Here is a 60,101-nt window from a genome sequence, read left to right on the forward strand (position 1 = left end):
TCATTAAAGCAAGGCCATTGGCTATTTTAAAAAGTAGTACTTGGCATTAAAGGTTTCCTTTCTTTAGTACTACCTCAAAGGTTCTTGGCATTAAAGGATCTCAACTATTTCTTTCATTACAAGGAGGGCCATTGTCCATTTTAGAAAGTAATTCTTGGCATTAAAGATTGCCTTTCTTTAGTACTCCCTCACCTACTCTTACTTTCATTAAAGTAGGGCCATAGTGGATTGGCCAGAGTGTTGGTTGGTGGGAGCCCATGTGCTCTCCACCTACTACCCCCCTGCCATCCCTGTCGTCTCCCTCCATTATGCCTTTGGGAGCTTGTCTAAGCTTCATCTCACCTCTTGGGAGCTCCCTCTTCTTTACCTTGGCTCCTCCAGCCCCTGAGCTCTTCCAGTCCCTCGTCTGAGAGAGAGAGAGAGAGAGAGAGAGAGAGAGAGAGAGAGAAAGAGAGAGAGAGAGAGAGACAGAGTGAGAGAGAGAGAGCTTAATACACACACACACACACACGCATGCACACACGTGCATGTGCACATGCACATGCACACATGCATGCGCACGCACACACACACACACACAGATATATGTATGTATGTATGTATGTATGTATACATATGTGTGTGTGTGTGTGAGAGAGAGAGAGAGAGGGGGTAGGAGAGAGAGAGAGAGAGAGAGAGAGAGAGAGAGAGAGAGATGAAATTTAACAAACAATAGTAATCATAGCTGTAGTATCCTGTAATCCACCATTACAATTAGTATTTTAATTTTTGGCTTCATTATGGCAATGTTTTTTGCCATTTTAGATACTTAAGTAAATTATTTAGTTGCACAGCCATTGTAGATAGTTTAATAAATTTCTTTTACTTTGCACTCATGCCCTTAAACCTACCCTAGTTTCCCCTGCTACCACCTCTTACTCACTTGCTACAACAACATATGTTGGTGCAATAGTAGAAATTGCAGCAAAAGATGGGTTGGGTGAGGATTCAAATAGCCTTGGACTTTTTTATTCAATAGATGACGTTCCCACTGATACTTCCAACCTAGCCAATGTAAATTGGTCTATGGAAGATACCTTTGTTCTCATCAAAGCTTAAAAGCCCCTTAACCAGCTCATGGACAAGGGTAACTTGATGGTTTCCATCAAGAAGAAAGATGAGAAGTGGGAGTACATATCAAATCTCTATGAGAAGGATGGAGTTTTCACATAAATCTATGTAACTATCTACCTTGTTTTCATGGCTTCATTGCCTATTTTGGGCTATTGTAATGTGTTGAGTTGCCCATTTTTGGTGCTCCAAACTTGTAATATTGCAAAACTATAAGAAATATATGTAAAAATTTCATTATGCAACTTGTCATTTTGGGCTCTTTTGTACTTTACTTTTACATTGTTGAAGTTGCTATAAATGTCAAGGCTAGAATTCTAAGTAACTATAGGAAAGTAGCATTTCTACTACATAGCCGTCAAAAATTCACATTTCTACTAAGTTGCCATCATTTCTTTTTAAATTGCTTAAGTAGCTATCAAAATTTGGCATTATTTCTAAGTTGATCTCATTTCCTTTTAGATAAATTGCATTAGTAGTCAAAATTTTGCATTTGTACTAAGTTGCTATCATTTCCATTTAAATTGCTTAAGTGGTCTTGATGTCTTTTATTTCCATGCTTATGTTGCTATCATTTCCATGCTGATGTGGAAAATGATAGATGTACTATACGCAACCTGAGTTGTTGAATATCATCTCTTGGTAGGGATGAAATGGGACTTCCTTGGTAAGTTCAATTATTTCTTCATAAAATAATCATAGTTGATGCACCTCTTACATGTACATTAGATAAGGTATAGGTATTTTTTCAATTTGGTGCTCGCCATTCTCATGAAAATATATAATTAAGGACTCACTTGTTAAGTTTGCATCTAGAAGCAATGATTACTTGTATGGAAGCTTTCCTTCTTAACCCACCATTGTTGAAAGCAATGGATATGCTACTTATGTTAACCAACCCTTGTTAAAAGCGAGGAACCTTCATTTCTCTATTCATCATCCACCTACCATATTCATTCCATGGGATGTGAGAAAGATTTCAAATTTCAATGAGACAATTCCATGTGTATTCATGCAGCTTTGATCATGGAACTGCATGTAGCTATTATGTTGTTCTTTAAATCTATCTGCATGGGAGGTTACAGAGAATTGTAGTATCTAGTTTGGAGTTTGCTAATTGGATTCCAAGCAATGACACATGACTAACATGTATAATTAGTTCATTCTTGCAATGTCATAGAGGTACAAACACATATGAACTCAGTGCCCTCTAGTAGTTTCTGGTCTTCATGTTACAAGGGTGGGATCCATGGAATTACATTGTAGCCTACAAGCCCAAGAATTCACATGACCTTCCTTTCATAAATTATTTCATGGTAGGATTTACTGTCTTACTATATACAATCTTAGGCTCACACCCACTCATGTAAAACACTCCATGAAAGCATCCCATTTACTAATTTCCCTAAGCATGGTTATATGTCTTACACTAACTCACCCAAGCCATGCCATGGTAATCTATTCATTATTATGGAGCATTGAATCACTACTATAATGCTATCACAATCACAATTCAACCATATTGACCAGATTACATGAAAGAATCTTTGCATGAGTGAAAATACATACTATCAACCCTCACAAGGGCTTGCCTAGCCAACTATCATAGAAAAGTGCTCCTTCAAAGATTGCCTTTATGACATTCCATGTGTAACATGCACATGATATGATCACCTCCCATTACTAAGAAATCTAGAGGACAATTTGAATGGGAATACATGAATACATAAATAACTCCTAGTCATAGACATGGAAATGCATAAATTGCATCAAAAGTAGGCAACATGTAAGCTAACATGTATGAGATGGAGATCAAAGGATCAATGAAAGGGATTTGTAACCATAAATCATTTCACACATGTATTATCTACCATTAGGGTGGAGGCACAATCCACCATTACACTATCCATGAGATCCCATAGTGGCCTCTCCCTCTAAATGTAATATTCTATAGTTGTTAAACCCTACTCAAATCAAAAGTTAGGCCTTGGTAGGGATGAAATGAACCGTGGTGTAAGAGGGGGGGGGGAGAGAGAGAGAGAGAGAGAGAGAGAGACGGGGGGGGGGGGGGGGAGAGGAGGGGGTGAGAGAGAGAGAGAGAGAGAGAGAGAGAGAGAGAGAGAGAGAGAGAGAGAGGGAGGGAGGGAGGGAGGGAGGGAGGGAGGGAGGGAGAGAGAGAGAGAGAGAGAGAGAGAGAGAGAGAGAGAGAGAGAGAGAGAGAGAGATGAAATCTAACATACAATAGTAATCATAGTTGTAGTATCCTGTTATCCAAGTGGCTTTGATACCAAGTGTAAGGTGCCGGTCCCGAGAGAGAGAGAGAGAGAGAGAGAGAGAGAGAGAGAGAGAGATGAAATCTAACATACAATAGTAATCATAGTTGTAGTATCCGTAATCCACCATTACACCATCTATGAGATCCTTATATACATCGCATAATGCCCTCTCCCTCTAAATGTATCCCTTAACGGCTTGTCAAATATCCCTTGAGCTAAAAAGTAAGAACTTCAAAGAGTTTAATTCATTTGGGATATATTTTAGTAAATAAATCCTTCATTTTTAAACAAAATGCTCTTCAACTCCTTTAAAATAGATTCTTGAACAAGGATTGGCTCCTCTAGTTTTGCCATAGATTTGCGACTGTCAATGGAAATTGTAACCCCATGTTTTGAGAAATTTGAAAGGGTTCTATGGTTTTGGCCAGAGGTGCCAAGTGTGGGACATTGTCTCCCTTACATGTATGAGGGTTTCTGATCATGTTGGTTCAATAACCAAGCAGCCAAGTACTTTTTACAAAGTGCAAATCCAACAACATTCGATGGAAACCCTAAACCCCACATTTAGCATCCAAAGCATGTATTGAATAATAGCTATCATAACTTAAGGAAATATATGCAAGATTCGAACTGATTCATCTGACAAACGTTAAGGAAATATATGCAAGATCAAGACTAATATATGTAGCACAACATATCTTAATCAAAAGAATGAGTAAAGATAATATGTACTAAAACCCAAAGTTGAAGATCATCATATTGAGATAGATAGAAAACAATAGTGTATACATTTTGAAGAGGTAAAGAGAATGCATCCAAAATTACAATTCCATGTTGTCACTTTCCTGTGAGTCATGCAAAGCACCATCCACATCCATGTCATGTGTGGCTATGGCTTCATGTGGGAGACCCCCCTCCCACACCTCATTGCACACAATGGAATATAGCAGAGTTGCAAAGCACATAATTGTTGTTGGAGCTCCCTGGCCACCCAACAAAGACATCAAGACATAACATATTGGAGTCATCCATTGCTTGCAAAGACATGGATATGTTCTTATCCTTATCATTAAGATTGGCACTACACTCATCCCAGGCACCTCCATCTCAATGTTGGGTACATCCATGGTGCCACATATGTTGGGGAGACCATGTTGACAATAGAAGCCCTACTTCACTTGGGCAACTTTAGTTGGAGTTCTTGGCAACTGCAAGAAGAGGTCTTGATGGCTCAAGAGGGCTTTCACAAACTTGTTGACAATATTTGAAAGAGTGGACTACCTATTCCAAAGTTTTCACTAATATCAACAACCTTACTACCATTAGCAAGATGCAAGACAGCAAAAGCCACTTGCTTCTCGATGGGTAGAAGACATCTACTAATGGTAGCAAGAGATGAGGGAATGGGGCCTTGTTGGACTTCAGTGCCCAACAAAACACAATGTTTCAAGATAAGAGTAAGATCTCACTAAACCTAGCATCATCCTCACATGTAGCTATGACGTAGTGATTCCACCAATGAGTGGGGTTTGACATAGTAGTCAGAGATAGTCTGATTGCACCACTTGAGTAGCAAGGTCCATGAGGGTGGTCTTCAGTTGTGAGTGGATGAATGCAAGAAGGAAGGGTATGTGGAAGTTAGAGGTAGAAAGAGCAACTTGTAGGTGATGCAAATGAGAATATAATATGATCACAAGGCTAAGGAAGGTGATAAAAAAAGCATTCACAATTGGAATTGAAGGCATGGTTCCTTGGACTTGGGATGAATTAGAGAAAAGGGTGAAAAGGAGTGAAAAATGGGAGTGGAGAGAGAGGTTGAGAGTGGAGTGGAAGGAGGGAGTGGAGAGAGAGGAAAAGAGTGGAGTGGAAGGAGGGAGTGGAGAGAGAGAAAGAGGGAGAGAGTGAATGGAAGGATTGGAAGGAGGGAGTGGAAGGAGGGATGGAAATAAGTAGTGGAAGGAAGAAGTGGAGTAGAGTGGGAAGGAGTGGAAAGAGGGAGAGGGTGGAAGGAGAAGGAGGTGAAGGTGATGAACAGGGTGGGAAAGGAGGTGAAAAGGTCCCCACGTTTTGAAAAATCGAGGGAGATTTTAATTGGGGGGGAGGTTAAAAAGGCCCCCTTTTTGCAAAAAAGGGGAAGACTTTATAGGTTGGGCATGTACAACCAATTGCAGTTTCATGTGTCATTGGTGATGATTTCTCATGAGGTTAATGGAGTCAAACCGCGTGTGAATAGAATAGGTCAAAAAATGGACACCTGTGATTCACCTCTAGCAAGCTACACTCTAGCCTGTGTGTTCCTTCAAAGAAAAGTATATAATATAAAGACCTCATAATTCTGAGTACATGATAACAACAAATAAATCCTACTTCCGAATAGTAACTATATATAATAGCTCTAGAAACACAGTGTATAAGTCTCATAGAAGAAGATTGATAAAGAAGAATACATGTATGCTAGTGACAATATTGGAGATGGAGAGGGAGATGTAATTGAATATAATAATAAAAAAGAAGATGGCTATTGGTATGATAAAAAATCTAAGAAGGTGAAGATAAAGAGGCCCATCCTGACTAAAAACCAAGAAAAGAGACGAAAACGATGATAGGTATGGCGACGATTATCAACAAGGAGGAGAGGGTAGGAAATTTGAAGTAGCTTATCTAATGTTAGTATGATGACCATCGGCTTGTCATTGGATTAAAACTCAAAGGGGATTTTTACTTTCTTAGAAGACAAACTATAGAGATATCACCATGTGACATAACTCATGGCTCATTGATCATTAATACTACTTTGGTAAGTCCTATGTAATATTAGAGAAAATGTATTTAGAGTGTTAAAGTCAACAATAGACTAACAATTTAAAAATGTATAGATATCACAATAATTGGACGATGGGCTATTACTTTCAATGAATGAGACTCCAATCATCCTAAATTTTAGAATTTATCCTAGAAGGTTATTTTAGAATTAGAGCCTCTTTTACAAGTTAAAAAGCTCTTCGACCTTCTTGTTGTGAAGGATACTTTTGATATCACATTTTCTTTTAAAGGTTTTACTTTCCAAGCCCCTTCTTTAAAGGATTAAAATCTCCCAAGCAATGTCCCACAAGCTTCAAATATGAGGCTTGTTCCTCTTCCTCTTCTCACTATCTATGGACCACATCCAATTCACTCATGAGACATTAGTATTATCTTATTATTATCATCATCATTATATCATCTCCCCAAACCACAAAGTTCAATACTTTCTTAAATCGTAATTCTTCCACATTTGTCGGTAGTGGTAAAGAGATGGAGCTCTACCTGATGCCTAGAATGGTGAGGAGTGAAAAATTATGGGGAAAAGGGGTAATAAAAAGGTAGTGGGTAGTGGTGCACTTGATCAATAGGAAGTGCGCCGATGGAAGGTAAAACTCCTAAGGTTTCTATGCTGGTTTTTGCCTTATTAGAGAGTAATGGTGACGAAGAGATTCCTTAGCATGTCACCAAAAGCAAAAATTTGAAGAGATTCCACATTTGTGAGAGCCCTTGCACATGCTTTAGAAGTAGCAAAGTCTAGACAATGATGTGGCAATTCATGCTAAACTTACAAAGACGTGGAATGAAACCTTGGAGGAGGTAAAGAAAATAAATTTAATTTCTTTGAAGATGATTGTAAGGTCTTGCAACAATAGGGACTTGAGTGGGGTGGTCAGATTGGGTAAGGCTGTTGTTGTGTTGGTTAGGACTTTGTCATGAAATCTTGCAAATGTTGTGATAAAGAGAAATAGTTGGGATGTGTTAGGTATTGATGCCCGACAGTGGTTGCTATTGTAGAAAATAAAGTGCCAGGTATTGATGCCTAACAGTGGTGCTATTGCAGGAAATAAAGTGTGGTGGAGATAGATGTGTTTTGGCAGACCTTTTAGGGGCTAGGGTATGATTTGTTTATCAACTACCCTCAACGGGAAGGGGGAAACTGTAGTATTGGTACTTGCTTTGGCCAAGGGAAAGGAAGTGTTTAGGAATGGGGTGGGGCAGATGTTAGCAGTGGAGGTCAAGGTGTCGAGGCTCACTTTCTGAGTGTTGTGTTTGTATGCCCCTACTGGGTCAAGTGAATTGAAGTAAGTGTTGTGAGTTTCTCCAAGAGAGTTTGTCTATGCCAATTTGGTTACTTTGGGGTGAATGGAATATGATCAAAACGGAGGTGGATACATCTCATGGTAAATGCTCTTTGTCTCTTACCGGGCATGAAACCTAGGAAGAGCCGTGTTGATTGTCAGATATGATTGATTGTGTTGAGCTAGATTTGAATGTTATTGAGAGTTTTCATGGAATAACAAGGGAAAGGGTGTTGAGTATAAAGTTGTTCATTTAGATTGAGTGTATGTATCTGATGAAGGATGGTGGCTGAGACCATGATTAGGGGGTCAATATATTTATTTGTCGAGTTTATTGGATCATTTGTCGATCTTATGGTGGTTTTTTATTTTGACTTTGGATGATAGATCGCTTGATGTGCCATTCAAATTTGGTCTGACTCTTCTCAAGTGGAGGAACTCTTGTAAGCAGATTGTTGAAGTGCGGAGGAATGCTTGTGACAACTTGGCTGATCCTTGTGCTCATTGGGATGCAATGATAAGAGCAATGGTTGTGTGTGCTAGGAAGTGGCAGCATTAGTTTTATCAATGGAGGAAGAGGCAAGGTGCCCTACTATTGGCCATGTGGGAAACAATTGGTACTACTATGAAGCACTCTCCATCATACCCTTACTAGAATGTCACAAAGTAGATCCAATCGGAGAAAACATAGAGCAACTAGATCAATTTCAAGTCAATTTTGATAAATATGATTTATAAGGCTGTATTCCATCTGCAAAGAAGAATTATCAAAAGGCTAAATTTAAGAACTGCAGCACATCAACATATCTTTTAAATGTCATGCAAAGCACTCAAGCAGCCTCGATGCTCCAAAATTAAGACACAATGCAGAGAAGAGGTTATCCTGTTTTGAATTTCTTGACTGCTTCAGACACAATATGAACAGTTTAACATGTCGGCAATAGGACGGAGACGAAGCCAAAAAAGAGACAGACTGTTTGTTTCCTTTTTGCTTTTCTGAGCAAGGGGGAAAGAAGGAAGGGGAAGCCAGGGGGAGTTTTATCATATACTTGTGCACTCTGCCAATTGATCTTGTTTGCCTTAGCATAACTTCCACGGCTGCAAAATGGCCTCTCAAAGCAGCTATAAACAGCGGATTCTCACCAGATCAGTTTCTACTCAACACATCAGCACCACTCATCAAAAGTAGGTGACATATATTTGCATAATTAAACCAGGTTGCTGAAAACAGTGCTGTGGCTCCAGCTGAGTTGATGAAGCACCCATGGAAAGCAAGCTTCTAACCATAAGTATGTCCGCACAATTGGAAGCAAGATGAAGGGGGGTCCTCCTCAGATCAGAGCAGTTGACTACAGCACGAAGAGCCAAGAATATGCTTTCTACCCATTCTTCTTTTCTGTCCATACCATTGAAACCGCTCTTGATTTCAAGTCCCGTATTAAAGCCTACATAGTCTTCACTTCTAGTACACATACCCAACCTATTCTCGGAATCCCTCGACCTTAAGACGTCGTCTGCAGAAGCATCTTTTGCTCTGCCAAATGTAATGGACTTCAATAAAGAGTCTTCACCTTTGACTCAAGAAAGAAACTGCAGAGGATACTGATCTTCTATCACAGAAATCCCAGACTTCAACATCTTTTCCAATTCGGTCCGTGAAAGCATTATTGGACATCCTCAACCCATGCCATCTTTTTATATGCTAGAATCACATGAAGTGCGCATGGACTACTGGCTATGCGATCGCCAACACCAAAAGTAGGTGCCCATCATAAGCATAAAGATATCTTCCCGTTAGTATGCATGCATTCACAACAAAATTTTATCAACTTCACCAAAAGTCCGCCACGCCTTAGAAGAGCTGATATTATAGACAAACGTTTAAAGAGACAAATTTACACAACTTTTGTGTATTTGTAAAAGAAATCCTAAGAAACACTTTTACAGCAGGTAATGGTTAGACAGATGGACCACTAAAAACAGGGCCAATTTTAGGTGGTGCTTCTTTGTTCCTTCACAAGCTTACAAACTATAAACCCCCCCGCACTTCTCTCTATCTCTTCCCCCTTCCCCCCCTCCTCTCTCTCTCTCTCAAGGAGGCACCTGGGCATCAAGGCTACTACACCATACTCTTTGTTACTCCTAGAGACAGGATGTATACCCATAGAGCTACATGCTCTGAAGAGAGTACTCAGATACATCACAAAGGTCAAGTGCATGGATAATGAAAGGCTACCAAAGAGAGCATGGAATGAAAGTCAGAAGCTTCAAAAGACAAACAAGGGCAAGATTTTGACATCCGGATGGGCACAGGACCTAAAAAAATGGTTCAAGAAGTGGGAAGTAGAAGAGTATTTAAACTACTCTTCAGAGGAGATTGATGAAGAGGCTTTTCATTATGACCTGCTGAATGCACTACACAGGAAATGGCAAACAGCAGAAAACAAAGATAAATTTGAGTACTATCGCACATATATCAACCCCGAATATTGGTCAATTTATACAGAAAGGGAGACAACAACGCACAAGTACATATGTACACCTATAGCAGTGCATAAACGGAGGGCTTTAGCCTCACTTCGCACCCGATCACACCAGCTGCAAATAGAAACAGGGGGATGGAAAAAGATGCCAAGGGAGAGTAGAATATGCCAACTATGTGATCAAGGTATGGTTGAAACAGAAGAACACATGGTAATGATATGCCCTCACTATGCACACATTAGGGAAGAGTTCAATCACCTCCTTGAGGGACATAACAAACTGGCTGATTTGCTGCATAAAGGGTCACCTTCAGCTTTAGGAACATTTGTGTATAAGCTCTTCAAGCATAGGAATCCACCTGAATCCTAGAAGGTGGTTTCTCTTTCCACCCTCCCATCTTCGGGAGGAGCTTTCATGTACTTGTGATATTGTATTGCTCAGGTCCCATAGGCCGGTTTTGGTCTTCAGAGGACGATAATATATTCTTCATCTTCTTCTTCTTCTTCTCTCTCTCTCTCTCTCTCTCTCTCTCTCTCTCAGCCCAACCCAAGAAGCCCCTTAATTAAGGAAATTTTCTATTAGGGAATCCTACCACATGCTTAAATCCTTGCTAGGGGACCTGAATGGGCATCTTACAGTAGGTATCTTCTGCACCTCTATCTGTTTGACTGGTTTGCCTTCTGTCTCTTCAACAGACCTCACCAAGTCCTGATTTTTTGTCTTTCCTTTAATAGTCCACTTTGGTTCGGGAGGGGGTATGGGTTGTTGTTGGGCTCGCTCCTGTACTGGCTTAGGACCACTTCTCTTTAGTGGGCAGCTTTTGACTATGTGACTTGAAAGTCCACACAGAGAGTAGGAATTGGGGGAGGTTCTTGTAGAAAAGGGGCTGCTCCATGAAAACACTTCCATTCCTATTAACTATAACCAGGGTTTCAAGAAGTTCCTCCGCAACATCTAGTATAACACAGACCTGAGGGTGACCTATGCGATTGATAAATTGCTCCTTTTCAACATCTATAACTTGGCCTAAGCTTCTACACAAGTTAGGAGCTTAATTGACTAGAGAGAAAGGTAGATTGGGGAGTTCTACCCATACAGGAAGAAAAGTGGATCTTGGTTTGTTAGGATTAAAATATTGAGACCAAAACTCAAGATATAAAGGTTGATGCCTAATAGTCCATAAAGCATGGTGGAGGGCCTTCCAAGCCATGTCTTCTGTTTCAAAAAGAAAGAAAGAAAATCTAACATTGGTAACTGCAGGATCTTTTCTAATCCAATTATTTCTGAGCCAGCCTTCTAGGAAAGCAGTAAGGGGCCTAGGGCCAGGCAAGTAACCAATCAGGGCATGAGATTCTAGCCAATCCATTACCTATTCAAGCCTATATTCATCTAAGAAAACTGCCACCTTACCTTTAAAAGGTGAGCCCTTCTAAGTTTCATGCTGTTGATCCTAATGTTGAGGTTGTTGTGAATGCACTAATGGATGGGGTCTTCAGCATCTCTTCTGCTATCTTTCTGGCTGGTACCTCCCTTTGAGCCTGGGGATTTGGGAGTTAGTCCTGGGGCATCTACGGGTTGAGAGCTAGGACGTCCTCCCTCTACGTTTCCTACTGTGATTGTATCACGGGGAGCGGAGTTCTGACTGGACGATGGAAGACTCTTTTCTTCTTAGCTCTGAACGTGCCCATTAAGCGAGCTGTCGGTATCAAGATTGCTTGCCCTTCATTCTGAATCTCCTCGTTCAGGTTCTCCATGGACTGAAGTTGTTGTGTCCTGGCCGTCCTGGTCTCTGTAAGCTCCTCCGGGTCCTTCATGACTATCTTTGCTGTTGGTAAGGCAAGCAATACTACGCATGAAAGGGGGGGTGAAGAGCCCTCCTCTAAATTCTTGCACTACCCTCGCATAAGAGTGCCATGGAGTCTTCTGGGGGTCTCTACTACCAGAGGCTGTATTGAGAGTGTTTGTAGCGAGAGTTTTTCTACATCCATTATCAGAAGGTGGCAAAGCAGAAAGGTCTTTCAATAAAGAAAAATGCACTGCGTTTCGTTTCACGGTGTCATTGTTGCGGTTGTCGTAAAATCCATGCACATAAAAGGTCCCATCAGGATAGAAGGCTAGATTTGGAGGTGCTCTACCCCCCATATCCATCCCCATCTCCAGTCCTAAAATGAACAATTGATTATTGCCTAATATGAGCTCATGGTTACAAGCCGTAATACTTTCACTACAATCAACTCATTTCAAAAGATTATGGCTTGACACATAACCCAGTGGACTCATAAGATCACACACTACCTGATTACAATCATCTCTCTTCATCTAAGAGATTCAACACACACACACATAGATGTGCATGCGCATGAACACATGAATGCATGGACACACACACACACACACACACACACACATACACACACACACACACACACGCACGCACACACACGCACACACACACACACACATGCATGCACATGCAAACACACTTTTAATTCTTGGTGAAATGTTTCTCTCTCTCTCTCTCTCTCTCTCTCTCTCTCACACACACACACACACACACACACACACACACACACACAATGTAGTACCACTCCACCACCCAACCTCCTTGATTCCCTCATCTAATTTTTGCATTGGTTGTAACTAACTTGCATGTCAATTGACCTACCTAACTTGAAACTAATTTCTGCATTGATTGCAACTAACTTGCACGTCAATTGACCTACCTAACTTGCAACTATAGCACAACTTTCCAACTAACTCAAGTTTTCCAACATCTATTGTAGTAACCTCTTTAATCATACATGTTCTTCTTCCTTTGGCTTATATGAATTTAGAAAGTAGAGATATTACTAGAACATATAGGCTACTACAGAAGATTTATCATAACTTTTCCACCTTGGTGATGATCTCCATGTTGCATAATTCTGAACTGTTGGTAAGGCCACTCAACAACTAGGATAGCAATGCCATTTCATCTTGCATGTTGTTTAGCTAATTGGTTACGACCCTCATTCGTGCCGCAAAGTCAAATACTAATTTTTTTCCTTGTTGACTGAGTTGGTTGTCCTTCCTTGAATTCAAGCTGAAACGTTTTCACGTGTTTTGCCAACTAGTTAGTGTCAAATAGCTGTGTGTGCATCCCTTTGATCTTGTTTGCTTTCTCATATTGTCTATTTTTCCAAGTTGTCTATATGTATGGCTTTTATGCATTGGAAACTATGTTTAGTTCCTCATACTCGTTCTTCATTCTTCTCCTCCCCCTACTTTTTATTTCCTTTTCAACCTCTTCTCTACCTCTTCTTCCAAGTCTGGTCACGAGTGGCATTACATATGCTAGTTTCTATTCTAATAGCTTGTTGCTACCTTCAACCTCTTTCACTAAGTGCACCATAGCCTCCTTAGTAATGATAATTTGGATGGTTTGTCCTATGGTAGTGTTGTAGATGGTTTGGAGCAAGGCGGAAGGATATGAGGAATTGGGGATTGTTGACTGAGGTTTTGTAGTGGGAGGTTTGATGGGGATGAGTGCTTCTATAGCTAGAGTGTTCATGATGGGGTGAGAGTTTCTATAGTGGTCACCATAACAAGAAAGGAGAGAATATGGTAATGTAGCCTTGTATTAATAAAATTGCACTTTGCTAATAGTAAGAGGGTGGTTATTTTAATCATGCCCTTTTTGGGTTAGCGATCATTATCAAGTCTCTTTGTATTTTATTGTGTGGACTAAGATTTTGCTTGCAATCTACATTTATGTTCTCTCTCACCCCCCTCCCAAAAAAGTTTTATGGCTTCATACACAACTTATTCTCTTTGTAGTTGTAGTTACTTGTGGCTTATTCTGTAGGTTACACTATATCTTGCATTTCCACTTGAATTTGCCCCTTATGTCCCTTCCAATTTCTTCATGAGCTCTGAATACTTAATGCATGGCACAACCAAGGCACGACCAAGTAGCAAAATGTAGACATTTAGCCTTCAAATTTTAGCCCACGTCTCACTCTCTTCATGATCCCTAAAACTCCATGCATGGTGCAACCAAGAGACAAATCAAATAACAAGTTTTAGTAAGGCTATAGCCTTTGAACTACTAGCCACTAGCTTTTATAACTAGCTACAAGTCTTGTGGACTACCAAGCTACTCTTTCCCATCCTTTCCAATTGCAACTAGCTCTAGGTATTATTGAATCCATTATATAGAAGAATACATGCCTAGTTTCTTCAGCAAGCCGGGCTAGCATGCCATGTTTTTCTCCTCTACCTACCCATGGAGACAATTTACAATTATAGTAGGTATAAATGTAACATGCTCAATCATATATCACCCCTTTCAAATAGCAAAGCTAACTTCTTATAATTTGTTATTTCAAAATATGCTTCATGCATAAGCAAGTGCATTCTTGTTTTCATCAACCAACTAGTTAATTACTAGAAATATTATCTCTACTTTACATGAGCACTACTCTTCCTAATCTATCTATTGTCTTAGTTTTGTGCTCTCTAAGCTAGCAAGATAGTTCTTAATTCCAAACAAAGTCACTAAAATTGATGTTAGATTGCATTTTTAATACCTTACTATGTAACCTCTTGAAATTGGGAGAGTTTAGGTTCATCAAGTTGGCTTTATTTCCTCTTAAATCTTAGTAGAAGTAAAAATTAATACAAATAATTGGGGGGAAATCAAGCAAAATTAGAGAAAATAATGGGGAAGGAAGAGGCAAAAATAGGGAAGAAAATAGGAGAAAATTGGTTAAAGATGCGAAGGGGGGGGGGGGGCAGAGAGAGAGAGAGAGAGAGAGAGAGAGAGAGAGAGAGAGAAATTTAGAGATTTAAGAAAGAAATTAAAAAAAAAAAAGGAGGAATCAGGAAAAAGTAGGGAGTGTTTGTGAGATAGAAGGAAAAGGAATTATAAAAAATAGGAAAATGGAAGATTAAGAAATTAAGTGGATGCAAAAGAAAAAGGAGAATAGTAAGTGTGTGTGTGTGTGTGTGTGTGTGTGTACCCACCTTTACACCAGTAGCATACAATACACTAGGTGAGACAGTAGGTCATCACCTAGTGTGATGACCTACTGTCTACCCGAAAAGGACTAGTAATGTTTTAGAAGTGTCAAATACGTGGTGGAAAAAGAGTAAGAGAAGTGCTTGAGTAAGACATGCGATTTTGGAGCATTGGGAGGTGTTGGTTTTGCAAGTAACTAGGGGAAAGAAGAGTTTATATGATAGCCATAATGGGGATGGAGTGGGCTCATCTAGGAATTGTTTGGGGTCGAAGACTTCTTAGAAAGAAGAAAAATTCAAAAGAAAGAGAAAATTGCTCGGCGAGCAATGAAGTGAGTCACAAGGCAATGCCATGATGACTTAAATGTAATAAGTGCAACCATCCAAAGATGCTTGGGATGAGGGAGAAGGATTTGGAAGAGAGTTGTTGAGAGCTTCTATTGGAGCAAAACATCCCATGAATAGGACACAAGTTAGAGAAAGGAGTCAAGAAGCCAAAAAAGGCCTTTAAGACTTAAGTGTACTATGTGCAACCATCTAGAGTTGCAGGGGAAAGGACAAGTGTGTGGAAGACAAGACAATAACCCCTTTTGCATAGTGAAAAGACAAAAGAGTCAGGGTAAAGGATAGAAAGAGAACATTATAGAATTAAGGAAGAGTTTGAATATGTAGGTAAAGCACCTACAAAATTGCATAAAAAGTAGATAAGAACTTTTATAAGAAATGACAATAATGTTTTTGCAAAAAAAACGGAGCTTGGTGAAGTCTTGATAAGCATGTGTTTTATTGAAGAGGAGAGTCTCTATACCCACCATCCAATAAGAAAACATGGTAAGAACTAGCTTAACTTTAATTGGGAAGACAGGTGTCATAAACACCCCTCCCTTGTTATTAGGGTCACAATAAAATAGTGGCTTAAACATAGACTTAAACAGCTTGATATGGACTTTAAAGGTGTAAAAAAAGGGCCTAGAGAGAATTTGAAAAAAATGAAAAAAGGATTTAAAAAGTTAGTTTTAAAAAATTAATAAAAATAATTGTGGGGAAATCAAGTGAAATTATGGGGAAAAAAGAGGAAAAAATAGGGAAGAAAGTAGGAGAAAATCAGTTAAAGATGCATGGGAGAGAGAGAGAGAGAGAGAGAGAGAGAGAGAGAGAAATTAGAGCTTTAAGAAAGAAATTGAAAAACAAATTAGGAATCAGGAAAAATTAGGGAGTGTTTGTGAGATACAAGGAAAAGGAATTAGAAAAAATAGAAAAAGGAAAAATTAAGAAATTAAGTGGATGCAAAAGAAAAAGGAGAATAGTAAGTGTGTGTGTGTGTGTGTGTGTGTGTGTGTGTGTGTGTGTGTGTGTGTGTGTGTTGTGTGTGTGTGTGTGTCTGTGTGTGTGTAGATGGTGCTTAGTTGTGGATACTAGAGACACTAACTTATGAATTAGTCAAAACTATTTAGGCCAATAGGTAGATAATTATCACAAAATGTTTTGTAATTTAGGGTTCACATTTTGTCACCTTGTTTCAAGCATACTAGGGAGGCTAAAACATTATTGAGTGTTGAGATATCGAGCTCCACTCGAGATATGCCAGGGTGACCGTTGTGTACTTATGTCACCGACTTGTTAGCTGGAGATGCGGTTGGTACACCGCCCACGAATAATAGCTAGATGACAGCTATCCTTATCTACTATAGTTTGTGGCTCAGTTAGTATGCCACCTTAGTTAGTTGAGTTTGGTTTGAGACCCACATATAGGGTTCTTCTATTTCTTTGTACTAGAGTTCTTTTGGCTTACACAACTAAGAAGAGGAAAACTGTTTTTCAGCCTCCACCTTCGTGTGTATTCCCCCATTGTGCATGTGAGAAAGCCTCAAGTGAGACTCCTTCCCTCTCTCCCACAATCTTCACATGGTATCAGAGCCTTGTTCGTGGTAAGGAGCTCAAGAAAGCAAGCCAAGTTCGTGGTGTCCTGGTAAGAGGACCAGTGTTGCTTTCCTATTTCGAGTTTGGGAGCAAATCTCTGCAGGTAGCACCGCCAGAAGTGCAGGAGTGCACTGTTTCAGATTGAGACGCCCTTCGCGGTGTGGCGAGAGCGCAGTATATGCTGAGTGACTTTATTTTTCTGATTTGAGGCCGTTTCGGGGCCCGTTTTGAAGGCGGAAGTTCTTCGCAGGCACTCAGAAAAAGGCCCTATTTTTTGCTGTGCGACCACTGCGCGGCTAGTCGGTGGAAAGGTGCCGCAGAAATTGCATCGTATGCCTGTGTGCAGAGATATTGGGAGTTGCAGATTCATGCCTATTGCCTGTTGATGCAAAATCGTCACTAGGAAGTGACTGTGTGGTGAAATACCACTCTCGTCGGTTTTGCAGATCTGCCCGTGTGAGGCAAAAGCTGTGTTTTTTTGCAGTGACAGAATATTTTGCAGTGTTCTGTAATGGCATCTGATTCTCTTTCACAGATTGTCACTGAAAAGCTTGACAAGAACAACTTCCAGGCATGGAAGTTTAGAATGACGAATTTCTTGATGGGAAAAGGCTATTGGGAATTCATTACAGGAAATGAAGAAGAACCTGTTCTTCCTAATGTTCCCAGTCAACAGGAAATGCAGGCATTCAAAGGATGGCATGAGAGAGCTAGGAAAGTTATGTACTGGCTGTCTATCAGTATTTCGGACTCCATGATTGTGCATATTCAGGATGCAAATACGCCAAAGGAGGCATGGGATACTTTGGCAAAAATGTATAGCACAAATACGCAAGCCAGGAAAATGCAACTCAAACAGGAGTTGCACAATGTGCAGAGAGAAAATTTGAGCATAAATGACTACCACATGAAAGTGAAGAAAATTGCAGATGCACTTGCTTCCATTGGGTCGCCAGTGGATGATGATGATTTGGTTTCTGTGACCTTGAATGGTCTAGGAAAGGATTATGCACAGTTCCAAACATCCATTGCCGTCCGTGAAAACTTTCCTGATTTTGAGGAGTTGATTGCTCTTCTAATTTCTGAAGAGCAGAGAAATGGGGGTGCATCTTTTTCAGCAGGAACTTCAAAAGAAACTGTCTTCTACTCAAATGCTGGCAGAGGTAGAGGCAGAGGTAGAGGAGGCCGATCTGTAGGCCATGGTAGAAATCAGAATATGCAGCAAACGCAAGAAAACCAGTCCTATGCAGGTGGACGTGGTAACTCTAGAGGCAGGGGGAGCCAAAGAGGCCGTGGTGGATGGCAGAGAAGCCAAAATGCAAACAGCAATGTTGAATGCTACTATTGTGGCAAAATGGGTCATATGGCTAAAGACTGCTACAAAAAGCAGAATGACACTATGAGTGGAAAATTGCAGCAAGGCAATTATGCATCCTCTAGTAGACAGGGCGATGACAGAAATGAGCATTTGTTTATGGTCCAGCATATGACAAATTCTGTAACAAGTGCAGAAGAAAGCAATGATGTGTGGTATGTTGACTCGGGTGCGTCAAACCACATGACAGGTCACGCTGAATGGATGCAGGATGCAAGAAAAATGGAAAAACCAGGATTTGTGGAGACTGGTGATGATACTGCACATCCTATTGTGCAGATTGGCAAAATTCCTTTGTCTATGCCGGATGGGAAAAAGAAATACTTGTCTGATGTATTTCATGTCCCGAACATCACCAAGAACCTGGTTTCTGTTGGTCAAATGGTTGAGTAGGGCTTGCAGGTTAGATTTAATCCTCATGGATGCTTTGTTGAGGATATGAAAAATAACGGTCGCTTGATAGCAAAAGGAAAGAAGAAGGGCAGGATGTTTACGTTGGATGCAGACATGCCTGAATTGAGTGCAGCAATGTTTGCACATGGGACTGGTGTAGTTGCAGATATTGATATCTGGCACAAACGCATTGGTCATGTTAATATACAGCGACTAAAATCAATGCAACCCCAAAATATTGTTGCAGGATTGCCTAAATTCAAGGTTGCAGAAATGCACAAGGTTTGTGAAGCCTGTCAATTTGGGAAACAGGCAAGGAAACCTTTTCCTAGGCATGTTCAAGAGAGTAAAAAGCCATTGGAATTAATCCACTCTGATGTGTGGACTACAAAAGCTGCATCTATTGGAGACTGTCACTATTTTGTCACATTTATTGATGACTTCAGCAGAAAACTGTGGGTGTATTTTATGAAAAAGAAAAGTGAAGTGTTTGGGCACTTCAAAGCTTTCAAAGCTATGGTTGAAAAAGAAACAGGCCTGCAAATAAAAGAAACAAGCCTGCAAATAAAATGCCTAAGGTCAGATGGAGGGGGAGAGTACCTCTCAAATGAGTTTGCAAGGTTCTTGCAGGAGCATGGTATAAAGCAGCAATATTCATGCAGTCATACCCCACAGCAAAATGGAATTGCAGAAAGAAAAAACAGGCATATTGGAGAGGTATCTCGGGCTATGCTAAATGAAAAAGATCTACCAGCTGAAGCAGTTGCTACAGTAGTCTATATAATGAACATGACTCCCACTGCAGCAATACATGGCATGACGCCAGAGGAGATGTATACTGGTAGGAAACCAGATATTTCTCATTTGAAGATTTTTGGTTGCATTGCCTATGTCCATGTGCCAGATGAGTTGAGGTCCAAGTTGGATCCAAAAGCTGAGAAGTGCGTCTTTATTGGTTATTCTCTGCAGCAGAAAGGGTATAGATGCTATAACCCTTCTACACGTAAGTTCACAGTGAGCAGAGATGTTGTTTTTGATGAGATGAGCAGCTGGTATAAACCAGTAAATGTGATGATTGATGTAGATGCACAAAATGGTATTGCTGCACAGAATTCACAGCAGCAATCACAAAATATCAGTGGACCTGCAGTGTCCTCTAGCAGTGGTTCACATACTTCACCATGGACAGGTAGATTGAGATCAGGAGAATCTCCTCAAAGCAATGCAGAGAGTGGTACGCAGGTATCACGAAAAGGAAAAGAGAAGGTAGATCAGCTCATGTTTGATGTGAATGCAGGTCACTCTTATGTGGATGGTGAATCCCCAGTGGCTCAGAACAGAGCATTGATGATGAGTTGGGTATTCCTTCTGTTGTTACACCTGGAGTAAGGAAGACCAGGGATGTTTTGAGAGCACCTGGAAGTGAGCCTATGTTGCACAGGTCTACCAGGGTTAGGTATCCTGTGGATAGGCTGAAATATGATGGATTTACAGCCATTCACTATGCCTATATGGTCAAAGTGATACAGGAACCAGAACCCACTTCTTTTGAGCAAGCCATGGGAAATGAAAAATGGGAGAAAGCCATGGATGAAGAAATGGATGCCTTGGATGCTAATGCTACGTGGGAATTGGTGCCTTTGCCTAAAGGCAAGAATGCAATTGGTTGTAAGTGGGTTTATAAGATCAAGCACAATGCAGATGGTTCTGTGAATAGATACAAGGCAAGATTAGTTGTCAAGGGGTATGCACAGACATGTGGCATTGATTATGAAGAAACTTTCAGCCCGGTTGCAAGGATGGCAACCGTAAGAGCAGCCATTGCTATGGCTGCATCAAAGGGATGGTCTTTACATCAGATGGATGTAAAGAATGCCTTCTTGCATGGTGATTTGCAAGAAGAGGTCTTTATGGAGCAGCCAGCAGGTTATGTTCATGCTACTCATCCTGAGTTTGTTTGCAGGTTGAAGAAAGCCTTGTATGGCTTGAAGCAAGCACCTAGAGCATGGTCTGACAAGATAGGACAGTATCTTGTCACTATTGGCTTTCAAATTTCCAAGGCAGATTTCTCACTCTATGTGAGAAAAACAGAGAAAGGGATTATGCTGCTGGTCATTTATGTTGATGATTTGATCATCACAGGTGATAGTGATGAAGATATCCTTCATGTGAAAATGCTATTGAGGCAGAAGTTTGAGATGAAGGATTTGGGAGAGCTGCGTTATTTCTTGGGCATTGAGGTGATTAGATCACCAAGTGGGATTTGATACAGCTCTTGCAGAGGCAGTATGGATTGGACATGCTGTCCAAATATGGGATGACAGGTTGCAAGCCTATTTCAGTTCCTTTGGAGCAGAATGTGAAGCTGAGCACAGATGCAGGTGAGCTTCTGGAAGACCCTACTATGTACAGACGCATAGTAGGAAGTTTGATTTACATGACTATTACCAGGCCAGATTTGAGCTATGCTGTTGGGTTGGTAAGTCAGTTTATGCAGGCTCCAAGGAAACCGCATGAGCGGCTAGATGCATACTCAGGTATGTGAAGTCCACATTGCAGTATGGACTATTTTATGACGCTGGGGTTCAGATACAGTTGCATGGATACACTGATGCTGATTGGGCTGGTAGCATTTCTGATAGATGATCTACCAGTGGATATGTGTTCTCTTTTGGGAGTGCTGCAGTCACTTGGAGCAGCAAGAAACAGCCTACAGTTGCCTTGTCGAGCACAGAGGCTGAGTACAGGGGTGCAGCAATGGCTGCATGTGAGGTAGCTTGGTTGCATAAGCTACTCTATGATATGCATCAGTCTACAGATGGGCCGGTTGTCATTTATTGTGACAACATGAGCAGTATACACTTGGCAAAGAACCCAGTCTTTCATGCCAGAACAAAGCACATTGAGGTGCATTATCACTATGTGCGGGAGAAGGTTTTACTAGGTCTTATTGATCTAGTTTATGTCAGCACAGAGGATTAGGTAGCTGACATATTCACGAAAGCATTGGGCGCAGAGAAGCTGTGCAAGTTCAGAGACCTGCTTGGTGTGCAGGATTTGGGATTGAGCTCGAGGGGGAGTGTTGAGATATCGAGCTCCACTCGAGATATGCCAGGGTGACCGTTGTGTACTTATGTCACCGACTTGTTAGCTGGAGATGCGGTTGGTACACCGCCCACGAATAATAGCTGGATGACAGCTATCCTTATCTACTATAGTTTGTGGCTCAGTTAGTATGCCACCTTAGTTAGTTGAGTTTGGTTTGAGACCCGCATATAGGGTTCTTCTATTTCTTTGTACTAGAGTTCTTTTGGCTTACACAACTAAGAAGAGGAAAACTGTTTTTCAGCCTCCACCTTCGTGTGTATTCCCCCATTGTGCATGTGAGAAAGCCTCAAGTGAGACTCCTTCCCTCTCTCCCACAATCTTCACATTGAGGGGGTTTGATAAAACCCTATTTTTTGAGAAAAAAGAAAAATTTCCCTAAAATTCAAAAACAATCTTGAAATGGAGTACTCAACCTTAATAGAAATTTTCTATGTGGAAATGCATAAGATTTCTTACAAATGACACATGAAGTGTATGCTAATTAATCCTAAATTATTGTAATATTTTTAGCATGGATCATACTTACACAAATATATATCAAAATGGTAATAATTATTAAAATTAATCAAAAGATCTAGAAAAATGAATAGCTAAATTTTTTATGTCTTACAACTAAAAAGAGCCTTTAAAATTAGTTTCTCATACTTATAGGATAAATGTAAACTAAGTAGTTCAAACACATATTTAAGGATTCATCATCTATTTTTTCCATTTAGACTTTTATAAAGATTTTGTACACAAACCCTATGTTTTGTGCCTACATTGCATGCAAAGATGACATTACTAATGAAAAATTAAGAGCCATTTCATGATTTTTACTTACATTTTCTACCTTGTGAGATGCATTGTGTAAAATCTTTGAGCGAAAACAAGTTAATTGCTTTTCTTCATATTTAAATAGTACAAATGACTACATAATATTGGCTATATTGCTAGCTCCAAAACTAAAAATACCATTATGTTTTTCATGAATATGAAATACACAACATTTCTCCTAATAATCATGCTTGCAATATAGGCTTCATTTTTTGTTCACACTTTAAGACCCTCCACTTTGGAAGGGCCCTAAGTAACAAAAAAAGGAGCGCCTTAATTATGCTTCCACCTTGGGTGATGCCTTGTGTTGAATTAGAGAGGTATTTTTATGATATTCTAGTCTTTGTCAGTTGTGGTTTAGTACTTTTTTCTTCATGACTGTATAAATTTAGCCACATCAATGTATACAAGGTGGATTTGTCATTGCCTAACCTTGCCTCATGAGTATGTGTAAGTTGTTTGCTTAGACTATGATCATGTCTAAGCTTGTATTGAGACCTTTTCATTAAAATGGGTTTGTAGTTTATAAAAATGGGTTCTCTAAAAAAGATTTTTCTTTTATGCTCCTCCTTATCACCTAACTATCTATGTGTTTCTCTAAAGGTATTCTACTATCACCACAACACACGTATTCTTTTTTTTTTGTTGCAAATCTTAATCTCTTTAGCACAGGTCAATGTAGCATCCTTCAAAGTTCACACATAAGAGGATTAAAGAGGCTACCACAAATTCCTCAGGTGGAAAAGGAAATTGATTCCATTTCCTTTATGATGCGATCAAGGCTTATCCCACTAACTCGGGTGATATAAGCTTCAAGCAACTAGTTATTATTAATGTGATGTCATGAAGTGGGTTGTTATGGGAAAACCAAGCATAAAAGGTGTATTGCAATGATCGAAGGCAAACACCCTGATGTAGTTTTATTATGGAGTGTAAATGTGGTGAGGAAGATAGTTTGTGGTTCAGTTGTCCACAGTTAGGTTCCTCTACATTGGTGAGTGGTCAGGGAGGGACAACCATTTTAGCTCAAGGTTCTCATGGGCTGCAAGAGGTTTTTTGTGATAGGGAGGGTTATTTTCTTGCTACTACTATCAATGTTTCTAGATTCACCTTTCATGTAGTGATTGTGTATGCTTGCAACTACTTTGGGCTTGGAGATCTTGCTAGAGAGACCTTTGAAGTTTTTTGTTGTGAGAAATCAAGACCTTCTTTATCTACTATGCTAGAGTTGGTTGTAGTAAGTAATACTTTTCTCTCACAGACTTATGTCAGAAAATCAAAGAGAATAAAATATAAAAATAAGAATTAATATTCATTTTTGCATCCTCACAACATTAAGTATGCATGATAATTTAGCTACATTGTCACAACAAAATGTGTTTCATGGGGAAAAATACATTTCGACATGTTTCTCATATTTTGTAACATTTCTGTCCCAAAGAGTATAACTAGGAGTTTCAACAAATTTTCATTTTTTTTGAGATGTTTCATTTTTCTACATTTTGAAACGTTTCTAGTGACTATGAACATACATAAATGATCAATCATTAGCTGTCAACAGCCAGCCAACAATCAAGAACATGAATCCGAATTTAATTTTCTCATATTAAAATCAACCCAATATATATGATTGTCAACAATAATGTAGTATGTACATACAATAGATGAATAGCAGCTAGCCATTAAATTTAACCGTCACATTTATCATTCAAGTTTTCAACAGACCATTATCGATAAAGAAATAGCAGCCAACCAATAATTAGGATTTAGATTTATCATTCAGCACACAATTGTCAACCATGATTAAAGATCAAGACAAGTACATAAATGATAGCAATGAGTCAAGGGTCAAGAGTCAAGTGCCATATTACATAGATGATAGCAATGAGTCAAGAGTCAAGACTCATAATTCAAGTTCAAATATTCAAACATCAATCTAAAATGCACTATGAGTCAAAAAGTAGTAAATGGAAAGTACTAACTAGCTAGAAGATACTAGCCACTAGCTAGCTGCTCTTCAAGGTTCATAGCTGGCTGAGCCCCCTTTGTGTCATCATCATCAACATCAGAATCTGAAGAAGATGATGCATCTGATGAAGAAGTAGAAGAGGCATGTGTAGGTGCAACTGCAAGTGAAAGTAGATGCAATCTCTATGGATCCCCCCTCTCCTCCTGCAACTCCTCAATGCCCACCATGGTTTTGTGATTGTGTGGCATACAAATTATCGTTCCTCAGCGACGAGAAAGGCATACACATCACCATCCTCATGTCTAGGATGAAGCAAATCGTCATCCTGAAGTCCCCCACACATTTTATATGGGTTACCTTCTGTCTTCTTCATTTGTTGAAGGATCCGCAGGTTGGCATAGACATACACAAGCCAATCAGAAAAGACTCAAATGTAAATTACCCCATAGATTTTAGGAGTCATACTTCGACAAAAATTTCAAATTTTTAAATTTCAATCTTGCAGTAATTTTTTGATACTTACCTTTCAAGTTGAGCAATGGATAGTCTATTCCTTATCTTGGTGTGTATAAGGGAGAATACATTCCAATTCCTCTCACATGCACTAGATGAGCAGTCTTAAAAGAGGACTCTAATGACAAGCTACCTCAAGGACGGAGTGCTCTTCTCATACTTGTTCCACCATGAAACAAGCCTCAACTAGGCCCCATGAATGCATGCATAAGCTGTAAAATCTCCCCAAAGGAGTTTTTGAATGCGAAGAGTTTATCCTCCATAGAGTTCTGTTGACTTGGATTAGGGTATGCTCTCTCTAAAAACTTGGTCCATCCCTGTGACAACTTCTCATCATGGCTCTCCCTCCTCCATAGAGGGTGCAAAATATGGGCCACTGTATGGAGTGACCTATGAAACTTATTCCATGTAGTCTCCCAAAAGTCGATGATCTCTCGTAGCTTGTCATACCAAATGTTAAATTCTAAGTAAAAGAAAGTCCCAACTATTACAAATTTGAATTAGAAAGGAAAAAATGCATTTGAGCATTCAAAAGCTGAAACTTGTTACTTGGATGTCCTATCTCTTTGTAGCCAAGTGCAAAATTTCATTGCCTCTCCAACCTTCTCCATGAACTCATACACCAATCCTGTAGTAAAGTCACTCTTTGTTGGTGAGGTGGTGAGGCGAAGGGTAATAAAAAAGGGTTTTACAATGCCAATGATTTGCTGAGTTGCATGCCAAAAGTCTCCTATGATCTTTACCTAGTCAATGCCATATCACCCTCACCTAGGACCTTGGCAGTTACTTCTCTTGACCATTTCAATTACGCACATTAACTATTACAAAACTTGGTCATCTAAGAGAAAATGCCCACCGATCTTTCCGAGGTCATGCTATCTCGGCTAGAGCATAACATTCCTTCCCTCTTCAAGCATCAACGTCCTCATGATGAAATCTGGGAACACTCTCCGTAACTGGTATACGGATTCCCAGGTAGCTTCCGATAGAGGCTGACCATGCCATGCAACCAACACCGTGGGTATCTTCCGATTTCGTATTTGCATTGTTCCTTGTCCAGGATTCTTGTTGGCTTGCGCCTCGCAATATCCTCTATCTCCTGAAACAAAACCACACCTTCGATTAGTGAGTCACCTGTATGCAAAAATTTCTTTAAGCGCGAAACATGAAAAACCGGGTGCACCTTACACCCCTGTGGCAATTCTCATTTATAGGCTACACTGCCTATTCTCTTTAGAATTAACCACGGCCCACAGTATCGAGGTGATAACTTAGCACACTCTCCTGAAGTCAACGACTTCGAGTGCGAAGGAACTCTGAGAAAAACTTTTTCTCCTTCCTTAAATACTCTTATAGACCGATTTTCATCCGCATATACCTTGGCTCTCTATCCATAGCCTGGCGGATATTAGCTCTCGCAAGTGCTAGCATCTCCCGCATCTAAACTACAAAGTTCGCGGCACTAGGCACTTTCTGCGGTACTCCAACTATAGTTGGATTTGCTGGTCTATAACCATAGTTCAGTTCAAATGGACTGAACCTGGTAGAGGAATGTTTCCTATCATTGTAGGCAAACTCCAACAATGGCAACCACTTGTCCCATGTATGTTGCCTCAATGACACATATGCTCTCAGCATATCCTCTAAAATCTGGTTGACTCTCTCCGTCTGACCATCCGTCTCAGGATGATCCCCACTACTCATTCCCAACTCAGTCCTTAGTGTCTCAAATACCGCTGTCCAAAAATGATCGGTAAATCTGACATCTCGGTCTGACACTATGGATCTAGGCAATCCATGCAGACGAAATATATGTCTAATGAACAAATCCGCCACTTGCGGGGCACTAACAGACTCTCTAGTCAGAATGAAGTGAGCCATCTTGGTTAGACAATCAACCACCACCAGGATAAAATCATATCCTCCTTGGGTCGTAGGCAGCCCTACAATAAAGTCCATGGAAATGCTCTCCCACTTAGTGGTATTTCCAAGGGTTGTAAAAGTCCGGGTGGCTTCACCCGCTCGGCCTTACTTACCTGACATGAGAAACACCGTGTCACATATTCATGAATATGCTTTTTCATCTTTGGCCAAAAGAAATCTCACTTCACGAGATCATATGTCTTCTCGACTCCTGGATGTCCCACACACGGGCTATCATGGCACTGTCGAATGACTCTCTGCCTGAGATCATTCTGAACAGGTACTACAACCTTGCCATTTCTAACTAGCATACCATCCCTTATGGCATATCTTGCATAAGTTTGGCCTTTCCTGGATGCTAGGTCATCCTTTTCATTTTCCCCAGGTTTTAACACATGAGCTTTAGGCCACAAGCTCTGGACAAACTCGTCCACCTTTTGAGTTTCTCTTATCTCGGTCATTAGAGCACTCTCTAATACCGTGAAACTCAAGTTGTGCATAATGCGAGACAACGCATTAGCAACCTTATTGTCTTTTCCTCTTCGGTACCGAATGAGCTCTGCCCACCTAGCTTGGCGGCCCCTCAAGTCAGACTGTTTACAAAAATGTTTCAAAGGATCATGATCTACATCCACATAAAACTCTGAACCATACAAATAATGCCTCCATGTTTTCAAAGCATGGATAACAGCATACAATTCCAATTCATGAGTTGGCCAATTCCTTTGAGAGGGAGAAAGCTTCTTGCTTTCGAAGGCTACTGGCCTTCCCTCTTGAAGGAGGACTGCTCCTACCGCAATGCCACTTGCATCAGTTTCTAGGAACAACGGTTTCTAGGGATCAACTATTTTTAGCACCGGTTCTGAGACCACAACTTGTTTTATGGTGTTAAAACTTTCTTGTTGATTCTGTCCCCAAATAAAAGGTACTTTATCTGAGGTCAGATCAGTCAATGGTGATACTATTCCGGAATATCCTTTGATATGCCTTCTATAAAACTAGACAAATCCCAAGAATGATCGCAACGCGGTCAGACTCTGAGGGATTGGCCAAGTTAGTATCGTAGCCACTTTCTTCGGATCCATTTCTACCCCCTGTGGTGTAATTATGAACCCTAAATATTCAAGCCTAACCATACATAGTATAGTTTTCTTCTTATTCACATAAAGACTGGCTTTCCTCAAAGTACTGAACACTATTCTTAAGTGTTCACGATGCTCAGTAACACTTTTACTGAATATTAAGATATCGTCAATAAAATGTACTACGAACTTTCCGATATACGGATGTAGTAAATCGTTCATAAGCATGACGAAGGTCGCTGGAGCATTGCTAAGTCCGAAGGGCATTACTAAAAACTCATAATGACCAAACCTGCTTGTGAAAGCGGTTTTATGCACATCCTCGGCTCTAATCCAGATTTGATGGTAGCCACACTTAAGATCTATCTTGCTGAAAATCACGGCTCCATGTAATGCATCTAGCAAATCATCAATCCGAGCCATCGGATACCTGTGCTTAACAGTGATATTATTCAATGCTCTGTAATCTATACAGAGGCGAAACGTATCATCCTTCTTCTTCTTTAATATCACTGGCGAAGCAAAAGGTGAGAAACTTGGTTGAATCTGCCCCAACTTGAGGTATTCTTCCAGTTGTCTACGCACCTCCACTTCTTCAGCAAAACTCATTCTATAAGGAGGTCTATTTACAGGTTCTGCCCCCGGGATCAGTTCAATCTTATGCTGAACTTTCCACTCTAGAGGTAACCCATAAGGTAGTTCATCCCTAAAACATTCAGAGAACTCCTCTGTTATAAGATTAGCCAACTTGGCCATCTCACCACTTTGCGTAACATCAGTGCTAGCCGAAGGATCATCCACCGACTCTACCGATTCTGTGCAAAGGAATAAAAACTCTACTTGAGCTTTTCTGATTTCCATCACGGAAACCAACAGTCCCTGAGGTATATCTTTTTCACCTCGCAAGATATAAAGCACATCATTCATCTTGAATTGATATACGTGCTTTTTCCAATCAATGGCTGGATTCTTCTTAGAATGCCATGCCATACCCAGGGCTATATCTGCATGAGCAAGCTTGGTCATTTCAAAATCAAGCTTCTCAGCATAGTCTTGAATCCGAAGCTCCAACTGGGTAACCCTTTGGTCCCATACTTCAGTTGAACTTCCATCTGCCATTCTGACTGTATACGCATAGTCAGATGGGCTTGTTTTTAACTTTAGCCTCTTCATGAGCTTGGAGTTTAATCACATTGTGAGTTGACGCCGAGTCAAACAACACAATGACATCACGACTGGCCACTTGTCCTTTCATTTTAATTAACTCCGTATCATTAAAGGCCGTATACCCCATTGCTGCGGGCTTAGATAGGATGTTATCAGGTGCACTCGTCACTAACTTAGCAACAGATACACAACAAACAAGGTACTAATCTCTGAGAAGGTCCCGCGAGTTGCATCTGCATATGTTCCACATTGGGACTCTCCTCCTGCATTTCCACGTCGCATTCAGATAGTCGCATTCAGATATTATCATATTAGCCGTGCGACGGTCTTTATTCAGTGGACAATCCTTCCACTGATGTCGCTGAAGGCAGCCGACGAAGCACAATCCTTCTTTTCTAGCTTTCTCTTTTTGTTCAGGGGTCAACGAGGACTTTGACCAAGCCCGGGCTGCCATTGGAGTTATTTTCCTTTTCACCCCAATGGTGGTACTTGTTTTTACTGGTCCCTCAACCGGCTTCACCTGCTTGGTTTGGCCACTTGGCTGCGAGACACTTGTCTTTAAAATCCATTTCCTCTGAACTCCCCCTTTTTTCGGGTACTCATAGTGAGTCCCTGCCTGCACAAATCCACCAGATCTGCCTCTGGCATCCTCATAGTTCAGGGCTACTGCAATAGATTCATCTAATGTAGTCACATACTTATCCCGAACTTCCATTTTGATTTTGTCGTTCAGTCCATAGATATAGTCTTTTAAGTGAACCGACATAGGGAGAGGGTTTGTTATTTTCATGACACATTCCCTGAATTTGTCGGTGTACTCTGCCACCGACAGATTCCTCTGACGAAGATTTCTATAAGCATCCCAAGCTCGGGACTCTTCATCAAGTGGGAGAAAGTGTTTCTTAAATTCAGCTTTAAACCCTTCCCAGGTGGTAGGAGCAACTTGATCCTTATGTTGCTTTATCCACCATCTATCCGCTGCCTCAATAAACAGGTGTGTGGCCTCACGGATTTTCTTTAGATCAGATCTAATTTCACAAATGGCGAAGGCTTCTTCCCACTTGTGTAACCAAACCTCGATCACATCAGAGCTGCGCTCGGTCATCCGACCAGCGTACTTCTCCGGTCTATAATTAGCGATATTAGGCACTTTGACCCTTGCGCACTCTAATGAATGGATACTGGGCTCTCGCTCTGCTGGAGCTTTGCCCTTATCAATTCTAGACGGTCTAGCTGACAAGGCTTGTACCATCTCCCTAATCTCATTTTGACCAGCATTCACTTGAAGCTGCTGGTTCATAATCTGCTGTAAAGCATCTTCTAATATCGAAATCCTACCGATCAAAGTAGGTGCTGCATGATGTGACATCTGTTGTGTAGACTGCACTCTAGACTCACTAGGATTCACCCTAGAATTCTGCCCTTCTGCCTCCATAGTTTCACAATGGAAGATGGGTTTTTTTTTTTTTTCCAGTCTTTTCTAGAACCCAAATAAAATATATATATACCCTTCTTTTCTATTCTGCTTTCCTGTTTTTTTCTTTCTCCTGCGTCCTAAACTCTCAGTTATAAAACACTCTGAACGTCCCTTTTTGCGGTGCAGAAATAACAGGACCATATGAAAAAAAAAACTGTATGGAAAGAAGGGGCTCCCTGATTTCTCCTCGAAATCTCGATTGGTCCTCTTTTCATCCACCGTTAAAGATATCAAAGCGCTTCTAATGCGCGTCGGTTCACCTGCAACTTTCTGGACCTGTAATATCACTTAAGTACGACAAACTGGCAGACAATGTCGATGACGACTCTTCCTGTTCTTCGTTATGTTCCACCTCCTAAATCTGCACGCAGTCGTCCGTCAACACCCCACGAGGTAGAATATGCGCTGACTAGAGGAGGTCTCGCAATCATTCGACGGATCACGGTCCTACAGCAAAGGTGCGTCGATCCTACGCCTACGCAAATGAACGTCCACGTCACCTCTGCGCTCCACCTGCTACCAACCACTGCCTTACGTGACCCCAAAGTCCAGCCACGAAACAAAAGCCCCGTGCGTCATAGCTAACGTCCAGATTCGTCAAAGGCCAATTGCGCGTCAGCGCGTTACGGGACCCCCAGGTCACCCCGCTAGCCTTTTACATTGACAGTCGGAAACGCCATCGATCAGGCATCGCCAGCAGCTCCGTGACCACCTCGTTTCGTCACATAGTCTAGTCACGTTTACCCCTCTCTGGTCCCTTACTCTCTCCACTTGGCTCTGATACCAACTATAAAAGACACAATCTCTTGATCACGAACCTCTATTCCTACGTTGAACAGTTCACGGGCGATGGCACTCAATTGTTCCACCCAGCCTACTCTCGTGGATCACAGATTTTCGAATTCATTCATTCCTTTGTTTTTTTTTCGTGCTTATCCACGAGACCCTCATTTCCCTAGATAGTTCTCCTTGCCAAATGTCATCATTTTGGCCTCTCCACTTGGTGCACCTTTTTACCCCTCTCTTGGGCACATTTAAGACCACTTGCCCCTTGGCATTATTGCACACGCACTCAGAACTACCTAGTCAATGCCATATCACCCTCACCTAGGACCTTGGCAGTTACTTCTCTTGACCATTTCAATTACGCACATTAACTATTACAAAACTTGGTCATCTAAGAGAAAATGCCCACCGATCTTTCCGAGGTCATGCTATCTCGGCTAGAGCATAACACAGGGTGCCAAGATAATGAGATTTAGGCAAACCGAGTTTTAGAGTGCCTCAAAATCTTCAATGTGTTGTGCTTCCTGAAATTAGAAAGGGTCCTATACTTTTAAGTAATGAAAGATACTAAAGTTCATGCCTTGTCAGCCACTGTGGCTACCCATGGAAGCATGCCTATATTCTTAATAAAGAGATCCAAAAGGTGTCCAAAAAATGTGGCTATACTCATCTCCACCTACCCTCTCCAAATAGTCATCACAGTGGCGCCATCCCTCACCCTCTCCATGAGCTCAGAGAGTTCTCTTTATGTACCAGAATTGCTATGATCATGGTTTTTCTCTCGTGTTCATCATGGTTGTTAATGCCTGTTTAGAGGCTCCACCCCTCAACTCATTGTATTAGGTCTTTTTAAGTCTCATAGACCCTTTGGTCTTCCAAAGACTTTTAATAAACTTTCTTTCTCTCTCTATTAGTGCACCCATGCTACATGTAGGTCTCAATTGTGCAACGTCTCTGAAGATAGAAGCTTAAAAACGGGTTGTGCATCTTCCACTGCTTGCACAAACTCCACAAAGCAAAACTACAAGCAATATTAAATGGAAGATCACACTCATAGAAGAGCTTGTGACATGCCCTATGAGCATTTCTTAATAAAGTTGTAGCCCAGACAGCCCATAAAGATCCTGCCCTTGGTGGTGCTCTGCTTTTTACCCTTGCTGCCTTTGATGGGGCTGCAAGCACATCTTTAGATATACCATGTGTAGGTAATGCAGTGGCTGATGAAAGCACAGGTGGTGGTCCATATGCAGCACTCAATGGTAGACTTACATTGGGACTCTCAGGAGGAGAGCTATGTACAGAAATAGCATGGGAGCGTCAAACCTTTGTCTCTTTGATGTACTTGAATGCCTCCCAAACCAAAAACCACATCATCGATTCATCCGGGACATCTCCTACAAAGCCCTCACACGACGTGCAGTTCAACGGAAGGTGCCTCCACAGTGCTTGCATTTCCACTTCTTTGTCCCAGAAGCACCATAGGATTTATCCACATCCACTTGCTTCCAAACAGGACCCTTCGAATGGCCCATTTTCTTCCCTTGAGAAGTTGTGAATCAGAAATTTCAAATAGATCCTAGAAGAATGAAGCTGTTACTTGTCACCTATGCATAGTACATACAACTCCAATTACAACAGAGGTTGGAAAGCTATGGATGCAACAAATTTGATATACCGTGAGAGTAGAGAATCGTACAAGCTGAGCATGCTGCGTAGTGAATCGTACAACAAGCATGCAAGCAACAACGTTGAATAGTAAGGTCAACGTTGGATTGGATTGAGCTGTAGAGAGACTGAACGTGAAGGCTCTCTGGTCATCAAAGAACGAATTGTACAACTGAATCATATAGTACGATTATACTTACAAACTGTAAAGAGATTGAACGTCAAGGCTCTCCGGTCATCAAAGAATGAACTGTAGAACTGAATCGTATAGTACAACTGAACTTCGAAGCTGTTTTGTCAGGGCTGTTTTGGTGGTCACGCCATGGGCAAGGGCACATGAATAGCCCAATCTTCAACTCACTCAATAGGAACTTTCTGTTGACCAATAAACATTGCCGACTTGATTTCTGAGAACTATCACCAGCTTGAGGCTTTCCATCGTTCTAGTGAGAGCATTTTAAATAAGAGGGACAGTGACTGATGTAGATGCACTTGCCTAACCAAGAGTCTCCACAAGAACGTTTTACTTAATCACTTGAAGGGTATCTAAATCTTTGAGGGCAATAGTTCATTGCTCTTTCTTTGAGGCAAGTGTAGTGGCTGCATGACAGTCATCACAAACCCAGACATTGTTTTAAACGTGTAGGGGAGTGTATTAAGTACAGCAAATGCAACATCTTTGTTTGTGGCATCAAAAATTCCGAGTCAAACACTAATCAAAACTGGGATATATACTCCCTCCTGCATTTTGAGAGGAGTATCTTCTAGCTTTGCATATATGTCCTGACTTTGGGAATCCCTTGTATCCCCGCCCGCAAGCATGTGTACGATCCCCTCATCTTCAGTCAAATTGTGTCCTGGATCCTCCCATCTTTGTTGTTTCACTCTCATTGCCTCAACATCTGCATAGATGTTAGCCATCAGGACATAAGCTGCTGGATCCTTTTCATCCAATTGCACTGAATGTTCAAAGGCCTGTCTTCCAAGCTCCACATTACCCCACTTCTGACAAGCACCCAACACTGTATGCCAAACCGCAATATTGGGTTTCATAGGCATGTTCTCCACCGTTGCTATTGCCTCAGGTATTTGACCTGCACGGCCAAGGAGATCAACCATGCAAGTCAGATGCTCAATAGTTGGACTGATTCCATAATCTTTGCTCATGGCCCCAAAGTACTTTTGGCCTTTATTCACTAAACCTGCGTGACTGCAGACATTAAGGACACTAAGGAATGTGAAACCATCTGGCTTTATGCCTTCTTCTCGCATTCTTTCAAGCAAATGGAAAACGATTTCACTTTCTCCTATCTGGGCATACCCTGTGATAAGGGCACTCCAGGAGACTATATCTCGAACAGGGAGCTTCTCAAACACTTCCTGTGATTTTGCAAGACAACCCCAACTGGCATACATATCAACCAAGGTGTTGCCAAGAAATGGATCACTTTCCAACCCCTTTCTAGCAATCTCATAATGCATTTCTTGGCCCTTGTTGTTGGCTCCTATGCTGCCACAAGCTTTCAATCTGCAAACAAGCGTGACAGCATCCTGAGCCACTCCCTCCAGTTGCATGTGTTCAGAACAGTTCAGAGCTTCCTCACCAAGACCCTGTTGGGCATACCCTGCGATTAGTGCGTTCCATGAGACTACATCTCGAGCTGGGAGTTTGTTGAACATTTCCCTTGCTTTTGCAAGTGACCCGCATTTGGCATACATATCAACCAACGAGGTGCCAACAAAAGGATGAATCTCCAACCCTCTACTGACAATCTGGGAATGTATTTCTTGGCCCTTGTCTACATCTCCTACCCTGCCACAAGCTTTCAGGCTGCAAACAAATGTGACACCATCGGGAGACACCCCCTCCAGTTGCATCTGTTCCAAACAGTTCAGTGCTTCCTCACCAAGGTTGTGTTGGGCATACCCTGCCATTAGTGCACTCCAGGAGATAATATCTCGAACTTGAAGCTTGTCAAACACTTCCTGTGCTTCTGCAAGCATGCCACACTTAGCATAGATATCCACCAAGCTCTTGCCAAGAAAAGGATCACTTTCCACACCCTTTCTGACAATTTCAGCATGTATATCTCGGCCCTTGTCAATGGCTCCCACACTGCCACAAGCTTTCAAGCTGCAACCTAACGTGATAGCATCTGGAGACACCCCTTCTAGTTGCATCTGTTGGAAAAAGTTTAGTGCTTCATCCCCAAGACCCTGTTCAGCATACCCTGCTATTAGTGCACTCCAGGAGACAACATCTCGAACTGGAAGTTTGTCAAACACTTCCCGTGCTTCTGCAAGCGAGCCATATTTTGCATACATATCGACCAAGGCATTGCCTAGAAAAGGATCAATTTCCCACCCCTTTCTGGCAATCGTAGCATGTATTTCTCGGCTTTTGTCGATGGCTCCTAAGCTGCTACAAGCTTTCAAGCTGAGACTAAACGTGCCAGCATCTGGAGACACCCCCTCCCGTTTCATCTGTTCCAAACAGTTCAGGGCTTCCTTACCAAGACCCTGTTCGCAATATCCTGCAATAAGTGCATTCCAGGAGACTACAGTTCGTCCTGGAAGCTTGTCAAACACTTCCTGTGCTTTTGCAAGTGAGCCACCTTTGGCATACATATCGACCAAGGTGTTTCCAAGAAAAAGATCTCTTTCATACCCCTTTCTGGCAATGTCATCATGTATCTGTTGGCCCTTGTCCATCGCTCCTAGACTTCCACAAGCTTTCAAGACACAAACGAAGGTGACGGCGTCCGGAAATACACCCTCCAATTGCATCTGTTCGAAACAGTTAAGTGCTTCCTTACCCAGCCCATGTTCGGCATATCCTCCAATTAATGCACTCCACAGGACCACATCTCGAACTGGGATCTCGTCAAATACTTTTTGTGCTTCTGCAAGGAAGCCACATTTGGCATACATATCAACCAAGGTGGCACCCAGAAAAGGGTCACTTTCCAAACCTTTTCTGGCAATCTCCACATGTATTTGGTGTCCCCTTTCTGCGTCTTTCAGCCTAGCACAAGCCTTCAATAGAGCCACAAACGTATACTTGCTAGGGTGTACACAATGCTCTTGCATTTGCTTGTAGAGGTTGAAAGCCTGCTGGGATTCCCCACATCCAATGTAGCCCATAATAAGAGAAGTCCAACAATATTCATTTCGATCAATCAACTTATTAAAAACCTGCAGGGCATCACACATGCTTCCACATTCCACCAACATCGGGACGAGTTGGTTCCCAAGAGCTCTATGAGTTTCCAGTCTATTTTTGCATATGTAAGAATACAAGCGCTTGGCGAAGGCTGGATTTCTCTCTTTTCTGCACTTCTTCGAAATGCATATAAATTTCTCAATGGAAGGGGGCTGGGGTGCCCTTTCTAAAGAAGTGAGTGCCTCCTCTAAGCTAAGCATCCCCCAGTCAATGTTGTCTCGCAGTTCTTGTGCTTTAGATCCATTCACCTGTACTCCAGACCCAACTCTGGCCTTGCAATTGCTGACACTTTCCACCAAGCGATGGTCCTCGCAGTTTGACCGGGCCTGACCATTGCATGCTTTGAGCCCGTGCATTATCTATTTCGTTTTCTGGAGCATGTCTTCAATCCAACCTGGATTGTCTATCCATAGCAACTCCTTGGTAATTTTATGTTTGAAGTCTGGAGCCCTCGGATTTGCCTGTTAACCTCACCAGCGACTTGTCAGACTAGCCAATATGCCTACAAGCTTTACCTGTGCAAATCGTTTTGTAATACACTGATTTTGCTCTTTCGTCCGTCCCACCACGTGGAGGGTACTCTTGCCATAAGCGCCGCGCTGTCGTCAACCTACCTGCGAAGCGTGAGCACCGTGAAAACCAGTCTGCAGAAGTGTCTCGATGTTTCAGATGGAAATTTAAAGGTACCTGAACTCTGGCTTGTTAAGGTGCTTTGGGTAGAGCACAGTGTTGAAGGTCGAGGGACTCTCGCAAGGGGGAGCTCGTCCAATGCCCTCCTATTTCTCCCATGTAGAGATGGACCTTTCATACAAGTCATCTTTTAATCTTGGAGATTCTCACTCTTGGAATCTTGTAGATTCTCCACTCTTGGAATCTTAGAGATTCGAACACGGTCACTTGTAGCATGACCCTCGTTCACCCGAAGCATCGGTAGCTCAGGTGGTTTGAGCGTTTGCCCACCTAGCAAAATGCAAAATAGTCTTTTTGAATTCAGATTTGTTTCAAACCGCCACGACCCCACCCGCTCGAGCCTCAATAAGGGCGCGCTTATGGCAAGCAAGCTTGCATACATGCTACCATATTGAAGCAAAAAAGTTGCCCCACCAGCTGAAGAAGGGATTCCCCATCCAATGCTTAGGCCGTATTACCCAACCAAATCCTCTTTCAAGATTCTTTGAATTACCAAATACATAGGATTTTGAGACCATTCTCAAGATCCTATAATGCTTAAGATCCTATTTAGGATGTTTAAAATAGAGAACCAAGTAGTTATGTTAGCTCTTTAGACCACTATCTACAAAAATGTTTTACTCTTGTCGATCACTAAACATGAATAGGTGGATAACACCCAAGAGAAAATCACAACTAGATGGAAAGCTTTGGTGTGTAAACAACCTCATTCCATGATCATCATTGCACATCTCGTCACATCCCATCATTGAGATTTCACTTGGCAAACTTCACTAAAGAATCCCTAGTACCAAAATATTGATACCTTAATACAATGACTACGAGTGTTAACATGGGAGGATTACCAAAAGGCGAGCGACAAAAAGCGAGCGAGCCAAAAAAAGCGAGCAATAAAAAACAATAAAAGATTTATAAATCCCCCATTTCGGTAGCAAAAAATAATAACTTATTCAAAAGTCCATATGTTTCCTCAATGCTAGAAGGTTAAATATGCATATAACTTTCTGAGCCACTAACACTAATTTCACATCATTCATGAGATAGTTTGTATGTTCAATTTCCAATTCATTGTTTGTATTGAAGACAAACCCTACAGTAACTGCATTCAAGTTCTCTGTTTCCACTAGAGTAATTGAGATCATCAATGCAACCTTCTACACAGGTGGGGTGTTTCCAAGGACTCCTTGCATGGATTAGTCTAGATTCCATGCATATGTAAATGCTTAGCTTTTTTAACTGTGTTCACTCTTGGGATGAAACCCATGTTTCTTTGTTACTAGAAAAATATCATTCCCTAATGATTTATTCTTAGCTCCCACTAATCTAACCAATGCAACAAATTAACCACAAATTCATATTTTGGTGCATGAAATTTTACTAGATGGTGCACAAAGACATGATAATCATCTAAAGTACGCCTTGCCATTTCATTTGATATGTAACATGACCCTGTTTGGACTTGTAAATCAAAAGATACAAGGATGTGAAAATGCCCTCTTTTGGGCCAAAATAGGGAGCGCGTTCCTGTTTTGACCCAAAAGAGGGCATTTTCACATCCCTGTATTTTTGCAAGATGTCAACATATGATTTTTTTGGCCCAAAAGATGAGTTTTTAACATCCCTACATCTTTTTATTGTCAAATATAAATGGCATAATGTTACATATTAAATCAAATGACAAGGCATGATTTAGATCAATATCATGCCTTTTTGCACCATCTAAAAAAATTGTGTGCATCAGAATATGAATTTTATGAGATTCTATCCAATTTTTTGCACCAAGTTTAAAGCAAGGTTTCCCATAATGGGGAGCGAGAAGACACTGTCTATTTTGGTTTTAAAAAAACCCAAATTTAACATCCTCTACCTTTTAATTGCACTCTAGGGATCACTCTTCATAAACCCATAAAGCATGTGCAAGCAAGCATGTATTAAAAATTACCCCTATTCTTGTAATTTACATTTTGTCATGTAAATGGTTGAACCCATGTATGTGTTTACATTTTAAAATATCTACATATATAAATTACATTAAGTTGCTATTTTATAAATCCCCTCATGCACACAAACATGTAAGTCCCCCCACTAAAAAATACCCCTCAATGCACAAAAATGGTATGTTACATGTTTATGACTGACCCCCCATGATAATTGCCAAACCCAAATGGGGTCATATTACAATAGTCCTTAACTTTAGACCACTCAATTTCAAGAAATGTGACACATAACCACTCTCTTGAATACTTTACACTTCAAGCAATTATTTTATAAAAAACTTAGATTCTTTCTTTGCTTGCTTGATTTTCCAATCACTTCAACTAATTGTCGCTCGCTTTTTTGGGCTTGCTCGCTTTTTCTCGCTCGCTCTATTGAACCTACAAGTCATTCAAGAGGCGGTGGGGCCTTCTAGGTGAATTTTCCCCCCCTCTCAGTGTGTTACAGGCCTGCCCCCTCCTCTTCTGTGGTCCAACTCCATTCTCCCTCCATTTTTCAAACGTGGGAACTCATTTGGCATCTTCTCTGTCCCCTCCTACTCTAGTCCACTATGTTTCTCCCTCGCCATCACCTCTTGTAGCAGCTGCTCATTCTCTCTCCATTTCGAGCTATAGCACCTCCTACAGTAGTAGCTGCTCATCCCCCTCTGCTCTTTCTCCCTCCATTCCTAGCTATAGTACCTCCTGTAGTGGCTGCTCATCCCCCTTTGCTCTTTCTCCCTCCATTCCTAGCTACAACACCTCTTGGAGTAGCTGCTCATCCCCCTCTACTCTTTCTCCCTCCATTCCTAGCTACAACACCTCTTGGAGCTTCTCTCAACCTTCAGTTGCACCCTCTATACCTTCTCCCTCTCTCTCCCTCTATCGGAGCTGCTCTCTCTCTCCAAGCTGCACTTTCTAGTCTACTATTGCTGTTGTGACCTCTATACAAGCATGGTGAGGAGAGCATACATGTACTCTGTGTCCCATAGGAGCAAAAATGCACTGGGTGAATGGGTGCCTTGCACCGAATGACTCGATAGTCATGAGTGGATCTGCCAAGGGTCCACATAAGCTTCCCAAGAGCAAAAGAGGTGATCTTTTGCATGAATGGAAGGGCCGCATCATGAAGTTCAAGCTTGGGAAGAAAGGATGTCTTGCAAAGGAGCAACACATCTACATGGGGAAGGACATGCGCCTTCCTCTGTCAAGCAATCAATTGACAATACCATCGCATTGTAAGTCTGCATTTTGTGTAAGATTTTGAAGTGTAATGAGTCAGTTTGAAATTGTATTTTGAAATAGAACTAGTGTAATGAGTCAGTTTGAAATTGTATTTTGAAATAGCACTTGTGCATAGCAGATGTGTTTCCTTCAGACTTTGAGGAGTAGGAACCAGTCGAGTGTTTCTTAGGTAAGTTTACTACCATTCATGAGGATTTAGGAAGGCAAATGCATGTTGGAGAGAAGTCCTCTACTTTGAAACAGAGAAATATCTAATGGTATAATGCCAAGTACATTACTCCAAGGACAGCATCAGGCTATGGCCATCTTCAATGCATTGCAACACCACAACTTGAAGACATGGATTGCAGCATGGTGGACACAAGAACAATGCAATCATACAAGGAAAAGATTGCAAAGGATGTGGGCATGGCCATGAAGTTTACATTTGGCTCTAAATGGGTAAGGTTGTCTTGGATTATGCCTCTGCACATTTTTGCTTCTTGTTTTCAGAATATCCAGATGCACAGAACAAAAACCATATGGTCATGCAAGTTCCTACATGAGAATGCCCTTGAGGAATTGCTTGGGGTGAATTGGGGAAGTAGGTCAAGTGAACAAAAGGGTGATCTGTTTCAATGCCATGTATGTAAAGACAATGTGGTTGTCAAGTACCACATCTCCCGCCAAATGTTATATTTTGCTTTCCAATATAGGCGCTGGAAGAAAAAAGGTGGCAATTGGCTCCCCCTTGACTCTGACGATGATGATAATACAGAGGAAAGTTTATGTATTGGTTCTCATTTAGGAGATGTCAAGACTGTCACGTCACAGCAGGGGCGTGCGGGAACACCTATTGGTCATGGAGGATGGCATGTCTAAGTCCTTTCACTTTACCTTAAATGGTGAAAAGGTAGGAAAGTGTGCAGAGAAGCTCATGCATAGTGCCACTTTTATCCCTCCTGCAATATTGAAGATTGTAAATAATGTGGGGTGGAACAATTGTGGATTTTGACATTTTCCAATTAATAGTGGTGCGATTAATTTTGATGTTTTGAATGGTTTTGTTTCATGTCAATGTCAAGTTTTTCCCCAAAATCTATAATTCTTTTTATTTTTTATATTTAGAACATTTGGGTATATATAGCTTATAAAGTTCCTTTAGTTTCAAAGTTTCACTATCATAGCCATAGTTCTCCTAGCTACCAAACTACCATGGATTCTGCTAGGTCTACCTTCCACGATTTCATCTCCCGCACTCCATTAATTGATAGAGAGGAGGAGTTATTTCCAGTCTTTGATAAAAGCATAGATGTCCTAGGCACCTACTTGGGAGCCCGAGATGATTTTAAAGACCTCATCAAGTACATGCAAGACTACATCACGAGTTTTGCATATCAACTTGATGAGTCTACAAAAAGATGGGTTTATTTGAAGTACTTGTTCAATCAAGAGCCCAGGTTTGTGAAGCATTTAGATCGCTTTCGAGCCCAGCTCACACCCCTAGGGTTTAGGGAGGTGGACACTGATGACCTCCTAGCATGTGGAGTCATCGGAAACATAGGAAATAGGTTGCTATCCTGGGAAATGACCTTTATTTTCCTTCTCCAGAAGGGACAAATGGAAGAGGAGGCCTCGACCTCAAGCCCTGACCCCACCCCTATCCTTTCCGATCCTCTTATTTCTGTAGATGAGCCCAACATCTACAATGAAGAGCCCATAGATGAAGAAGCTGAGGAGCGAGAAGCTGCATTGACCCTGGAAGTGCTCTAGCGACCTCTTGAACCCCATTCTACTTCTCAAATTCCATCCACCTCTGGCACCACCTCTGTTGACCCCGCAACAATGATATGGTTTCTTGCTCCCCTTCTTGTCAATGGAGAACAATAACTCTTTCTCCATGACATAGAGGTTATGTTTGGTCTCTGGGAGGATGAAGCTCTTGGTGTCCTGTGTGGATACAAGGTGGACACAACTATGCAAGAACCTGGGTTTTTGGGAGCAGATGGTTCAATAGAAGAGGTTCTTGCTTTAACACTGGCCCAAATCAAAGATGCAGAGACCTCAATCTACTATGACCTACCTGATGTTCCAGAACAAGCCTCCACATCTCACTCCAGACAGTAGGAGGCCTCTGGATCCATCCTCATAAACAAAGAGGAAGGGATTGAGCATGACGACTCCATAGTGGTAAGAAACTATGAGCTTTGAATTTATTTTCTCTTGGTATACTTTTGCTTTGATGGAATTTTAATGTAATGTTGGACTGTTGCAGGAGGCATTTGAGGTCGACATATTCTCATCTCAGCAATGCCTTGTTCGCAATAGCTCCGCCGACCGAGATCACTCACTGGCACATTACCTCGACCAAGCAAAAGGACGCTTTGTGGTTATCCACAAAAATTTAGAATTGACCAGTGGGGGAATCTTTTTTTCAATGGCACTGATGACCTCCTGAAGTGCAAATGCCTTTGGAACCAATTTTCAAGGTATGGCATTGATGGCAGCAGCCATGTCCCTGGCCAGCAACAACAATAGCGTTGACTCTCTAACAACTAGGTTTAGAGCTAGGAGTGTATTTGGAATTCAAAGCCCGATGTTCTCAATGTTTTAGAGAAGAGAGAAAGGCTCTGAAACCTTATTGTATAGAAATGTTATTCTATATGAATACAGATATACTTTTTATACAGTGCCCCATTTTGTGTTTTTTTACAAAATTTATTTTATACTATCATTGTAATTTGTAACTTTAATTGTTGTTGGCATTAATATTTTCATTCACTATTCTGTTCAAAAGCATGCTATCAGATAAATATTTGCGCTATAATGGTCATTTCTAAGCAATCCAGTAAGAATCTCACCACGCGACAGAAGGCAAATGTGTTCAGCATCGTGCAGAGAGCCCAGAAATGCCAAAACCTGCCCAAGTCAAATAGGCCCCATACGTGCCATAGCAAGTTTTGGCATTTCTGGGCTCCCCGCATGATGCCAAACGCATTTGCCTTCTGTGCCACCATGAAAAAACATCATTCTCCTCCTCACAACTCCATGGCCTCCGAACACACTATAAGCCCCAGTGGCCAAGAGGGCAATGATCAGCAAGGATCTAAAGGCGGTTCTCATCATCAGGAGTCCAAGCAACGTGAGTCCCCACCATCCAACTCTCATGGGGGATCCCAGGGATCTCAGCACCATGATGAAGGATCCAAACACGATCAGGGGTCCTCTCAGTCCTTCCACACAACTAACGGCAGAAGTAGAGAGGTTTCCCAAGAGGGAAAAAATAGTCCACTCAATCATGATCAACTACCCCTCCCTCCTCCGTGGGGTCCTTGCATGGAGCATCTAGACCAAGGCCACAACAAGAGGAAGTATTTGGTGGGCTCGCAGATATAATGAACCTTGGCCCCAATCCTCCAACCAAGCAGACTGCACGGAAGAGCACCATCAACCCTCTGTGCCTCGATATTATCAGATATGAGGAGCCTCTAGTACGAGCTAAGCAAGAGCCTCAGCCTATTGTCTCACAGCCTCATGAAAAGGAAAAGAGACCAAGGACAAAGCAGACCCCTAGGTGTTACAAGCCACCTCGAAGGACCCACTAGACACAGGAAGAGGAGTCTGAAGAGGTGGTTGCAAGGGAGGAGAGGCGAAAGAAGTTCAAAGCGGACAAGCGGCCATGGAGCCATGTCCAGAGGCCAGTGCAGGGTCCCCAAAGATTAAGAGGCACAAAAAATCAGGCATGAAGGCACTTCAGGAGATCCGCAAGTTCTAAACCAATGTGGACAATCTCATTCCCCGTGCACCCTTCCAGCATGTTGTACGTGAAATAGCACAGCATTACAAGGATGATGTGTGTTTCACTTCAAGCACTATGGGAGCAATTCAGGAGGCAACGGAGCAGATGACAGTAGGTCTTTTTGAAGACGCGAACTTATGTGCTATCCATGCCAAAAGATTAACAGTGATGGACAAGGACCTTGCACTCGCCAAGCGCATCAACTCCAATCCCTCCCTTAGGCCTAGATGTTGTTTAGGTTCATTTGGTGTAACCTGAATCATTTTGTAAATATCTGCCCTTTGAGGCCAATGAATAAAAGATATTTTTATGTTCTATTATTGATCCCATGTTATTATACATGTTACGTGATTCTTTCCATCAGTTTATGCAAGTTCAACATGAATTTGAGTAGCGTCTAAATGGCATATAATGGGTCTAGCAATTTGTTTAACTCGTGCCATAGAAATGAGGGATTTTAGGGTTTTGAAGTGCTTTATATAGTCTTTTTAAAAGCACTTTAGGGTTTTTCTTTTAAATTAGGGTTTTTTGAGTGCACCCCCTCCCCCCCAGTCTTTTGTCGCCAGTTCGATAATACTTAATCTTCACCACCCTCCCTCCCAACCCACTCATCCCTCCACCTGCCATGTCGCACATGCAATTCTGCAATTTCCAAACAAATTTGTGAATTTTGGAATCTATAATTGACTCAAAATAGTGTTAACTTTATTCATCAAACATTTTACATTTGGGGCTCTCTTAGAACCCAATGCCTCCCTTGTCTGACTCTACGTTGCAACCAAAGCACAACCCCTTGGCTCCCTGTTGAAGACTTCCAAGCAGCACATCTCCTTGTCTTCTTGACATGTTGAACTGCTTTTGCGAGACTTGAGACCTCTACCTTATCACGCTTGAGAGTCCTGGCCTCTAGACATCTATAAAACCAATCGAACATTTTGTGTAGTGCATTGCTTCGCGTGATACCACCCCCATGCCTTGTATTCTTGAAGTATGTTGCCTTTGCTTTGTAGTGTGATTTCTCCATTCCTTGAGTATTCCAAATGGACAGAGGGCCCCATTGCTCCACAAACCATGGTGCATGTGCGTAAAGAGTATGCTGTAAAGAAAAACATTGTATTAGAAACATAAACTGACTCAAGTTTAAAGCACAAAATTTCAACCTAAGGAGGATTACCATGTAATGTGTAATATGTGACTCCCCCCATGCTTCTACCATCAATGATATGAATTCTCCCAATGCTATCCTGAATCTCTCATAATAAAGCTCATCTTTTTAACCTTGTCTAAGCAAATTTATAAATGCATCAAGCTTTGTCCACAGTTTTGCTCTCAAAGTAGCAATTCGTGGATGTGAAGCTTGATTTGCAGTGCACTCACACAAAGCTTTCTAGTACTCCCAACCTAGGGTGATTTAAGCCAATGTATGTTTTTCTTTATCAGCATTCTGGTTGGACAAGAACCTCCTTGCCCTCCCTCCACCCATGGACACTTTAGCAGGAAGATTTTGTGCCGTGCTTAAGCTTCACATTGCCTCTGTGAAGTTCCGGGAATTAGTGAGAGTAGTTCTTTAGCTTTTGCAATGCATTGTGCAAATACTTGCTGTGGCCTCAAATTCCAAGCATAAACTAGATGGAGATAGAGTAACTTATCAAGTATACACAGTTCAGCATGCAAAGTACACGTGTACCCGCTCCAATGGAATTGATAGAATGGGGTCCCACTCAGGATCCTTTTTGTGATGATTAGGGGTTGCACTTTGGTTGCAAGAAAGGATGCCATTTTCCCACTGTAGGCTTCCCTTTTGCATCTTCTGAGAGTGGGTGCAATACAAGCATCCCATTTTGCATTTGCACCTGTATCACAACCATACAAGCACTTAAGGGTCTTCAAATTACCAACTAGATGCCATTCAACTTGAAACGTTCCATTGTCTTTGAATAATCAACGGGATGCCGGTTCTCTCCAAAACCCACTTCAATGCCTCATGGCACTCCTTTGGGGTCTCAAAGGTTGCAAGCCACCATATGTCCTTCTCAGATTGGACTGAGAAACCCTACTCAACTTCCTCATCCCCTTGAGCAAAATGCAAGGCGTCGTTCATAATACAAATGCTCACCCTCTCTAGCTTGTGCTCTTTTACCAACTGAGCTTCATCCATTTTTATAACAAATACTAACTTGCCATCTATACAATGAAAGAGAAATACAGTAAGGATATAGGAATGAGAAGAAATAAAGTTGAATGCAAAGAGGGAATTTCTCTTACCTACTTCTCTCATCCCATAGAATATGACCATGGCTCTCTGCAAATTCTCTACATCCACGTAAACATTATTGAAAGCATTCATCTCAAATGTTTGGATGCCAGATCTTTTTACTCTTCCAAGTCATTGTGCCACTTACATAATGGTATCCTCCAAGCTTTTCTCTAGCACATTGGTTTGTTTCTTGACGTGCAAGCCTTATAGACCACGGTGTTGGCAATGGCATTGTACATATCTTATACTTTTCCTCCATAGCAGACTTGAAAATTTTAAAAATAGAGTTGTAAGCTTCATGACTTACACCAACAGCATCACAAGCTCCAAGCACCTCCTTTGCTTGCACGAGGCCCTTGAAATCCTTCATTACCTCTCTAGCAACTTGTTTACGTAGCCCTTTTTGTCTAGGGTCCTTCAACACTTCCATGACATCACTTGGCTTTATTAAACTTCTTAGAACATATGAAGGATCACTATCATCCATTTCCATTGTTCCCATCACATCCTCCATGAATTTCCTAAAGTAGAGTACAAATGAGTCTTAGTGGAAACAATGCAACACCACAAATATTTTTAAGTAAGAAATTTCATTGAAAATTTGGGGAACTAACCTTGAAGCCCGTATTCTCCTCTTCTGGGCACCACTATTGGTTGACAATGCATCCATAGATTGCAATTGTCTTTTCCTCTCCTTTAGTCCCAAAGGTGTTCCCTTCAACTTTTGTACTCGTTCTATCGACTTCTCTCATTCCTTCTCCATAGCACGTTGAACTTGGCCATAGATAGACCTTTCCAAATCTGTTTTGCTTTCAACGAGCTTCTAGATTGATTCTTCCTATTCATGTGGCTCCAAGTCCAGTGCATGTGCTTTGTCCACTGAGTTCTTTGTTTTGCAATTGGAGATCCTGCATACTATTATGCATTGCCACAATAGTAGTATTTCCCAAATGTGCAAGTTCTTTTGCTTGGGCTCTCTGCACCTCACTTGCTTGTATAGCCAATATCTGAGAATGGTTCAATTGATTGCAATAACCAACCAATCCAGCATGTCCCTTGCCAACAAACCGAACAACATCATATGAAAAGGAGGACTCTTTTGGGTGGTAGGGTCTAAAGGATACAAGTCTCCATCCACCCAAAGGTCAAGATGCTTCTTCCCTTGCAATCGAAGACTGTGGAGCACACTTTGAGGAGTTCCACTATATCCCAAAGAGGTGTGCTTGCATATTCTGCCTCCAGTTGTAGGTTCACATGGTACTTGTTGGATGTGTCCTCGAATAGTACCATGAGTACTCAAAGAGAGGTATCAGTGATGCAGGCTAAAATGTAGGGGAGAGCTGGCAATTAGAGATCCTGCATACTATTATGCATTGCCACAATAGTAATATTTCCCAAATGTGCAAGTTCTTCTGCTTGGACTCTCTGCACCTCACTTGCTTATATAGCCAATGTCTGAGAATGGTTCAATCGATTGAAATAACCAAGCAATCTAGCATGTCCCTTGCCAACAAACCGAACAACAGCATGCACTGTATGAAAAGGAGGACTCTTTTGAGTGGCAGGGTCTAAAGGATACAAGTTTCCATCCACCCAAAGGTCAAGATGCTTCTTCCCTTGCAATTGAAGACTGTGGAGCACACTTTGAGGAGTTCCACTATATCCCAAAGAGCGTGTGCTTGCATATTCTACCTCCAGTTGTAGGTTCACATGGTACTTGTTGGATGTGTCCTTGAATAGTGCCATGAGTACTCAAAGAGAGGTATCAATGAAAATGTAGGGGAGAGCTGGCAAAGATGGAGCAGTGAGAGGGAGAGAGTAGCAAGGAAGAGGGAGGAGGAAAAGCAGATGAGGGCAAGAGGAAGAGGAGGAGGAGAGTAGGTCGACAGGTGTAGAAGGGAGGGAAGGAGTTGTTGCAGAAGGGAGGAGGAGGGGAGAGATGCTATAGGAGGAAGGAGGGAGGAGGAGCCAGAAGGAGGAGGAGGAGGGGAGAGGGAGGAGGGAGGAGGAGCAAGACGGAGGAGGGGAGAGGAGGAGGGAGGGGGAGGGAGGGAGAGGGAAGAGGAGGGAGGGAGGGAGGGAGGAGGGAGGGAGAGAGGAGGAAGAGAGAGAGAGGGAGGGAGGGAGGGAGGGAGGGAGATTCGAAATTTAAAATTCAAATTTCAAAAAGTGGCCCCTCCCCTCATTGATGGGGGGAGAGGTGGGCTCAAATGTGGGCTTAACCCACCTAGGTTGGGCTGGTTAGGCCTCTTTGGGACCCTCCAAGCCCCTTGCATTAGCCCACTAAGCATTCCCTAATCCATTCCTTATGAGGCCCTTTTGAGACCCCAATCCTCCCGTAATGTTAGCACTATTTTCAAAGTTTTTTCTTCTCTCGTATAGGAGAAACAGAATGAAAGAGAGAGACGTAGGGGGAAATAAAGAGAGAGGAATTGTATTTTGAACTATTGTGTGTTCTTTTGTTTGAGTGTTATAAGAGAAGGTTGTGTGTGTGTGTGTGTGTGTGTGTGTGTGTGTGTGTGAGAGAGAGAGAGAGAGAGAGAAAGAGAGAGAGAGAGAGAGAGAGAGAGAGAGAGGGGGGGGGGGAGGGAGGGAGCTGATATCATGGATAATTTTTTACTGCTAGTTTTGTTAAGAAGTGAAACTTTTAAATTGGTGTCAAAAGTTTGTACGTCCTAATAAAAATAAATGTTTGAAACATTCACCAGGATTTGAAAATTTATACAAAAAAATATGAAGTTTCACCAGGATTTGCATCTTTTACTTCAAAATTGAGAAGAAAAGATATAAAATATATTAGTATTGTGAAACTAAAAAAATTACCACTATAAATTTTTGCCAAGATTTTATATTAATATATCAGTATAGCTTCGATAAAAACATCCATGGCTATTATGTTTATTTGTATGAGGGGTAGGGGAAAGAGAGTAAAAAATAGATGTCATATTATAAACAAAATAGTTTCTTGTTTGTGTGTGTGAGTGAGTAGCTTGAAGGAAAGAGGGAAGGAGGGAGAATGCTAGAGAGAGAGAGAGAGATTATACTGAAGTACTTTGGAATATTTTTTAGTTTGTTTGTGTCAAGGGTTAGGTTAAAAGAGAGAGGGAAAAAGGGTCAAAGCATTTTGGAATATTTTTTAGTTTATTTGTGTCAAGGGTTATGTTAAAGAAGAGAGGGAAAGAGAGGCAAATAAATACAGGGATAGAGGAAGACAACTATCAAGAAAGACAAAAAACGAGAAAAAGAGGGAGAGAAAGAGAGAGTTTGGAGAGTAGAGAGAGAGGGTTTGGAGATAGACATTCTATCTTTTAGGGAGATATGTTTATGGGTGAGGAGAGAGAGGATGAGAGATATTGTTAATCAAATGGTATTAAAATAGGGACTATGAATATGGAAAATACTAGATATGGAGGTATTTTACACTCTGTTATAGTGAAAAATGTCAAGGATGAGCATGAGGAATGGATTCCTCAGCTCTACATGAAATATCTTGGATCACAATGCAACCAACTAATTGTGGGGGGCTCAAAAGGATATAGAGGACATTTCCAAACATTGGAAAACTAGAATCATGGATTTCAAAACGTCTCTTAGCAACAAGAAAGTCACTTGTATATACATTGAACATGTCAATACCCATGCGGACATATAGTGCATCCAGATAACAAATACTTGCAAGACCTTAGAACTAGACTATTGTGTGAATTATTGGACAATGGATGGACAACAAAAACATGCCATATGGGGTGGTCCCATTGGATATTTTGAGCTCTTTTGACTAGAGCAATAACTTTAGGAAGACTGCCATTCATCGAGCATTCATCTAACAATTAATGGGATCATATGATTTGGTGACTCAAACCTCACCAATTTAGGTTAAATCACATATTTAGCAAGCTCAAGAAGTGTACAAGAAGGCTGCAAATAAGAAGTGAAAGGATGTACATTATGAGAAGGGAGATTGGGTTCTTTTAAAGATTGACAAAAGGTGTATAAAGACACAATCCACGGAAATACCAAGTTTGTAAAGCTAGTAGTAAAATATTACGGACCTTTCCAGGTTTCAGATGTTATACCTCCAGAGGGAACTTCAACATCATACAAGTTGACATTGCCTACCAGTTGGAGGATGAAATACAGTTTCCATGTTAGCATCTTGAAGTTATTTAAAGGGGAACCACCAATGAGGCCTATTGAAGAAGTGGAACTAGAACTTCAAGATGGGGTAGAATTACTTGTTCCAAAATGAATACTATTCCATGAGGTCAGAAGTACCAGGAATAGACATAGATCTCAATATTTGGTAAAGTTTAAAGGATATCCTATGGAAGATGGCCAATGGTTTGATGAATCACTTGAAGGATTACCCTGCACTTATTGAAGATTATTTGAAGGCACACAGATGAGGACATCTGCTTCTCCAAGCAAGAGGGCATGTCACGACATGATTACTTGTATTAGATCCTAGTGCATCATTCTAGGGAATCTGGCGATTACCCTATGGTTGTAAAGTTGTAAATTGGTCAATTGAATATAATAAAATATGCACATATGCATTAGGTCCTAGGATGGTTAGGAAAGGGTAGTATTGTGCATGGGTATTGCATTAATCTCTAGTAGGCATAAAAGATTCATAGGCTAAGGGTAGAATAATGGGGTATGCCCAAGGGATGTGATCCCAAAAGGCATGAGTGGTTGTACCCTCTCGCATCATTCATGGTGTGTGAGTATGGGCATTTGCATGCATATGGATTGTGGCTTGAGATGAGATGAGCATGTAGGAAGAGTCTAGCAAAATAAAACTCATGTGGGCACTCCTTCCACCCTGTTTGGAGGGCCAATCTTTTTGAAGTTTTGCATCATTCTCTCACCCATGAGCATCCTGCATTTAAGATCGTGACACAAATTTCTTGCTTCTAGGGCCCATTTTGTTCTAAAAATTCATTATTCGCTTTAGAAATGTTTGAATGAGCACTTTGCTTCAAATGAAATCTTTAAAAAAAAAACTCAATTGGTTATACATCCAAACCTAAATTTTTCCTTGATTTTGTTATTTTCTTCTCTTTTTTCACTAGAAGACTGCTCTAGCATAGAGGGTGCATCTAGTGAAAAACCAGATTTAAAAAAGGGCCTGGAAGCATGAAATTTGGTACCATAGGTCTTGGTCACATGGTATCGAATTTCATGTTTCCAGGTCTTTTTTTAATCTTTTTTTTCACTTTATACATTCTCTTTATTGAAGGAATAATTTGGTGCAATTTTAGCACAAGGAAATAAAATCAAAAATTTGGGTTTAGTATTTTTTCGTAATATTGATCAATAGGCAATTCTAGGATGCTTTGAGGCTATTAGATGAATATGCTAGGTGCAAGGGTGGAAGTAGAGAATCCATTGGGGGAGTGATGGCTTCAATTGGTCACTATATTGACAAAGTGGCTCCACATGTATTGGGTTTCAATTGGCAATTTTTGTTGGATGCAAAGTTAAAATTAATGAAGTTTGGGATCCCTAGTCAAATGCTAAAGATGAAGGCCCTCTGTCACAATGTTGATGGTGTAGTTTGGATAATGCAAACTGTTGCTTTGTTTTTATTCTCTTATTCTCAAATACACAATACAGACCCCTCCATAGCATCCCGGACATTGTAAGGCTAGCTAGTATCACTAATTTTCAAGTAATTGAAATAAAACCGTTGAACCCTTTCTTCTTAGATGAGCCAAAGAGGGTGTAGAACCTAGCAGAAAGAAGAGTTGGCTGTTCAATGTAATCTAACTCTGAATCAATAAAGACTATATTTTTTAATTGAGTTTTTTCTTTGTTGCTGTATATTATTTTCTTTCTTGCGTTGCATGTAAGTCAATTGGAAATTCCAAAGACAAAGGCATAGACATAGACTGCAAATTATGTGAAAAAGTAACTCTATTATATCATTAGGAAAAAAGGGAGCTCATTTTGGGGCCTTTTAGAAGAGAGAGAAAATAGGCTCTCAACCAATCAGGAGTGGGCCAACGTAACGTTGAAAATTCAACAAAAGAAGATGAAAATAAGAAAAAGAAATAGTACTATATGTTCGTAGAAGCATGTCACATTAATGAGGTGATCTTATTTGAATCTTTAAAAAATTTATTTTCTGTGCGGAATTTGGTGATTCTGACACCGCAGACGCGTCCGGAACGGCCCAAAACCCCAAGAACGGCACTGGAAACGCTGGAATCGGACATCCGGAGGCCCGGAAACGGCCAAGAAAGGCCGAAAAACGCGATTTGCAGCAAAGTGCGATTTGGCACTTTTGAAATGCGACATTTCAAAAGTGCCAAATCGCACTTTGCTGCAAATCGCGTTTTTCGGCCTTTCTTGGCCGTTTCCGGGCCTCCGGATGTCCGATTCCAGCGTTTCCAGTGCCGTTCTTGGGGTTTTGGGCCGTTCCGGACGCGTCTGCGGTGTCAGAATCACCAAATTCTGCACATAAAAGTGTTGCTCTTATATGAATATTGAATGTAAAGCATGTGAAAGAATATATTTATTCCTTTTCACACTGACATTTCTCATGCAAGTATCCATATTTTCTTGCTTTTGTAGAGAGAGAAAAGAGAAAATAGTGAATTTCTTACAGGGCCCCAAAATGAGCTCCCTTTTTTCCTAATGTCATAGAAACAATATACAAGATTGAGATTACCCAAGGAGACTCTAATATTTTTTTTGTAAACACTTTGCCCATAGCACCAGAGTGTTCATCATGGATAGACATGAGTTCTGAAACAATCCTACAAGCTCTCACTCGATGCTTACAAAGCTATAGAATGCACATAAGATTGTGGACTGGTTGACTTGGAAGATGGGAGACAATGCAAAACAAAGACCCTTCATGGAAATAAAGGTGGATGATGTTGACAGGACTAATGCATGTGCGAAACCATCAAAGGAACCAGGTCAAGACACTCCATAGTAGGTTGTAGTTGCAAAATCCTACACAAGTCCTCCTCAGAGATTTATCATGATTTTGTTTATTTTGCATGGATGAGTCATGGAAAAAGTGCACCAACTTATCCCATGCATGTACATGGACCTTGTATAGGCTTTGAGCCCTTAAGAGAATACATGCAATAGCCACAGAGGATGATATAGCATACTTGATGGATAGAGACCAGTTGTCAGACATGCTTGAGATGGGTGACCATTTTCCAATTCTCACATTCCCTACAAACAATCATGATGAGGATTATTATGTGGTACTATGCAAGCAACCCAATAAAATCCTAATGGATATAGCATACTTAATGGATAGAGACCAGTTGTCATACATGCTTGAGATGGGTGACCATTTTGCAATTCTCACGTTCCCTACAAACGATGATGATGAGGATTATTACGTGGTAATATGCAAAGAAACCCAATACAACCCTATCAGAGCAAGTGAAGGATGGCCGGGGTAATGTGTTGAACAGATGAAGTGATGTATGGAATCTTCTATGCAAAACTCCCTAGTGGAAGAAGCAGCTATTTCCAATGTAATGAGGCACCTCCTGCTATAGTGCATGCCGATGTAGTGTTGGTGATAAAGCTCTTGATATTGCAAGTAAAGCACAAGGTTAAAGGCCACATAACATCCCCAAGGAAGTGCATGAAGTAATATTGGCAAACATTCCGTTGTATGGTCTACATGATATTGTGCTAATATTGTTTATGGATTTAGTATTACAGTAGTACTAATTTATTGTGCTAATATGATTTTAGTGTGGATTTAGTACTGCTTTATTGAGGATATTATTTTAGTACTAACAGTACTCTAAACAATACCTCCTACTTGGTTAGATTTGTTAGAATTAATAGTAGTTAAATAAGTACATACTTTGTATTTAGTACTAATTGGGATCTAAACAAACTAGACTTACTAAGCACAGACTATGTACATAGATTCAATACTAGTAATACTGTAAACACGGTAGCCTCCCTCTATCTATTGGTTATCCTTTAATGGCAATGGCTCACCCTACAAAAGTAGACAACAATAGTTTTGCCTACAAAGAAACCTATGGGCATAGACAATATGAACTATCAATGTAGTTGGAGTCAACTTGGCAAGGGCAAGGAATGGTGAAAAACTATCATACCTTTTTGTGCATGGTGAGTCGTCGCTCCTTAGTAGCAAGGCTTGAGTAGGAGATAGGGAGAGGAAGAAGAGAATTGCAACTCTAAATAGTAGTATATATAAAGATAGATTTGATACGTACATAGTATGAACATTACATACTATGTATATATGTATAGTACTACGAAGAGTACATACTAAGAATATACGCCAAGTAGTACATACTAGATATATGTCAAACATTAACTATTGTTGTGCTACTAGTGCTATTTGTATAGTTAGAGTGCAACGAGTGGTAAATAGATTTGGGTACTCACAAGACAATGAGTGTTAAACATTTGCTATCTCAATCTTTAGAACTTCATTTTACTATTGCAACACTTTCATTTTTGTATTAGAGGTGTTGTCAAGAAATCGACACATGGTAGATCAGTCTGCCACATCATCAACCACATCTTACCTGCCATGTGGCATGCTACCACATCAGTAGGCCATGTCAACACTACCACATCATCAAGTCCAGTCAGTTGCCACCTCATCATCTACCATGTGGCACTAACCCCTTTCAAGCACACTGTGCACATTGCATCTCCACTAATCTACCACCTAGGCACACTGCTCCACTAGCACATCTCTTGGCAAGCACACCCCTGCATGTGACCATGAGTGCCACATCATCACTAGCATCCTTTTTTGCCCCTTCACATTGATCAAACGATATCTCTTGATCCAAGAAGAATATAACGGTGCTCCAAAAATAAAAAATGCTTAATTTTTTGTGCTCTACATGCCCGTCACACCATGTGCATATTTTGGTCCAAGTATCATACACTTTTGAGCCTCGATAATAAATCCACCTCTTGCACACACATCAGCCTCTACACCAATGCATTTGACCTAGCACCTAAAACAAACAAAGAAAATGAATTATTTGTTGCTTTTTCATTGCTCACAATGGTTGTTCTAGATCTAGTTTAGAGTAGATTAGATCATCCATAGCAGAGAGATCTCCAAAGCAGCCAATTGAAGCCATGTAAAAAAATTCCTAAATAATTTCTACTCAGAGTCAGTCCCTTCGCTCACATGGGGTTTCACATCGTCACATTCCCTGAAACCTAATGTTCCATGGTTCATCAGTGAGCAGACTTCAAAGTGTTCAGAGTTATTGACCGATTGCTCAGTGGGCAGATAGCACATGATTTGATTTCACACACACATGCCATCATTGTAAAGCCTATTTGGCTATTTAGTGGCATTGTGCACATCATTCAAGCTTATAAAGCCTCTTGGCTATTCCCGACATCATTTGCCACAAGCCTTGTAACTGATTGGACTATATATTGCAGTTCTATCTTCACCGACAGTTCAGATTTCACATGATATAGACATTGTTTTGCAGTTGATTCAGATGGTGATTTCACAGACACTTTGAGTACATTTCTTGCACCTGTCTATGACTAGCAACCTCAATTTGGAGGTATCGGCCTACTAAGCTAGACAACTCCAATTATGGCACATGGAAATACCGAATGGAGACCATTCTTACAAATGAGAGTATGTCAATGGGTCTTCACCCAGACCATTGGATGATCTAGCTATTAGTAGCTCTACTCCACCTAATGCCATAGCACCAACAGCCCAGGGGATTCACACTTAGTACAAGGGGGACATCACCTACGTGCATGAACTTCAAGAAAACCCCCTATATACATTCCATGTAGCATAATAGAAAACCCCTATTTAAGCTTATAAGAATACCACGAAAGACGCACTATGTTCCCCCTTTCCTTAAATCTACATTCTCTCTCAATTATTTAGATTAGACCATAAGAAAATTTAGATAGACCATATTCAAATATTCATCAATGATGAGTGATATTCTTTTGTTTCCTAGCATGGCCTAAAACCATCCATAGCTCTGGCTTAGCTCATGCACACTTGGTACATGACCGATTGTCACTAGTCAAATGTGTTTATGTTTAGGGGCTAAAAACTTGTATTTCCCTACTGTGGGGGTTAAAGGTCACTGTGCCTTTACCCCGGTTATGTACAATACTCAAACACATATATAAATAAATGAAAAAGAAGATTAGGGTGGTTCTGCACCCACCAAAACTTGTGTGGCTCTCTGTTTCTCTCTCTCCCTCTTCGGTTCTTGCTTCCGTTGAGAGCACTCTCAACTAGTATAAGATCCTGGGTGATCTAGCTGAGCGTGTGTGAATGCTTGAAGCTCAACAGCTCTATGGGAGGAAGGAGAAGCTCTATGGGAAGCTTTGTTGGTGACTTTACTTGCATCCGAGTATATAGAGACCTTGGAGGAACTTTTGGAAAAGTCACTTTGGCTTTGCGAAGTGGTTTTGAGAGCCTGTTAAGTGTTTTCAAAGAAAAAGTCGTTTTTTGAGCTTTTCCCTATTTCATTCGATGACAGAGACTCCGTATTGACTTGTAGAGGCAACTATTGCTTGCTTTTGGTGTCCATTCACTTTAGGAGCTTGGAAACACCTTAATTCTTGAATCTGGGATCATTTCATTGGATTTTTGACTCACTATGTCAGTTTCTGCGTTTTTCTACACGGGTGTTGGAACTCAAGTTTGGAGCAACCATTTGCAGATCTGTCAATTCTGATGGACTCAGGAGGTCCTAAAACTTCTATGTTGCTCATCATTCACACTCCAGTGGAGTTTACAAATAGCTCTGTTTCCAAAAACGTTTTTCAGTCTGTGTGTTGGACCCAGTGATTGAGACCACGGTTTCCAAAACCGTCTGTCCCATTGCATTCTAGACGCCCAAAAACCCCTACTTGTTAGTTCTTGCATGATTCGGTGGCTTATTTTCAGAGTTATAGATCTCTGTGTATTCGATTTTGTCTCTCTGTTATGCATTTTTCATTCTAAGTTTTTGAAACCTTAGATTTATGCCACATGGTAGTGGATAAGTGTTGACTCCCATTTCTCACTCATCGGTTGGGATTTTGGAGTTCCGACAGAAGAGAGATATTTACAGATTTTCTTGCTGAGTCCAATTATGCAATGGCGCCCATGTTTTGAGGCATCTTAGGTTCTATTTTCAGTAGCGGTCATTACCGTGGGACCATGATTTCTTGAGCATACCTTATGCAGATCACTCTGGTTGCAGTTTGAGCAGTGTGCACTCATTCGTGGTGTGCATTGGGTTGCAGTGGATGATTTATAGGCCATTTGGATGCATTGCGATCCTTATTGGATGCGCTGATAGGCCCAAATTGCCTTGTGGGATGCTATTTTTATGGACGCTTTACACATGGATGCTATTTTATGCTGAGGGACAGCTTTGACACATTGCAGGTGATGCATTAATAGTGCTATGCTTTCTTCGATGAGATATTATTGATGGATATGCTAGTGGACGGTGTTTATGCTTGAGTCATTTGGCACTTATTGGCATTTTGGATTGCCACTACAGTTGGCATTCTCTTTTGAGCCAGATTTGCTCATATGGATGCATAGTACATGCACATGAGTCAGTGCATCTTTTGATGCTTTGAGCTTTGAGATTTCAGTCTATTGTCGCATACGCATTTGGGTTCACCTGGTATTTGGTGTGATTCTCTCTTACAGGCACTAGCATTTGGGATTTTGCTTTATTTGCATCATGGCATCCTCTTCCATGTCTGAAAATGAGTTTTTCAACATTAAAAAGTTTGATGGGACAAACTTTTCTTTGTGGAAAGAACAGATAAGGGATGTGCTTATTCAAAAGAAGCAGATTAAACCCTTGGCAGGGATTGAAGCTAAGCCTGCAAATATGTCTGAGGATGATTGGAATGAGTCAGATGCATTAGCAAAGTCTAATATTAGACTTCATCTTGTAGAGTCAGTTTATTTCACAGTAGTAAATGAGCAGACTACGGAAGATTTGTGGAAGAAACTGTGTGCCACTTATGAAAAGGAAACTGCCTCTAATAAAGTTTACCTCATGAAGAGGTTGTTTGAGCTGCAGATGAAGGAAGGGGTCTCCATTGCTTCTCACTTGAATGAATTCAATATTATTTTCAGCCAGCAGCTTTAGGCTCAGAAGATGAATTTTGATGTAGAGACTAAGACAATATTTCTCTTATGTTCATTGCCATCCTCATGGGATACCTTTCGTACAGATGTCAGTAACTCTGCACCTAGTGGAATACTGAAATTTGATGATGTTGTGGGTAGCTTGTTGGCCGAGGAGATTAGACGGAAGTCTATGAACGGCAACAAGCAGGATGCAGCCTTAAATGTGCAAAGGGGCATATCACAGTTCAAGGGGAAGTCCCAAGAAAGAGGGAAGTCTCGTAGCAAATCCAGGGCATGGAACATTGATTGTTACCACTGTGGCAAGAAGGGCCATATGAAAAAGGATTGCTACAAGCTGAAAAGAAAGCAAAAGGATAAGAAAAAGAATGCAAATTGGGGTGCAAATCAAAAGGAAGAGAGTCCAAGGGAGGACAAAGGAAAAGTGAAGATCAAGGAGATCAATGCAGTCGCACATGATCATGTCTAGTTTATCTGCAGAGTTGCTTACCACTTCAGATGATGCATATTCCCAAGATTGGATTTTGGATTCTGGTGCTTCATTCCATGTTACTCCCCATAGGGAATGGTTCTCCACTTATGACAGTGGAAAGACAGGTTGTATGCATCTTGGAAATGACTATGCATGTGACATAGTCGGAGCAGGTGACATAAAGTTTTCTTTTGCAAATGGGTCTACATTTATTTTGAAACATGTAAGACATGTGCCTAAGTTGACCAAGAGTCTTATTTCAGTGGCTCAGCTAGATGATGCTAGTTTTCACACCACTTTTGGCTTTCAGAGTTGGAAAATTCAAAAGGGCTCTATGCTTTTGCCCAGGGGTGCCAAGTGTGAGACTTTGTATCCCTTACATGTATCAGGGGTATTTGATCATGTTGTTCCAATAACCGAGCAGCCAAGCACTTCTTTGTGCCATTGCAGGTTGGGGCACATGAGCCAGAATGGAATGAAACTCTTATGCCATTTGGGTTATGTACCGCATTTGAGTTTCTCTGATTTTGAATTTTGTGAGCACTGTCTCTATGGGAAGCAGACTAAATCAGCCCATAAAAGAAGGGGAAAGAAAGAGTTTGAAGAGCTTGATTTGATGCATTCAGACGTATGTGGTTCCATGCCTACACGGTCATTAGGCGGGGCTGAATACTATGTTACATTCATTGATGATGCAACTAGGAAAATATGGGCTTATGCTATAGCTTGGAAGAGTGATGTGTTCCAGGTATTTCAAAAATGGCTGGCCTTGGTTGAGAATCAGTCAGGTAGAATGCTTAAATGCCTACGGACTGACAATGGTGGAGAGTATCTCTCTCATGACTTTCAGTATTTCTATGATACACGTGGGATTAAGAGGGAGCTCACATCCCCTCGTACTCCAGAGCAAAATCCAGTTGCAAAAAATATGAATCGTACCATTCAAGAAAGGTTGCAATGCATGCTTTCCAATGCAAGTCTTTCTGGTGGTTTTTGGGCCGAGGCAATGAAGACTACAGTGCATGTGATCAATAGATCACCTAGTAAGAGTTTGGATGGTGGTATTCCTGAAGAGGCATGGAGTAGCAAGAAGCCCTTTTACTCTCATTTGCATATATTTGGGTGTGAGGCATATGCACATGTGCCGAAAGAGCTTTGAAAG

At 41.1% G+C, this 60,101-nt stretch overlaps 1 protein-coding gene across 1 annotated transcript; it reads right to left on the minus strand.

The window, feature by feature from the left end:
* Positions 1–33,165: 33,165 nt before the first annotated feature.
* Positions 33,166–37,166, minus strand: LOC147897663 (pentatricopeptide repeat-containing protein At4g39530-like). The gene is made up of 2 exons (XM_087379942.1): positions 37,076–37,166; positions 33,166–37,002 (listed from the first exon to the last, which is right to left on the minus strand). Exon 2 carries the CDS (start codon positions 36,742–36,744, stop codon positions 33,871–33,873), a length of 2,874 nt encoding a protein of 957 aa, XP_087236068.1. The 5' UTR covers positions 36,745–37,002; positions 37,076–37,166; the 3' UTR covers positions 33,166–33,870.
* Between the last annotated feature and the right edge of the window lie 22,935 nt (positions 37,167–60,101).

The sequence above is a fragment of the Dipteris shenzhenensis genome, chromosome 10 (assembly GCF_047967505.1).
Source record: "Dipteris shenzhenensis isolate YYH24624 ecotype China chromosome 10, Dip_SZ_1.0, whole genome shotgun sequence".
Classification (NCBI taxonomy): domain Eukaryota; kingdom Viridiplantae; phylum Streptophyta; class Polypodiopsida; order Gleicheniales; family Dipteridaceae; genus Dipteris; species Dipteris shenzhenensis.

Coding starts and splice junctions, on each gene's coding strand:
- LOC147897663 (XM_087379942.1), bottom strand. CDS start 36,744: ATGCACGGGCTCAAAGCATGCAATGGTCAGGCCCGGTCAAACTGCGAG.